At 32.1% G+C, this 72089-nt stretch overlaps 2 protein-coding genes across 2 annotated transcripts; one reads left to right on the plus strand and one right to left on the minus strand.

Moving 5' to 3' along the window:
* Positions 1-20197: 20197 nt before the first annotated feature.
* LOC139522418 (aquaporin-4-like) lies at positions 20198-41918 on the minus strand. Its single transcript, XM_071315932.1, has 3 exons — positions 41290-41918; positions 22120-22200; positions 20198-21490 (listed from the first exon to the last, which is right to left on the minus strand). Exons 1-3 carry the CDS (start codon positions 41848-41850, stop codon positions 21281-21283), a joined length of 852 nt encoding a protein of 283 aa, XP_071172033.1. The 5' UTR covers positions 41851-41918; the 3' UTR covers positions 20198-21280.
* Positions 41919-59186: 17268 nt separating this feature from the next.
* On the plus strand, positions 59187-64505 carry LOC139525098 (uncharacterized). Its single transcript, XM_071320281.1, has one exon. The coding sequence runs from the start codon at positions 59187-59189 to the stop codon at positions 64503-64505; it is 5319 nt and encodes a 1772-aa protein (XP_071176382.1).
* Positions 64506-72089: the final 7584 nt, after the last annotated feature.

Here is a 72089-nt window from a genome sequence, read left to right on the forward strand (position 1 = left end):
TGGGTTAGATTTCATTAGTCTTTACTATCTATAGATTAACAACTTTTAGTTATATCTATAATTTAGAATCATCATTGAAGGTGGAGCGCGATTGCACAGTTAATTAATTATATTGATGTGTCATTTGTATGCAAGAGTGACATTTCGTTGTATTATGTGCCAATTCGAAAAAGTTATACGAGTATTGTCTCCCTTTAACATGTTCATTATTTTATAATTAAGTTTAGGTTTCTGATATAAATTTGAATAGTTACACAATGTATCAATTCAATATAATTCAGTTTTTGTTATTGATGTATCAAAAACATTGATGTACGAATATAATTTCATAAATTTGAAACGTTTAAAATGATGACATACCAATATAAAGAATCGTTCATCATTTTTGAAAAAGACTATGATTGAAATTAGTATTAATTATCTTCCGTTCATGATAGATTGATTAGGAAATGAACCAGAGTTATCTATAGGTAATCACAATGAAGGACTAGCAAGCAATTTTTAAATGTAGCTTATTTAACGTTAAAACAACTTTCCACTATAAACAAATGTTACTTTATACAAATATAAGGACCTTGTTAGCTAAATCTACAAATTTTATTAGATATTATGAATGGTGATTACAATAGATTAATATGCTACTTTTCCTAAAAAAAACGCAATTATTTGATATTCCATATGTTTTTTTTAATACTCAACGTTGACCTCTTTTTGAGGTCATCTTGATTTTCAATCAGCATTACTGAAGAGAGAACGGCAGATAAAGAATTGAGTAAAATCATATCTTTGAAGTTTAATTTTACGATTCAGATATCACGTGTTATCTGTTATTGAGCAAATTGTGTTTATTTACTTTTCATTCCTTTAATTACCAATCTGCGATAAAACCTTACAATAGCTTCCAACTACAATGTTACCATATTGACCTTAAACTTTGTATACCTGTAACCTTAATAGCAACTACTCTCTATGCGATATATTATTCCAAAAACATTAAAATTGTTACTTTCCATATGGAGTGCCATCCAGATATAGCCATTTATGGAAAAAATAAATTTGAAATTGCCAATTTTTAGCCGATTCGGGGTAAGTTCAGGCAGTCAACGTATTTTGTATATAACTATTCCAAATCATCATAAAACTTTACAACTATCTCAATCATATATTGATCTTTCATATCGCTAGGTTGTTTGGTAGTTTGTTATATTTCTTGCAAAATCTAAAAGAGCTTAAATTTTTAGTTCAGACTAAATTCGGCTTGTAATAGTTTACAATTACTATAACTTTTTCAAATCAACTTGGAAACTCGTCAAATTCTTCAGATATCTCAATTATAGTCACATTAATTTGAGAAAAAAACACTACGTTAAATGGTAGTTTGAATTATTTCTGTCAAATTTAAATAGTCAATTTATAGGTAACTAACTGAATTTAGCCAAAACTGAAAAGTTTACATTCTTTTTTTACCTACTACATCTAAATGTGACAGCGACACACCAAACTACAAAACAACCTAGCACTTTGTAAGACCAATACATAATTGAGATAGTTGAAAAATTTTATGAAAATCCGAGTTGATTTGGAAATAACCTCATCACAGATACCAGGATTACATTTGTATTTACGCCAGACGCGCGTTTCGTCTACAAAAGACTCATTAGTGACGCCCGAATCATTACAAGTTAAAAAGGCCAACTAAAGTACGAAGCTGAAGAGCATTGAGGACCAAAATTCCTAAACGTTTTTCAAAATACAGCTAAGGTAATATATTCCTGAGGTAGAAAATATTTCAAAAATTCAAAAGTTAACAGTTAATTTCTTAATATGACCATATATAGTTAAAATTCTACCTATCAGTTAACTCATTAAATATGACAGCAATACTCCAAACTATCAAATAACCCGACTTACCGTAAGATAAATATAATTGAGATAGCTTTAAAGTTTGATTACAGTCAAAGTTGATTTGAAAAAAGTTATATATTTTTTTTTAAAGGTGTCTGATTTTTGTCTGAACTGAAAATTCGAGCTTTTTTTTACCTAAATAAATGCTTTAATTTGACAGCGATATCCCAAAAGACCAAACAACCTTGCATTCTATATTTGAGATAACTCTATAGTTTTGCGAAACTTTAAGTTAATTTGGAAAAGATTGTTTTAAAAAAGTGACTGCCTGTCTTTAGTACAAAACTGAAAAATCTACCTTTTTTACCTATTATTTTATAACATCTTTTAAATGATTGAAAAATGTATTAATGTCAGCCATGTAGTTGTGAGGAGAAATAAAGAACTGAAGAAGGTCAATGGCCGAAACGTCTTATAAAATTGATTTATTGATAAAATTATATTAATTTATACCTAAATTTGACAGCATTAAATCAAACTACCAAACAACCTGGCATTCTCTAAGCTCTATGTTAATTGAGATAGCTGAAAAGTTTGGGGCAAATCCTAGTTTAATTAAAAAAGTTAAAGAAATGATGAAATGTGACGATCTTACTTAATCAAAACTGAAAATTCTATTTTTTTTTATACCTATTAATTAAATCATTTAGGAATTCATCATATTAGAACTAAATTATACTCCATTCCATTGTCAAAACTTTCTTTACTATTTCAAGATGCCAAAAATACTTCCGTTACTGATTTTCGTTCTGGTTTATATAGATTAGTTGCAATTATCATGGACATTGCTAACCATAGACTATTCAAACCCGTATCCACTACATCCAATAATGAGGAAAAACGTTATTTTTTTAAGGTAGAATTCGCCAATAAAGGTTTAAATGCTGTAAATATTAGAAATATTTTCCATCAAAAATCTGTACAAAAAACTATACCTGATTACTTCAAATATAAAGCTACACCTGTTTACTTATACTTACACCAAGTCTATTGCATCCAAGATTTTCAACCACAAGAGAGTTTTAGAGGCTTTTAACCTCAAAGATGCAAAATCCAAATCTTCGGATTGCTCATGTACATCGGCACAATACAATTACAGTCCAGCTGGTCATATTATTACTGGTGACCTTGGCATCGTTACCAATGAACAACTAAGAGAGTTGTTAGCCAAGGGACCAAAATATAGAATCCCCCAGCCCATCAACTGGAAAAAGAATTTCAAGTTACTGATGGATGCAGTTGAGGACTATGCAAGAAAATGGGTAAAGCGCGAACCAGATGAACCAGAACTGGACACTTTGTCTGAATGGATCAAAGCTATTCGATCATGCATTCAGAGGCGCATACATAAACTACGATGTAATATGAGTACTAGAGTTTCTAACCCTTTCAAGAATCCGGAGGTTGTGGATGTTTTATCCTCTTTGCATGACAAATATGTCGTTGTTCCAGCAGATAAAGCCTCCAATAATATTGTCTTCATATGTAAAAAACATTATTTGCAATGTCTCACTACAGAGCTTGGAATTGATAAAACTACTGGTAATCCTACATATTCTTTAACATCATTTACCAAGGACGAAATTTACAAAATCATAAATCTGTCCTTCTTTCTTTTGGTATAAACATCAAAGAAAACGAAGAAAACTTGCCCTCAGTATACTGGATACATAAATTACACAAAACTCCATATAAAGAACGATACATAAAAAAATATACTGAAGATGATATTATCAAAATGCTGGACTTTTTGATCAACAATATATTTGTTGAGTTTGGAGGATTTATATTTCAACAGACAATCGGTATTCCAATGGGTATTAATTGTGCCCCCCTGCTGGCTGATTTGTTTTGTACTCGTATGAAGCAGAATTCGTTCAGAACCTTCTAAAAGACAAAAAGAAAAAGCACCTTGCGAAATTCTTTAATTTTACTTTCCGATATATTGATGATGTTCTATCATTGAATAACCCATACTTCAGCCAATACTTACATCTCATATATATCCTAGTGAACTTGAAATTAAGGATACTACTGATACTAGAAGGACTGCTTTATACCTTGATCTTTTCCCCAATATTGACGTAGATGGACGACTTCACACGAAAATCTATGACAAACGGGACGATTTCAACTTCCCAATTATCAATTTCCCATTCTCAGCAGTATGGTGATTACATATCACAATTAATACGTTATTCACGTGCTTGTTCACACTATACGGACTTCATATACAGGAGTGTGCTCCTTACGCAGAAAATGCTCCAACAAAGTTATGAGGAGGACAGATTAAAATTGACAGTCCGTAAATTTTATGGACACCATCACGAATTGGTGGATCCATACGATGTGTCTTTAACCAAACTAGCTAAGGACATTTTTACCACATGGTAGATTGTGGTTTGGCAATATGTCGTCTTATCTTTTAATTACCAAACGTGACTTATTCCCGATTGTGACTGTTTTGCTGAGTGTGAATTCGCATTACTATAAGACGTGTTACAGTACTTGTCTATCCCAAATTCATGTATTTAGCTTAAATGTTTAATGTTATATTTGTAATTTTCATCGGATTTTGTCAAATGTGTTGACGTCTTTTCTATAATATTTATGTGTTATGGAAAGAAAAATTAATCACCGCCTTCATTTATTAGATTTAATTTTGCTCAACGTAATCTGTACGATAATTTGCGTTTGAAGTTGGATTCGTAACAAACTGGACATATATATATTATAGTTAATTGCTATTAATAAGTATTGCAATATGCATTGTGTTTAAATGCAATATCAGTATTTAGTTCTACTATAATCTTAAATTAATCCTAATGCTATCTTACTTTTGAGATATAGTTTTTCATATGTGACGTAATTTTTCTGCTGTTTCAGAAATTTCATAAATTCAAATGTGACGTAATTTTTGTGCCTTTTCACCATCGTATGTGACGTAATTTTTATGATTTACTGTGTTGAGGCCTGGACTGAGTCGGGTGTGTCTATTCTGTGTTGGTCTTAACATTATGTATTCGTGTTTGTTTTCTGTAATTAGTTAATACTTCAGTTTCATTATGTATATCTTTTATATTCATTTGATAAAATGTACTGTTTGCAATAGCATTAATTATTCTAAATAATAAGGATGTTCTTATCCTAAGCATAAAAACATAGCCGTATTTGACACAAACTTTTTCAACTTTTGTGATCTTTAGTGCTGTACAACTTTGTACTTTTTTTCAATTTCGATCTTTTATATCTGGGCGTTACTGGTGAGCCTTGTGTTGACGAGGCGCGTTTTTGGCGTATTGAATTTTAAACCTGATGCTTTTTGTTATCAAATAATCATGTGTTTCTTTGTCTAATACGTTCTCCTATTTATTTGTATTGTAGTCCTGTAATATTATGTTGTCATTTCAATGTTATATTTAACATTGCCATTAAAGTGCGAGGTTTGGCATGCCACAAAACCAGGTTCAACCCACAATTTTTTCCTTTAAAAATGTCGTGTACCAAGTCAGGAATATGGCCATTGTTATATTATTGTTCGTTTCTGTGTGTGTTCCATTTTAACGTTGCGTCGTTTGTTTTCTCTTATTTTTTAGTGTAATTTCACATTACGATAAGACGTGTCACGGTACTTGTCTATCCCAAATTCATGTATTTGGTTTTGATGTTGTGTTTGTTGTTCTCGTGGGATTTTGTCTGGTGCTTGGTCCGTTTCTGTGTGTGTTACATTTTAGTGTTGTGTAGTTGTTCTCCTCTTATATTTAATGCGTTTCCCTCGGTTTTAGTTTGTTACCCCGATTTTGTTTTTTGTCCATGGATTTATGAGTTTTGAACAGCGGTATACTACTGTTGCCTTTATACAGCAATGAATCAAACTATAAAAAAACAACATGAATTTTGTAAGTTCAATTTGTATTATTAAGTTAGAAATGCTGATTCAGACAAGTTTAGATTGAATTTAACGGTCTAGACAGGTCAAGACTGGTCGAGACTGGTGGGTAATTTGTCGAGACCACCTCTGACTACACAAAGATTGTCAAGTACTGAATTAGAATTATTACTTCACTACTTCTGAAATTAACAAAATAAAGTGCATTGATCATAACAATCTTAACATCCTATCCCTGATTGAATTTCAGAAATTTAATAATAAAATTTTAGATCTTATATGTGTGAAGAAAATCATATAACTTTTGCAAGATGCATGAATCTAATAACTGTTTTAAAATGATGTCATTGTTATGGTAATCTTTAAATATTGAGTTATTTACCTTTGTCAATAATTGTAATTTAATCAGCTAAAAGAAATGCTTTATACAATGTTATGTTTAATTTTACTCCACACTGATAAATTAAAGCAATTTTTACCATATACATACAGTGCTTAAAAGCACTTCATTTGTTTAACTATTTATTTTTCAAAAGAGCGATTCGAATAAGCTTCCAGATACACGCTCACTCATAATCTTGCTACTGTAACGGATTCTCTGTTTCAAATATTATCATGTATAAAATTTGTCTTAATAACATGCAAGTCGTCCTCCTTTGTTTATATATCCATTATGATATACAAACTAGTTGTATTGACGAAACTTGCGTATCATTTTATGTATTTGTTGGTAAACTATTTGTCAATTAATGTGTTATCATGTATGCAAACATATATATATGTGTGTTTTGTTCAGCTACAGGCTTGTGAAATTGTTGGGATAAGTTCTATTTATGAGCACCAACAAAGCAAAATCAGAAATCAGCAAATAACATGCATTTTAAAAGTCAACGTGGTGTTTAGTTCTCCAACCTTAAACTATCATCTTCGAATGCATATATCTTTCTTTTAAATCAAAACCCCACTGTTAAATTAGAAGATGTAGAAAATCTTATAATTGGGAATCGCAAATACTAGTTTAACTACGAGACATAATGACATAAAGTAGTAGCAAAATATTTGAGCTTAACAGGTTGCGTGCTTAGCTGTCAGTTAAAGATGAATAATCTAAGGCAATTTCGAACTGAAGGTATTATTATATGTAAGGAGTATTTTGTATTCTTTTGTCCGTTAAGGTGGTACCCAACACTTTCACTAAAATAAATTTGGCTCGTTTAATTTTCATAAAAATTTGACAAAGTATTTACTTTGACCCTTTAACAAAAATATAAAAATTTCAACAAACACCAATTTTGATCATTGAGAAGCTTATTATTCCCTTTACAACACAACGTAATTAAAACGTTTAGCTGACTTTACAGAGTTATCTCGCTGTAGTGTTAGGTACCACCTTAAATGACCAATTAGTGATGCTCTAGCATTGTATCGATTCAGAAGATGATAAAACGGAGCAAGACGGAAAACTTTTCTATAATAACGAAACCTGACGGTGGTTAAAATTAGCTTTATTACAGAAAGAATCATTAATACACATTATCGCTGAACGAACTTCGTCTTAATGTAGTTTATAGACGTATATATGTATTGGTAATAGGTTAATATTGGATGTTTGATCAATACATCTTAAAAGAAAATGAGAGTAATATATTTAAATGAAGAGAAATATATTTTATGAAGCACACCGTGTAACTAATTTATATTACCGACTATCTTCACGTGTGGTAAATAGACTAGCGGCCTATCTAACTCCAATACTTGGCATTGAAAACCTACTTCCATTTGTTTAAAAAACAAAACAAATGCCAATTATAACAACGTGTTAGCTTTTAATTCAGTATATGAATTTATTTCAATCGTTCATTAAATGTATCAATTTTTTCGCCTGTTGAAACCTCTCAGATCCTTCTTTGTTTTAAATGGGAAGTAACTCATTAATGCCAATAACGACAACAACTTGTTAGCTTTTAATGTGTTTCATGAATTTGTTTCAATCATTCATCACGAACTTCTTCGTCTGTTGAAATCTATTACATTGTTCCTCAACCCGTGTTGTGTTTTAAACGGACGTGCCATCTTTTTTGTTTTGAATGGGAAGTGACTCTTTACTTAACCCCATATGGTAACTAACTTTATAAGGTAAATAACCCTGTATTTTTTATGACACCCTATATCAAAAATACATAGTCATTACGTTTAGTCCTTTAACCAATCATATCCCTATATATCTATAGGAGGTAAGATAACATTGAATACACAATCAACATTTAATGAATGGCAATCATACTCATATGATCAATATTTAAATTTTTGACTCCAATCTTAATTAATGGTTTTTATGTAGCAAACAGTTATATAACATTAAAAGATTTAACCGATACTGGAAAATTCAAGGAGTAGATATCAATATAATTGTTGAGGATGACATTTTCCCCCCACAGACGATCATGCGAAGATTTGCTATATTTGCTACTATTTATAATAATAACAGAGACTATACACTTATTGATGATATTAGTTCGTATTATTCTGTTTTAGAAATTGAAGTCAAATAGTGGCATGACCATATATGAAGATAAATGGTTTAAAGTATAAATGGCCACCGTTTATTTATGTCAGTTAAAAAAAAATGAAAAAAATTGGAGCCCCGGTCGAAGAATTTTAAAGGACATATTTCCATGTGTTTAAAATTCATATTGTTACTACTGGTTCTCTTTTTGTATTTAAATTTTTACATAATATGTGTGGTACACATGGTCATGGATTTTCTTCAAACTTTACACACTTACTATACTTGTTGAAACAAAGAAAAATGGTTATTTTGGTTGCTATAAATATCGGTTGCCATAGCAACCAAATGACCGGTTTTACATGTGTTTTACCCTTACTTGATAGCAATGAATTCAAGCATAAATGTTTCTAAATAAATAAACAAGAGAAAGATATATTTTTATTATTTTATAAAAAAATATGCATTTAAATGATGTAATTTAAAAACTTAATTTTTTTTATCGATGATCTATCGCAATCACATAAACCCTTCATTTTAGGTGGTTTTGCATTAGGTAAAAATGATACCCTTTTGAGGACATGTTTGAATGTTCATTAACATTTTTTGAGGACACTTGAATTAAAATCTATCATAAATTCATAAATATCATAGTCAAATCTTATAAAAGATGTGAAAATTTTATGCGGAATTATTTCTTATAATTTTGTCAGCATTGATAAAAGAGGGACGAAAGACACCAAAGGGACAGTCAAACTCGTAAATCTAAAACAAACTGACAACGCCATGGCTAAAAATGAAAAAGACAAACAGAAAAACAATAGTACACATGACACAACATAGAAAACTAAAGAATAAACAACACGAACCCCACCAAAAAACTAGGGGTGATCTCAGGTGCTCCGGAAGGGTAAGCAGATCCTGCTCCGCATAAATATGCCTAATTTTACTTTTTTTGTATAAAATTAACTTTGGTAAAATTTTAGATAAAATTGTTCAAAACCTTAATCTTTAGTTATTGAAATTATTGATATACAACTTGTAGATGTTATTGAAATCATAAAAAAATTAAACATATTCATGCATAACAGTTTTATAGTTTTAACTGTGTTGCTATGGGAACAATTTCATGATGATACATACATTTGAAACAATGTTGAAAAAAGTTTGTTTGTTTCTTATATGTGCTCAAAAGAAGGAAAACTAAATCAACTAACACTAAATTAAGTTTCACTCTGTACATACATATGTTTATATCATTTTGCTAGTATAGTACATCATAATTGTGTTACCAACTGTACGAAACAAATACACTATTTTCATAATACTGATCATGAGACTTTTCAGACTGTTTCCATGAACATAAAAAATATACAACAAAAGACAAAATTCAGTATAGAAAAACAGATCAAGTTATTTGAAAAATCATATACATTGTATTCAAATTGTGCAATATTTGCCTTTGAATGTACTGCCATGGAAACAAGCGCTTTATTTGCATATTTCTTGTGTATTAACTGAAAAGTGCTAATTTGACAAATTCTTTCTATTAAACTAAGATACATTTAGCAATGTACAATTGCAATTTTATTGTGTTTGAAAAATATCAATAATATTCCAGGTAGAACTAGTGAAAATGTTGCCATAAAAACAACAAATAATTAGCATAAACTTGGAGAACGCTCCAAACATGGCTATATCTGTCATACAAGAACTCAATTATTTTTGTTTTTAATTAAATGTACGTGTCAAAGAATGATGATTTTAACCAGTCAGTTCATCAATATATATCGATATTATCAAAATGTTGAGGTGAAGATTGAAGATCAAAGTGCCACTTTGTGTTGACAGTTGGAATTATAGCCATTTCATGTAAACTATTTAAACACAATAAGAAGATACAATTAGAAAAATAACAGGTCAGAAAAGGCCAAGGTTAAAGTGTGTTTGTGAGAATAAGTACTTTTTACAAATACGTTCAATCAATATCATGAGGGGGTACTTTTGTAAAGAAATGTTCAATAACTTTAGAAGTGGTGTATACTCTGTGACAAATATCTCATGCATATTCCAAAAGAGAACATAATTCAATCATGTATTAGGTACAATGTAGGTTCTGCGACAGTCCCCTTTCTATAATAAATAATTATAGATAAATAACAGTTAAATGTCTAAACTTTCTTTCCAAAAGGAAAAATAAACACCTATAGTATGAGCTTTTGATATCATATTCATTTCAAAAAATCATAATTCATTAAAATAATAGATTAATAAATTCTTTGAAGCTGAAGTTGAAAGTGTTGGTAACTATTAATTTTCTTTTAATTGCGTTTTTTTCAGGCTTTTAAATGCTTTAACTACTCTCTCCTTTAAATGATTCTATTTTCCAGGCTACTTAAGGCTTCTAATTCCTTTTTCATTTAAATAATTTTGTTTTTCTAGAAAATCTTTAATATTAAAAACATCTAATTTTAATACTTGATGCATGTGTTCAAATAAAACAAAATCCATTTTTTACATATAAATTATGATTTCATTTAGTTTTTACGGGTAAATTTACCTTTGACTAAATTAGACACTAGTGACTAAAACGGCATATTTTGTAATAACAACATGTATTGTTCTTCCATTAATCTCCCATGTAGGAATAGCATGAATAGTAAAATACAAAATGTAGGAATAGCCAAAAGACTACTTCAAAAACTGCACAACAATAGTAGTGTTTCTCTATATTGTAGTATGTTGTTTATCCACATCTTCGCTTTTAGGCTCTGAACGATTTCATAGGTACAGTAAATGTTCAAAAGATGCGTATCCTGCATTTGTTTGCTTATTATTTCATATAAAACCATTTTTTTCCAAAAAAAATTGAAGGCATTTACGTTTAAAGACGAGAAATTGTCTAAACAAAAATTGTTTCGTCATAGTTTTGTCTTCGTGTGTTTTTTTGTTGCTTTCTAGTGATGTGAACACAGACAATGTTTTGTTTTACAATTTCATGATAAAATTTATAGCAAATTTCTCAACAGAATATAGCATTTGTGTTTATTTCGTGAGAACAAGAAAATGATTCCCAACAAAAATACAACCGAATAAACAAAATAACCTGTGACAATTCTGCTTATATTTGTACCAAATTTCTTAAAATCAAACTAAAACAACCCAACATTTTTTTTGAAAACATTTTGTATTATATGAAATATATAGCGAAAAAAATTCCGACGACGAATACTTAGTACGTTATCATTGACATAACCACACAATCATGTGTACTCATAGAGACCATTCTGTAATGTTCAAACTATTCATGGCTACATTATAGTGCCCGTGGATTACCATGTGATTCTATAACCATGATAACGAAGTTGATGTTTTCATGTTTAGGGTTCATTGATTTTAGTAACAAATTGATTTTAAGCAACCTACATGTAAACATTTTACAACGGTTTTATAAACTTCGATAAGAGTCCGTATAGGTCATGTTAACATAACACAATAACAAGTACTAGCATATTTTACAAGTGATAATACAAGTGCATTAAGAAGAAAAATTTGAAACATCGTCTAAATGGGTATAATTTGTTATCTAATTAAATTCGTATTTTGGCTTAAAACCAAAAACGCCTTTTCACAGCAAACACATTTGGTTCACTGAGTATGATATTGAATATAATGTTTTAAAGCAAATTATCACTGTTTCCGCTTATTATCATACAGAAGGTCCTGAGGTGATATAATGTTCCGCATGTTGTTACCGAATTTGTTTTCCATTAACAAATTAAGGTTCCGCAACGTATTATATAAAGTAAACTATAGAAATTAGATACGACTGCTGCTTTCATAACAATTAGAGCTACTTCATAAATACGAGGAAAAATATAAGGTTCCTTCTCTATCATTCATTTCTTTTCATTGGTTTTCATATAAAGGATAACAGGACCTGTCAGAATAAGTGCACGACAACAAACAACACATACAATAGTTATCAAAAGTACCAGGATTATAATTTTATACGCCAGACGCGCGTTTCGTCTACATAAGACTCATCAGTGACGCTCAGATCAAAATAGTTCAAAAAGCCAAATAAATACAAAGTTGAAGAGCATTGTGGACCCAAAATTCCAAAAAGTTGTGCCAAATACGGCTAAGGTAATCTACTCCTGGGGAAAGAAAATCCTTAGTTTTCCGAAAAATTCAAAGTTTTGTAAACAGAAAATTTATAAAAATGACCATATAATTGATATTCATGTCAACACCGAAGTGCTGACTACTGGGCTGGTGATACCCTCGGGGACGAAACGTCCACCAGCAGTGGCATCGACCCAGTGGTGTAAATAGTTATCAAAAGTACCAGGATTATAATTTTATACGCCAGACGCGCGTTTCGTCTACATAAGACTCATCAGTGACGCTCAGATCAAAATAGTTCAAAAAGCCAAATAAATACAAAGTTGAAGAGCATTGAGGACCCAAAATTCCAAAAAAATGTGCCAAATACGGCTAAGGTAATCTACTCCTGGGGTAAGAAAATCCTTAGTTTTCCGAAAAATTCAAAGTTTCGTAAACAGAAAATTTATAAAAATGACCATATAATTGATATTCATGTCAACACCGAAGTGCTGATTACTGGGCTGGTGATACCCTCGGGGACGAAACGTCCACCAGCAGTGGCATCGACCCAGTGGTGTAAATAGTTATCAAAAGTACCAGGATTATAATTTTATACGCCAGACGCGCGTTTCGTCTACATAAGACTCATCAGTGACGCTCAGATCAAAATAGTTCAAAATGCCAAATAAATACAAAGTTGAAGAGCATTGAGGACCCAAAATTCCAAAAATTTGTGCCAAATACGGCTAAGGTAATCTACTCCTGGGGTAAGAAAATCCTTAGTTTTCCGAAAAATTCAAAGTTTTGTAAACAGAAAATTTATAAAAATGACCATATAATTGATATTCATGTCAACACCGAAGTGCTGACAACTGGGCTGGTGATACCCTCGGGGACGAAACGTCCACCAGCACCACCAACAAATTCACTAAATCTTCAACAAAATAGACAAACATGTATGTGTTGTTTTATTGCTGTCAATGACGTGTTTCCATCAATATAATAATGATTTAGCTAAACTATCACAAACGCTAATAATTACAAGAAGGAAAACTCTACCATAAATACAAGTCTTTGACATCATATACGATAATAATGGCACATAAAAGAGTATCCTCAATAATGTTTTATTACGTTCGCAAATTACTTTTATTGATGCTATCAACCGGTTTGAGGAGATTCAAACCAGATGCCATGTCCAACAAATCTGACTCTATCGTGTCTTAATATAGAAACAGATATGGTATTACTAACACTGATTCAGTAATCCACCAGAGATCAAATCAAGTAATGACAAGTCATCATATGGATTTCAAAAATAAGTAAAACTCTTCCTGTATAGCAAGCTATAAAAATTACAAATTACAAATGTAAAACAATTCAAACGAGAAAACGTAAGGCCTGACTTATATCAAAAACAAAAAATATTATATTACCAACAGTAGATTAATATTCGAATTAAATTGCTACTCTTAATTGAGACTTAGGGGTTTCCCTGTGTTATAGTTATACTATTTATAAGTTTAAACTGGTTAGTGAATGCCAGATATATCTTTATATAACAATGGATAAGAACAAATCGTACATTCACTGGCAGAGCCCTAGGTTAGTTGATATCCGATTTGTGGTAGATTGAAAAGGTATGATTTAACACAAAGTAAAAACACAAAAAATACTGAACTCCGAGGAAAATTCAAAAAGGAAAGTCTAAAATCAAAAGTCCAAACACATCAAAAGAATGGATCACAACTGTCATATTCCTAACTTGGTACAGGCATTTTTTAATGTAGAAAATGGTGTTTTGAACCTGGTTTTATAGCTAGCTAAACCTCTCACTTATATGACAGTCGCATCAAATTCCATTACATCGTCAACGATGCGTGATCAAAACAAACATACTCAAAGAGTGAAAATGTCAAAAATAGGGGTACAGCAGTCAACATTGTGTTATCATCTTAATCACTATAAAAACAACAAATGTAACGAGGAAGCACAAAAAGGCATACATCAAATTTAACATCCTCATTTTGCTTATCTTATACGATTTTATTTATCTATGTAAAGTCTACCAATAAAGAATGGAAGGTTTTCATTACTGGTGTAAAATTGCGCGTATGAAATTCGCACAGGTAGACATAAAATAATTTTGTCGTTCAAAGTATGACGTCATACATAAATGCAGAGTCACGTAAAGTAGATATAACAAAAAACAGACTTAACAGTAAAAGTAATAATAATAAATAAAATAATTGTGTGGTTCAAAGTATGACGGGATACATAAGTACAGAGTCACGTCAAATGTATATCAAAAAAAAAAGACTTAACAGAAAAAGTAGTATTAATGAATAAAATAGTTTTGTCATTCAAAGTATGACAAGATTCATAAGTAAAAGTAATATTAATAAATGAAATAATTTTGTCGTTCAAAGTTTGATGTTTTACATAAGCACAGAGTCACGTTAAATGAATATCTCAAAAAACTGACTTAACAGTAAAAGTAATATTAAAGACAAATAAAAGAATACTATAACACGTTATTAAGATGATAACCAACGTCAGTACGGAAAATCTATACTTTAAGACCATCTTGTATTATTTTGTGAAGTTGATACGGAATATTTATCTACAAGTTCTTGGTACCTTCCGATGAACTTTTTTAGAAAAAGGACGAGACGTTCCTTGACATACCCCTGGTTCATCAACTTTCTGCTCAGACACTGGTGACGTTTAACAAAGTCTGAATAGGAGCTGCAAGCTCTTGCATACCGAATAAGTTGGGAAATGTATATTCCATATGCAGGTGAAGTTGGTATATTACTACTAAGGTGGGGAAAATTGATAATTTCAAAATTAAAATCGTCTCGTTTGTCATAGATTCTGGTACTGAGATGACTGTGTATGTCAAATTCGAGGTATAAGTCTAAAAATGAGGCGGAGGAAGCCGTGTCTCTTTAATTTCTAGTTCTGGTGGGTATATTAATGGAACCCAATCAGAAAAGTTCGGATTGTTAATGGAAAGAACATCATCAACATCATCAATATATCTGAAAGTGAAATTAAATAACCTGGCTTCTTTGATCTTCTTGTTTTTGACAAGTGTCTGAAGGTATTCATATTAAATAAGAAGAAGTCGGCAAGGAGAGGCGCACAGTTCGTTCCCATAGGAATGCCGACAATTTGTTGAAAATGTCTACCTCCAAATTCAACAAATATGTTGTCAATAAGAAACTCCAGCATACTGATCACTTATTCCTCTGTGTAGTATGTTTTACCTTTTTGTTCCTTATTAACAAAATATGCCTTATGGTATCCCAAAGTGATAGATTTATAGCGTATGCTACCATTTTTATGATGAAAAGCATTGTGGATTATTTCTTTTAGACGTTTTTTTTCAATTTCACATGGGGAATGGTTGTATACAAAGTTGAAAAATCAAATGTTTTGATAGAACTAATTTCAGAAAAAGGCCGAGATTTAAAATTATCCAGAAGATCTTTAGAGTTTTTAAGAATTCACATGGTTAATACCACTACGCGAGTAAACAGTTTCGCAGTATATCTGAAGACCCTCTTTTATTTCTGTGTTATTCACACTGAATTTGGCCTGTGATTGTTTCTTCATAAAGTTTGTTCGATTCCAAAATTTCGAAAAAACGAAAAAAGAAACTGTTGTTTATAAATTGATATGTGAAAACGTCATATTTAGATTTTTTTTTTGCCTTATCTCTGGTTCTGGATTCTTTCAGATCACAAGACGAGGAAGTTTTCAGTTAATCGATTAATAAGTGAAATCAAACCCTTGCAAACCTGTATCAATGTTCATACAATAAATAACTGTATTGTCACCAGTTAAAGCGGAAATTTTACACTCATTAAAAAATATGCGGATAACCCTCATAATATTTTATTACATTGTTTACTTTAACAAGTTGTGACTTCGATGAAGAGTTGGCTCATTGGTACTCGTACTACATCTTATTATATATATGTGCATATGTTTACCGATAAATAAATGAAATTAAGATTATACAGTATCGCCATTTTGTTATATTAACGTATCCATAATTTAAGTAATGCACAAAAGTGTTCGTTTTCCTTATTTTGTCCACATATAAATGTCTTTTAGACTACTTTGCGTTTAACTTTAATTTAATTTTCTATTACCCAATGGACATTTTTCACAGACACATATTACAACGAGAAATAATATGAAAACCTCCAATTAAGCTATTTATGCTAACAGCAAGGAAAGTTAACAATAGAATTAGGCCATTTACGTCACAGACTATTTATTAGTAAAAAAATCGGAAAATGGAGTGATATACGCATATGTAATTCGCAATCGCGATTACAATAAGGCGAGGACGACTAAATGCCACTTACCGTTTTTTATGTTTTATGGGCATTAATTTGAATAGTATGACTTTTCATTTGGATCAGCAGTTCAATATGTATGGGAAGATGTGGTATGAGTGTCAATGAGACAACTCGCCATCCAATTAACAATTTATAAAAGTAAAATATTATAGGTCAAGGTACGCCATTCAACACAGAGCTTTGGCTTACATCGAACAGCCTATAAAGGGCTTCAAAAATTACTAGTGTAAAACCATTCAAACGGGAAAACCAACGACTTAATCAATATGAAAAAAAATCGTTTTTATTTAACATTGTATATTATTAATAGATTGCATAATCAATGATCAACACCCACATATTTGGTAAGGGTATAAAAATATAGCCACCACGTGACTTCTTCCAGCAGTTAATAATTACATTAAATGTATGTTTCATTATAATACTTTATTCTGATTGGCTAACTGCACATCACATGTTATTCCTTAAGCAATTGCATTACACAATAAAACTTATCATTCACGATAACACCTTGTCCCATAAAAAAGTGCACATGTGAATTAAATAAAACAATTATAAAATTCGTGTTTTCATGATCAAAGCTAAAAAATGTAATTATGAGTATTGAATGTTTCTTTTTGTAACTTCAAAGGGTTGTAAAAGCGTTGACCGTGCGCACATCTTCATACAAAATGTACTTCGGTCAACCCCAATGAAGTTACAAAAAGAAGCATTCAATTCTTAAAAAAAGTACGCCCGCCCGTGTAGCTGTGCTGAATGTTTAAATACGATAAATACAACAAATCGTTACCTACCCATCCTCCTGAATAAAAGTTAGAAATGTGTTTTAACTAACGGTGTGTTTACAAATTAAGTCAAATTCAGTATAATCTCTTTAGGGATGTACACAGCAATATCGAGTCGTTTAATATCAGATATTAGAGATGTACTATGTAATATCGACGGAATTAACTGAAATTAATATTCAAATCCAAGAAAGTATCATCTCTTTTCACAAGTTTTACAATGAATGTGAATCACATACTAAAGTGGCTTTACGTTTTTGTGAATGGGGACATGAAGATAAAGTCATTGTTTATCAATGCCTAGTGGTAATGTTGATAAATAAAAAGATAGGTTACAGAGTTTTGCTTTCAAGTCCAATGTAGTCCGTGAACTTTAATTACAATATATATGCTTGACAGTCAACCTTAATTGAAAAGATATTTGGCAATAAGTTTTAATTATGGGTTTCATGTTAGACAGCCAGTCGTAACTGAATAGACTTTGCGACCTCGTCTGAACGTTCGTTTTCACTCTAGAAATATCGTAAGTGACGCACTTATATATAAGATTTGCGTTGTTCTCCATAGATTTTCCTAACGCCATAGCATTTGATGGTTTTGTTTATTACTTTTGCCAATTTGGGAGAAAATGAATTCACACGCTGTGAATGGTTGGACAAATTGCCAATCAACTTGAAAACGATTGTCGTTCACAATTTCTAAATTTTCATCTAATGCCTTGATCAATATCGCAACTAAGTATTAAAGACGAGATAGTTTATTTTGATGTTTATTGAATAAGACATCCAGGGAATGAAAATATATTCTGAGAAAATAAATGCGTTTCATGGAATGTCCAAGGGCTATTACATTATTATCTTTATTACCGATCAACTTCAAATGATGGACTTTAGAAACAGTGGTAATACTGTTACTTTGTTTGTGTACATTAAACTACTAGACAAATTCGTCAATGGAGAGGTTGATCTACATGTAGGACTATCCATAGCACGTGTTACTTGAAGAAAATGAGTGTCTAGCGTATGACTATAAGACAGCAAACATACCAAAATAAATAACCCATGTACAGATAAAAGGCAACACACTGCAATTTTTTTTACAGCTAATTTTGATTATTTACGTTAAGTACTTCAATATCAAGTACGGAAAAAAGTAAATTTTGTTTTACAAAAATAGCGAAATCCTAGGAAAATTTACGAAACGACCTCAACCATATGGTAACGTCAAAGGCTGAAACACTTCACATCAATTAATAATTTACCTATACGGCACAAACATGATACTACTCACCTTTTTACGGCTACTTTCAAAGACGCATGGTACTTATAAATCTTCGGATTTAAAATATTTGGCTTTGAGCGTTCCTGATGAAGGTAAATCCAGAAAAGCGTTCGGACCAAAAAAAATATTAAACGTGTTGTTTTTAATTTTTTACATCACTGAGTCGATACCTCTGCTAGTGGACATTCAGTCCCGAGGGTATCATCAGCTCAGTAGTCAGTACTTCGATACTGACATGATTTATCAAACTTTACTTAAATTGACCGTTTATAGATTTTGAAGTTATTAAGAAAAAAAGGTTTCAACTCCCTCAGGCAAAGTTGGCTTTAGATGAATTTGGCTATTTATTATAGGTATTTTTGACATATAGCTCTTCAACGGTTTCGGTACTTATACATCTTCGGATTTCAAATGTTTGGTTTTGAGCGTTCCCGATGAAGGTAAATCCAGAAAAGCGCTTCGGACGCAAGAAATTATTAAACGTGTTGTTTTCAATTTTTTTGTCGGTATTATGATATTAAATGTACCTGTATTACACAATTATGCTTATAAACAATATGAACTTCTAAACGATTGTACTATTTAGTAGAATATCGTACAGTACTAAATGTTTAACAAATTTAGAGTATTAGTTTGGTACCTTCATTTGTAGTACTATTAAGGTACAATAAAAAATATCTCAACTATTTAGAACTATACTTTGAAACGTATTCCTACTGAAAGTGCAATACTACCAAAAATATCAAAAAGTTCATGTTTAACTGTACTGGTTGAAAACAGTTTTTTATATAAATGGCACAACTTGTTAAAATAAAAAAAGGCCTTCTTTAAACTTGTAATACTCATTGCGCATGACTATTTAATTCAATCTAACTTCAAAAGGTGTAAATATTGTATTAAGAACTTTATAAACTATATCTATAAATTGTCGTCTCTGACAGTAGACATCATATTTATCAAGAAGAAACTGACAAAACACATAATATATGATGATAAACGGCTATAGTGAAGTAGTTAAAGAGGTTTGTACTCGTGACATCATGACATGGATTTTGTCAGACTCCGAAACTGCTATGTCATTGTTTGATAAATATCGTGACCCGTTTTTCTGAGCTTTTACTTTTGTATGTATAGACGTTTTGGATATTGTTGTGAGATCAAACAGTAACATACTCAATTAATCAACTTTCTTAATTAACATTCTGAGAAAAAAAAATGGACTTAACATCTGAATTAACATTCTGAAAAAATATGTACTAAACATCTGAATTAATATTCTAAAACAATGCACTAAACATAATATCTGGCAGAAAAAAGCATCAACAAGGAATCAACAAACGTGATAACATGAAGCGTGTTTTTATTCATTTGTTTGTATTCACTATTTGGGTGCCATAAAAAACATACATGTGGATTCTCGAAATGCACTATCTAGACGAGAGTACTGATTTAACAAAAACAAACTCACAAAATAAAACAACAGGAAATAAACTAGGTTGCTCTTACATGTAAATACAAATATAAGCATTTCCTTCCAGCAATTCCACCTATCGTTTTAAACGTGGTCATTAAAAAGCGGTCATGTCAAAATCGAGAAAACGTACGAAATTGTGGCTCTTACAAGTTGAGATTGCTTAGGTCATCTGTGACACATGTACATGTGTTAAGCTTTAAGCGTTTTATTTAAACAGTTTATGTAAACAACGACACATATATGAGTCATTGATTTCATGTTTTTATATTTAAAAGAGTTCGTCACGAAAGTACTTAAAACAAGAACAAAGCAAAACTTATGAGATATGTTTATTTTCAACTGTTCATAAATATGCATGTATATAAATTTATTCTACCAATATCTAAGAATTTTGTTTTTGTTACAGACAGCCTGCAATAACATGTTAAAAATAATTATGCATTACAGTACTAAACATTTAATCTGATTTGTCATGGCTAAAAAGATAACTTAATTAAAAAGACTAGCGTATAAAATTAAGAATGGAAATGGGGAATGTGCCAAAGAGACAACAACCCGAAAATAGAGCAGACAACAGCAGAAGGTCACCAACTGGTCTTATACTTGTATAATAATCAAAAACATCCAGTTTTGTAGACAAGCCTCCCATTTTGACATTCAATAATATTGTAGAAATGATTTGTAAAACGAAGTAATTTCTTCCTTTAATAAAATAATTATTTTTTAAATTGCAATTGATATGGTAAACAGTTATGTTAAGGTTATTTCATTACTGTAACATTCATTGTTTGCAATACTTTTAAAGCTTTAACATGTATTTGTATTCTACATCAGATTTGAAAAAAGTGAAAATGTATTAATTAATCCCAAGACACTTCGATATGTAAAACTCTCAACCCAAAATTCCATTGCTAACTATTTCATCCAGTCAAGAAAAATTATTTAATAATAAAATCAGATTTGCAATTCTTCTGTTGGTTCTTGGTCACATGCTAATTCAGTTGCTATTGAATTTGAGCTAGCGCCATCTTCTTTTCTTTGTAGACTATAAACATGCTGTCTTAAACTTGTCTGATAGTTCTGTAAATCTGCAGATTGCTTATTTGTATATTCGTGTGTAAAACCTCCAAAAATGCTTCCTAGTATTGGTCCAACCCAGTATATCTACAAAACATGCAAGTTATTAGCAGTATTGATTAATCCAATGTAATGTCATTTGTTTTTTTAGTTTAATTCTTTATGTGAATTATCTTGCGTTAGAATTAACAAATATATTAATTTCGGTACTATGATATATGTAAATATATGTATTTTTGCGTCTTTTACGCAGAAAACCTGCGTTAAAATGTATTTTGAATGAACAAAGATGCTTTTTAAGGCAATACTATTTTAACAATAAAACAATAGAATTAATCAATTTAGAAAGAAACATGAGAGATTGAGTTACATACATAAACAAGGAGAATCGCAAAAATTCCAATTGGAACTTGAAAGGTTCGATTTTAAAGTTTTTGTTCTTTGTCAACTAACACAGATGCAACAGGTGAAGATCAGCTCATAATCAGGAGTTTTGCTTAACTGTGGTAAGTATCCAAACGGTTGTTTTTATAAACTTTTTAATTGCTCATTGTTAATTTGTTTGAAAAGTTCATGTAGTTTTCGTGTTTGTATTCTTGAATTAGGACTTTGATTAAAGATTATAGTTACTTAGAGTTCCTTTAAGTGTTTGTACAAAACACGTTTATTTTGTAAAAGGAAACCTAAAAATGATACGAAATATTAAAAAAACATACCCAGTGATTGTCCCAGGAGTTATGTATTAAGGCAGGACCAAGCGATCGTGCTGGATTTATGCTAGCACCAGTAAGATTGAACTGAAAAATAAAGAAAACACTATTACATGTTTAATTACATTGAGTAGGGCAAAACGTCCCAATAGTGCCTGGTTGATGATTTCGCTACGCTATATTCATAAAAACTATGATGAACTGAATTGGTGGTTAAGATGAATTAGATCGAAGCAACAGTTGTTTATCGATGTTCAAATATCGCAAAATTAATTAAAATGATACACAAATGAAAATAAATAACAAAAAAGAATCGCACTAGCTCCAAAAGAAGCAAGACCGTGTGCGTCGATGCAAATCTACACACGGTCAACATATCAAACTCGTTAAATTTACGGATCAGACAAATGTTCCATGACGTTCGTTATGCATTACATAATGTTTATTATAATATCAACAAATAATCTTAAATAAACTTTTAGTTTAATGACATTTGAATAAAGTGATTCGTTTAATGTAAACCATTTCATAAGAAGGGAACATATACTTCTACATAGCTCACGTCTTTTAACATTTATACATAAATTATTACATTTGTGAGTTGGTGTGAAATACATTGCTTGATATACAGATAGATGGCACAATGCGTAAAGGAAATCTAGAAAGTCTGTATTATATCATGTCTTTCAACTGTTGTATGTATTTTGAGTGTAAATGACCGTATGACAAATATAATTTCATAGAGAATATATTCCCAAAAAGTGTTGATATATGAATTTATTCAAACAAATCATTAATCGAATTTTTTTTTTCGGTAAATACATAACCAACTCATTTACTTGGCATGTAACGTATTATTCATGTTGTTGGTGTGTAAGGCAAATTGAAAAGACATCTAGCTGTTGTATGTGTATGTTTTGAAAAATGCATTAAATATTCCAGGCTTATATCTGGGAACGTCAATCAGTCGATTAGACTACATGAAACGACTGTATTAATTGTTTGAAATAAGAAATCTATTATTTTTTTCTTCTCTTTGATATATCTGATATGTTTGAAGAAGAAGGTCAGTAGTCACATTTCCAACTATTAAACTGTAATATTCTGTTCCACCTGGGTTCTGTCTGGGTAACAAATGAATTTACATTTTCTTAATAATATTTGAAACAATAAAAATGAACTGTAAACGTCAATAGGTAACACACAACCTATAGTTAGACCACATCTAAACTTTTGATTATAAAGCATGCAGCATAGTTAATCTTATCTCTATAAAGGTATCTTCTGTGTTGACATATATCATAACTAGACAATTTTAACTTCATTCAAGAACGTTATATCCCGAATACAGACTGGTTTAAAATTAAAAAAAAAAAACACAATTTTAACCTTAGCTTCATCATTTATTCTGATAAATATAGATTTGATCAGGAATAAATGATACAACAAAAGTATGATAACAAGCATGGTTTCCATTACCAGTAACATATAAGATATATCAACCCGCACTATTTTGTCGATAACAATAGCTCATCTATCTGATTAGAAAAGAAGCAACGGTTATTATTAGTTGATTCATAATTACTAGCTACATCAACTTAGTCGTTAGTTAAAAAATATCAGTGCTATTTAGCTTTCCCTTTTTTCTTATTTATTAAAGTTTAACTATATATTACAGTTGAAGTAATGGTATATGTATTGACATGATTTATAACTTATATAATCAAAGTTTCTCTTTGGTATATTTAAAAAAGTACTAAAATATAAGGTTAAAAGTAACTCAGGCAAAGTTGAACTTGAATGAGTTTTGATTAGTCTTTTATGACCCTTTTGATTCTAAAGATCGTAGGATTTCTACGTTTGTATTCATCCTGGGTTAAAATTTTTAAGCGTTCCTGGCGAAAAATAATCCACAAAAGCTCTTCGGATGCATGTTAAAAAAGGTATCATATATATTTTCATTTCAAGATTTTAATACTATATTTTATATATATATATATGACTGTTTTGATTAATTGATAGGTGTTTAACGGCACTCTCAGTATATGTGTGCTATTTCAAGGCGGCCAGATATTGACGAAGGAATCTTGAGTGCCATAATAGAACCACCGATCGTTGCAGGAAAATAACAATCCTAGTCATGCGTACCTGTCACGTGCGAGATAACAGCTCCAAACCTCGGTTTTGACAGGCTTGTGATACAGTTATTTCACGTCTAAGACCACTCATCCTCTACATATATTTTGCTTTCGACCTTCCAACATTAGTGATGAAGGTTTACACAGCAACGCAATGTGTTGCAGTAAAACAAATCTTGCAAAATCTGAATTTTGAACGATACTGTGTCTCTTATTATATTTTTTGCAGATATGTACGGCTAGAATAAAGTTTATATAAGTATTTGTAATTTGTATACAATTTTAATAGCAAAACTTGTTTTTTTTCAAAACGTTCATATTCAAATTTATTAAATGATATCATTTAGCTTCGTCAAATTCAAAATGACTTCCTTTCATTGTAATGTTTTAAGATTTAGATATGGGCAATGAACTAATTAAGAGAAAAAAACTTCGCTAACACTCAGGATTACAAATTTCCGAAAAACAATGTAAATTAAAGTTTATAGCCAATAAGACATATGTCTGTCATGGATTATTTCTTTTCATATGTCGAATATAGAGTATCTGACAGCAACCCCATGACTTAGAAAACATCTAATAGAAGCGAAAGTCTAAACTACTTAGTACATGTTGCTATTGCTTTGTCCTAGTTCATGCCTTCTTTGATGCAATTCAACTCAGCATGTGGATCTGGTTGAAGAAAACTTGTAACAAGTAAAATCTTTAAAAAATTGAGGCCCGAGGAAAATAAAAAAAATATCTCTTTTAAAGTGTGTTATAAATCAAGTCATATTCTTCAATTCGTCGCCTAACTATTCTTTTTCGGTTCGATGTCCAGTTGATTATATCATGATCTTTGCATTTATGATCTTTCCATTATAAACAGACTTGGTGAGATTTTCCCATACAACGCTTTCTCCGTAGTCATCAAAATCTCTCTCTAATTGCTTCCGATGAAATACAGAAATCTGTTCATCCCAACATACGGTGATCCGTTATTTCCTATCTAATATTTCCAAAGGTTTCCTGTGTTTATCGTTCCTAATGTTAAGTCATTATCAGATTGTTGACAAGTACAGTTCAATTTTAAGGCATCTTTTTGCTTCGTTAATTCAGTCCTCATTACATAGCTGCAATTAAGATCTAGTTACCGTAGTGTACTAGGTATCTGCCATATTATTGATTTGATCTCGAGGCTGCTTGTAAAATATGGTTTTCTATATTTTCTTATCAATCCTATATTGTTTTTTTCGGTGAGTTAACAAATAAAATTGTAGGTTATTTTGCTTACTCTGCATTAAGTTTTTCATTCAAACTGTTTTGCTTCGAGCGCTACTGGTAGGGTTGTTTTAAATAAATCTTGTCTGTAGTACCAAATGAAAAGCCTGATATCTTTAGGGAGTTCTTTCTCGTAATAGAATCGTTTGTCCGAAGGAATCACATTTGTCCCGATTCATTTGTTCTAATGAATTTTTAGCAGAATAGACAGTGACAATTATTTCTAGTCAAAATATGAACACAAGATTGCTTAGAATATCATAGTGATTCAGTGGTAAGACAATGTCTTAATTTTCTTTGATAACTTAAAAATATCACAACTTTTGGCTTAGCAAACTCGATCTCATTTTTTAATTGTTAATTTTAATTAACTAATTATAGATTCCAGGGTTGGTTTTGTACACCAGACGATGTGTTCGTCTTCAAACTAAATGACACATCGGTAACGTAAGAATCATACAAGTTTAAAATCCAAAGAAAGTGCAAAGTTGAAGACCACTGAGTATTCAAAATTGCGAAAGATTTTTCCGAGATAGAACTAAGGTAATCTCACAAGGCTGAACATCGTTAGCATTTAAAAAAAAAGTTTGAAAACAGTTAACTTTTATGGTTGACCATATCAATGATAATACATAAACAAAAAAGATTATACACGTAAATACCAAAAGGTGACTACTGGGTTGGTGATTCCCTCGGGTAGAAAACCTCAACAACCAGTGGCATCGACACATTGGTTGTAAACAAACTCAATATATATATCAGGATTAGAAAACAAATCCCTTTGCCAGCAATATCAAGTACAACAAGTTTTGCTGTAACATGCAAGTACTTTAAAAATGGTGTTATTAAAATAAAGATAGCAAACTTGACGATTACTGGTAATACCACAAAGTATTAATAAAATATGAAAAAGTGTCATAGGAAAATGTGAGAGTCAGAAGTTTACATTGTGTACCTATTTATTTTTGTCTTACGACTTTCATTTTGATGTAAGCATCAATTATTCTTTTTATATGTCAGTGTCTCTTTTTTATCTGATCATTTCTTTAAGATAAATATATGTCATGACAATTTAATAAAACGGGACACTTTAACGCCTATTTTATCACGTTTCTAAGAAAATTATTTATAGTTTCGTCAAGAAAATAGGAAGAAACAACCAAACATAACAATTAAGAGTTACAACAGTTTGTAATTTTTAACAACTTCATTACGATTTAATGTTTCCATCTTCCTTTTGTAAACATATAAAACTAATTGACACGATGTATGTCTTTCGGGATTGTGGTTTGTTTTGCATAGATCTGCGTGCTTCGTTTACATTTTGAGAAAATAAATCATCTGGTTTGTTTTGCAAAGATCTGCGTGCTTCGTTTACATTTTGAGAAAATAAATCATCTAAAATGCAATCTGAACAGTTATATAATGTTCAAAGAATAAATCTTTTATACTTAATTGAAGAAAACAATACGAAGATTTAAAAAAAAAGGTACACATGAGATAAAAAAAATGTCGATACAATTTTTTTTTTAATATGGCACCAAAGCGCACATGTTAAACATACATGAATTTACAGGTATTATTTCAAATCAATATAAAAATCACTTGCCAATTTAAAAAAAAATGACATACATGTATTGATAATATTAAGTGTTAAAAGTATTTATATTTATAATCAGTTAATCATATTCCACCATTTTGGCAAATACCTCATCACGATTCAACTCGAAACGCAAGTTGAATGTTAAACTACATTCAATTTGGTCAATACATGTACAATGTACACACTGAAGAACTTTTGGCTTTTTTATTGACAGAAATGTATACTGGTATATAAGTTATCAAAATCATAAATCTTTTCAAGAATTGCTATTAAAAATCGCCCACCGTCCAAACGCTAAGCACACACGAACCTCATCATAAATACAAGTATTTACGCCAGACACGCGTTTCATCTACAAAAGACTCATTAGTGACGCAATAAGTTTGATTTGTAAAATCAATGCGCACCAATAATATTTACGCGTATATAATAAAATTAACGGTACAAATGTTCTCAATATTTCCACGTTAACAGTGTATAGTAACTCGAAACAGTCATTCGAGAATAATATCACAAAGACACGAAATCAAGTTGGAATAAAAAGTTAGGCTTTCTTAACAAACGCTGTCAACATTTCATGTTGTTCACTGTCGTAAAAGTAGCTATTGAGTCCTGAAGGACTTCTGACTAGGCACATAGTTTTCCAATCAAATAGTCTTCAAAGAGTCCTATTTCAATTTGAGTCTTTTCACAAAACGAATGAAAATTTACGACTTTGGTTATCATTGGTGGCTAGATATGATAGTGAACAAAATATGTTTTATTTGCCGATGGCATACTACAAAACAAACAAAACAATGAGAAATTTAGAACAGAAAAATACAACCACTGCCTCCTCCCAACAAAACCTAACCCATACAAAATGCTTTCTGTTTTCCTGGAACCAAAATATATATTCCAAAGATAGTGAATAGCTATCAAAAGTACCAGGATTATAATTTGATACACCAGTCGCGTGTTTTGTTTTCATAAGACTCATCAGTGACGCTCAGATCAAATTAAGTATTACGCAAAACAAGTACAAAGTTGAAGAGCATCGAGGACCCAAAAATTAGCTAAGGTAGTATATATGCCTAGATTAAGAAAATGCTTAGTATCTAGAAATACTTGCTCATTCGAAAGTCTTTTTAATGTTGAATACGGGCGTTTCTCGCTGCATTGAAGACCTATTGGTGACCTTCTGCAGTTGTCTGTTCTATGGTCGGGTTGTTGGCTGTTTGACACGTTTCCCATTTCCATTCTCAATTTTATTTTATAACTATTATTTCATACGAGTATATATTTATATATATAAAGTAAGTGCTATGATTATTGAAAACAAATTAGCACATAGAAAGCATTAGCATTGGGGTTGACGTCCCCTGATGCACAGCGTTCACGTCTTAGATTACAGTTCCGACGTCAGAGCCCAGCAATGTAAATTCCGTTTGACAGACTCGCACATGCATTGATTGATAATTACAAAGAAATTAGTTGTGTTCAAATGTCAAAGAACTAATTCTGAAAGTATTAAAATTAATTTTATCTACAGGAGCCTTTCTTTGTGACATACGTTTTTGCATTTGTTTCCCATTATACTGATTAACAGTTGAAGAAACTTTCATGCAATGACGAACTATTTGACAGCAAACCGTGTGATGTTCAATATATTTACAGAATAATATATCACACTTCCGGGTTTTCGGATTTTCATTTTAGATCTGTCATTTTTTTAATTAAAAACATGAATTAACTTGTTTATTCATAACAACATTTTATTTAAAATATATTATAATCAAATTTATTTTACATCTAAGCTAAGGGCTAATTTCAGATTGCACAAATATGGTCGAATACGTTTGTTAGTCTCAAAAACACCACGCTATAAACAAATGTTAATACTGTTTAAACAAAACGGTAGAAGCTAATGTTAAATAACGCATTTGCGAAAAAAATAACCCAGTGTTTTTTTGTTTTGTTTTTTTTTGTTTTTTTTTTTTTAAAATAATTTATGTACATAGATAACCAGAATGTAATGTCATTTAGATAAAATATAGGAAATCCCGAGAGGATTCGTATAACGCAAGGGTGGTAGTTAAAACGCAGAAAATGTGAATTGATGAGACGACAACATACTTTTCAGTGATGAATTTCAAAAGCAAATACAAGCTGAAGCTGTTAAAGATATTTACAGCGAATGACCACGAGGGCATAATATAAATATTAATTCTTTTCTTCAATGTATACTCATCAGCTTTTTTTTTGGAACATAAATTTATAATATTGAAATGTTTTGTTATATAAATATTAAATCATTAATATATATGCACACGTACAGAAAAAAAGTGTTAACGAATGCGGAAAAATATCACAAGAGTATTTTCGGAGTTATCAGTCCTTGCTCTCTCTCAAGGACCAATAACTCTTCATCGGAGATTGAACGGTTTGCGGGAAAATATAAATAAAATTGAGAATGGAAATGGGGAATGTGTCCAAGAGACAACAACCCGACCATAGAACAGGCAACAGCAGAAGGTCACCAATAGGTCGTACATGCAGCCTGAAACTCCCGCACCCGGAGGCGATCTTGAGCTGGCACCTTAACAAATATCGATACTAGTACAGACTAGTGATAATGGAGGCCATTCTAAACTCCAAATTATACACAAAAAACTAAAATTAAAAATCATTCAAGACTGGTTTTAAATAAATATTTTTAATTCCGATGCAAAGACCCTGTAAGTGAATCAATATTAAAGCCACATATGCAATCTTTAACGACCTGACAACAGTACCGTAACTATATTCCTTCTTAATAAGTCTGTTTAAAAGTTTTGTTAGCTTTCGAATGCCTACTTAAATCCAATCTATTAGAAAAATCGAGTTATTACAGAAGAGTGTCCACCATGCACTTGCACTGCACTAATATTAATATAGTGGAATAGAATGATATACAAATGGATGAAAATTATATATACATGTAACTGTAATATACAAATATTAATATAATATATAACTACAATATAATAGTTATTACGGTGAGGTTAAATTTCCTGTCATTTAGTTACCATCCACGCACGAACTTGTCTCAGATCTCTTTTTTTATCTGTACATTAACATCACTTTCGTGTATAGAGAGACAAGTATTTGTGCCCATCCACAAGAACTAGCGGTCATCCGATGTTCAGTACTTCAGTACTTTGATTACGTATTATATTGAATAAGATTTGAATGCGACATTTATTTTATTGTTCACCAATATACATGCAATTACCATTGTATTGAATAGCAATCATTTAAATTGAAAATTATATCTTGTTAAGCTAATGGTTTTTGAGAAATTGCTTGTTTTGCTTTGTTTCGTTCTACATTTTTTTGTACCTGTTATAAGATTCATTATTTGTTCGAACTATATACAATAATATATTGTATTTAGTAGCCAGAGTATTTGTGTGTTCGAATTCAATGTTGAAAAGAAAGATGTAATAAAATTAAAATTTGTTTGCACTTATCAAACAAACTGTGTAAACGTCTTGCAGCAGCATAGACAAACATTCTTTAAACACCAAATAGATTCATTAATGACATGCACTTCTTAGCACCATTTGTACATGTCATCGTTTAATATTTTGTTGATATGATTAATAAAGTTAAATTGAAAAACAGTATGTTATGCATGTTCAAATAGTGTTAATCAATCGACAATCGAATGAACGTTTGAAAAGAGAGCGAGTGCGTCGACAGATTATCGTGTTTTGCTATGTATTCTTTACCTGTAATATATACATGCAAGTCTGGGCTTAGTCGATATGTCATGATAAGAAATAGAAGACAATGATCAGTGACAGATCCAGAACTTTTCATAAGGGCATAAGGGGGGGGGGGGGAAGGGGGGGGGGGCTAACTGACCTAAGGGGGGCCGCTCCAGTCATGCTTCAGTGATTCCCTATATAATCAACCAAATTTTTCCCACGATGACTATACCTCAGGTATCTAAGAATCTGACATTGCGAAAGCATGTCTCTTTTAAGTTGTGAAACAGTTGGAATATATCGTTTGACTAATTAGTGATGTTGACGTAACACCCCAGTATTGTATATTTCATTCGTTCTTTCCTATAACCACGTCGGTAGAGTTTTTGCGACTTTAGACTAAGATGTTGATAAACTTGACGATATTGTTTCACCAGTTGTCAACTCTCCATTTCTCAGTAGTAACATAACATCTTCCCACCATCTGGCGACTATATTTATCTCAATTGACGCTTGCGTGTTTATATCATACGGAATTCATTAACAGGACTATACACATAACATTGACATTGATTATTACGTTTTAACCTGAAATTAAAGGGGTTGGCAACATGATTTTTCTTTCTGTTTTTGAGAAGGTTTTGTATGAAGTCTGGTGAGTATAAATATAAAAATCAAAGCGCTGTAAGCACTGTAGGCAGATGACCTAAAACCAAGGCAAACATAATCAGGAAAACTGTGGCAATGTTGCTACAAATTTTGATTCAAGATTTAAAAGAACAAACATTAAACATTCATATATAATTGTACATTTATGTTCATTCAATGAAACAATCATTAAGGCAAATAATTCATATGTTATCAAGGTTTTCAAAAGCACGCATATATCAAGTATATTTTTTTTCCTGTTCATGAGTCTGCAGTGGTCCAAATTCGCAATGATTGCAGTTCTTCTAGTTGATAGTTAATGTTCGTATTAGTTGACCGTTAGTACTTCAAGTTGACTTAAGTACGAGCTTGTAAAAGTATGACTGACCTGGAAAGAAAACTGAGTTTGTGTTCTACAGTACAAAAGTTATGAGACACAAATCATACAAATGTTTACTACTACAGGGATCAATGGTGAGGTCTGACTGACCTGTCCATAGTAAATATAAATGACTCCCACCTTCACCCCACGTCCATGATGTCTAAGTTTGGAATAAAATGACAGGTGTTAGGTCTAGCAAAGTGATATGGATATGTGACGCCTATGAGATTGACCTTGTATGTCATTCAATCTCTTTGAAATGACAAACAGAAATGAATATGGTTTAGGAGTTGGTATCTCAATCTTTTTCAACTTCTTAAAACACACACAAGAGGGTGTGGGGTGACCCCAGGACTCCCCTGTATTTTATTTGGTTGGTTATATTTTCCCATACATGAATAAATATGGTTTAGGGGTGGGTGGGGATCTAGACTGTTTCCAAGTTCTAAAGCAGGAGGTGGTGGGGTGACCCTAGGGACTTCACCTATATTTTATTTGATTGGTTATATTTTCCCATACATGAATAAATATGGTTGAGAGGTGGGGATCTCATCTGTTTCCAAGTTATCAAACAGGATTGGTTAGGGTGACCCTTACTTAGGACCCTCCCTATATTTCATTTGATTAGTTCTTTTGTCCCATCCATGAAAATATATGGTTTAATTTAAAGGTGGGGATCTCGACTGTTTCCAAGTTCTCAAACAGGAGGGTGCAGGAACTCCCCCTATATTTCATTTGATTTGTTATTTAGTCCAATACATGAGTATAAATGGTTAAGGGGTGAGGATCTCGACTGTTTTCAAGTTCTCAAACAGGAGGGTGCAGTGACCCTAGGGACTCCCCCTATTATTCATTTGATATGTTATACTGTCCCATACATGAATATTTATCGTTTAAGGTTGGGGATCTCAACCGTTTTCAAATTCTCAAACAGGAAGGGGTAGAGTGGGCCCACGAACTTCACCTATATTTCATATGATTTGTTATATTGTCCCATACATGAATATATATGGTGTAGGATTGGGGAGTTCGACCGTTTTCAAGTTCTCAAACAGGAGGGGTTTGGTGACCCACAGTGACTCCCCCTATATTTCATTTGATTTATTATATTGTCCCATACATGAATATATATGGTTTAGGGTGGGGATCTAGACTGTTTCAAAGTGTCCAAACAGGTGGGGTGGGTGACCCCAGGGACTCGCCTGTATTTCATTTGATTGGTTATATTGTCCCATACATGAACACATTTTGTTTAGGGGTGGAGATCTAGACTGTTTCCAAGTTCTAAAGCAGGAGGTTGTGGGTGACCCTAGGGACTTCACCTATATTTCATTTGATTAGTTATATAGTCCCATACATGAATGTATATGGTTGAGAGGTGGGGATCTCATCCGTTTCAAAGCTATCAAACAGGAGGGGCAGATTGTCCCAAAGGACTCCACATACATATCATATGATTTGCTTACATTCAGGTATCATATAATCGAGTTGCACTATTTGTGTAAAATAAGAAACTTCCAGCTATTTTAACTGACCCATTAAAATTGGGAAAAAAATACCCATTGAAATTGCAGTAATATGTTTACACTTTAAAAGCATCTAACTTGCTTTACCAACATGTATCACTGATAAAGAAAATGTATACTGTCACCAGGACCATATATATTGTTAGATATGCTGTTCCAAGCTGTCACATTGTATTGGATTTTGACATTAAAATTTGTCAAAAAGTAATTTTGAGTTTCTGTACAAAATATTTTCTTTATTTTTTAAAATTCTTTATATATATATTTTGGTTTTCAATTCAAGTGTTTATATTTATTTACCATGCAAAGATGTATGATCATGTATTTTGTCATCTGTCTGATTATTTTTTGGTTGATCCCAAAACCCGGAATTACCCTTATCCGCTTCCGGAATCGGATCCGACATTGTAATTTTCTTCTTATGTCAAGCATTTTGTTTTCAATGTTGTTTTTGTCAGATACGATTTTACTCGAATTTACACATTATTTGTCGGCGATTTTCTGTAACAGCACGAACAGCGGGACTTATTTTAAGACTACTGACGTAGATGACTACGTATTGACGACAAACAATATTCCTACGACTTTTGCCATTTGGGAAATCTAAACTACTTGTCTTTAAAGATTTTCGGCGATTAAATATTTCATACATTTGTTCTTTGACAGCTTAGCCAAAATATCAGGGGATAATAAACTACATAAGGATTCCTAATTTGCCCTACTTCCTATGTGCAACTTCAAAACTTTTGGATAATTCGACGATAATTTAAGGTTTTTCTGGTCATATTTTTTGTAATCAAGAATTAAAAGTCTGTCCAATTAGTTATAAATAACATAACAACCAGCTAGATAATAACAATGGCACATATTTCAGCATCTATTGGATAGAACATAAATCTAGGGTGCTCGCATAGGGCAGCTTAACTGCCTAATAATTCAGTCAGTTAGGGTACCCATGTAGTATCTTTTGTGCTAAAGACAGATTTATAAGATCATTCCACCAAACTCGCAAACTCGACAAATATTGTGTCGATGAGGTTAAGCATTTCATTTTATCGTTTGGTGTAGTCAAGTGTCCTGACCTTCCCTAATTAAACTGAAATTTGCCAAAACTAGTAAGAATAGACACTGATACATTCGCCCAAGTTGAAACATTACATGGTTTCATTCTGGTAGACGTCAGTCCTTAGGATAATGTTGATTTTGCTAAGCCTTTTCATATACTAGTAAATCGAATGAACGTCTGCACCATAAAATTTCCTGATCATAACACTAACAGGCTATAATCTAGGTTTCTATTTTCATCAGAGAGGTATATTTAAAGATAGCAATCAACGTAAAACACAAAATTATCAATGTTGGCGATTATGGTATGTACTGATACTGATACTGAAAGCATCCTATAATGCGGAACAACAGTCACCATAAAAACAAATTGAGATTTAAAATATAATTTTGAATACACATGGGCGATTCTAAATTAAATGATATTCTTGCCTTATTCGATTGTCATGTTATTATCAATAAAACACAGTTACGCAGCGTTTGATGTTTCAATTTGATAAGAGATGTTCCGTTTTGAATTTTTCTCGGTGTTATTTCACATTTTTCAAAACTAATATTTAGTGCGAATTGTTTGAGAGTTTAGTAAAATGTCGTAATTATTGGACACAATGGTAAATGAATTAAGCTTTTTTTAATTGTGATTTGCGAATCACTTTGCACAGCGTTCTCATATAGAATTACAATTCAGACGTCAGATCTCAGCAGTAACGATTTCGTTTGACATGATTGCGTACACCGCGAGTCTTAATTATAAAGAATTTAATTGTGATAATGTCAAAGATTTCAATCTCATAGTATTTAAATCAATTGTATCTATAGAAGATCTCCACACATTCTCGGTATGCTCTTTATGAATGACAAACTTTGTTGCACTTGATTTCAATTAAAGATTCCAACTATTCAACTGAAATTTGATTGAAATGATGGAATGTTCGATAGTTAGAAGTTTGCGTGAAATGACGGAATGTTCGATAGTAAGAAGTTAGTATGGTCTAAAACCCTCAAATCTAAACCTTTGAAGTCAGGAAAGGGTAAATACGCAGCAGGGTAGGGAGTTGTATGACAAAAAAATGACATATACATAATATGTAGGATAAATTTTCTCTTGAGAATAGAAATAGTTTCTTCATAGTCTTATTTGTTATCCAAAATATGAACTAGGCTGTACGGAATATAACATTCAGAAAATACTTCTAAATGTGTCACTGTGGTTCCCAGACATTGTTAGGAATTGTATGAAATCATTTAATACATTGCTAGGGATTTAAAAAATCACTATAAAGCACAAATTTGTGTTTTTTTCTGGATAAATATTGTATAGGTAGACCATGCAATTGATAAAGATATTTATTTAATCGACATTACTTGATTACTCTTTTTTCAATTGTCATTGACATGATTGAATTGAAGACATTTTATAGCGCCTATGAATAAAAGGCGTATGCACAGATATAAAAACTTAAACTTTCTTACGTTAGTATAAATGCTTGGGTGGCACACTATGCCTGTGTTACACATATCCGAATTATAGAACTCCGTACCCCACCTTTTATTATATACAAATTAATTAAAAAACAGTTTTTTGATTTATATATTTTTTTGTTTTACTAGAAACGAAAACTCTACAATGATGATATTTGACTTAATTCCAAAATTCGAGTCGGAATAGATGTGGTCTGTCTTCATGCGGACTTACCTTTTGAACACGGTGAATATATCGTTCTAAATAAAATTGGTATGGCTTTAATACAAACTAACTTATTTTCAAGTAATATGAAAATCGTTTTTATTATTTTTCGATCTTGCAATTGGTTATGGGCAGATTAGAAATGATATTAGTTTGCATGGAAACCAAGACTAATTTAAGATTTCACAATTATTGCCTAATATTGATATCATGAGCAAACATTAATGAAGAGAATGTTTACTACTGATTAAACAGAAATACTGGAGTTAATGATTATCAGCGCATATATAAATAAAGTTGTTCTCTTTTGTGTAGAGTTAAGTACGTAAACATTAGAATGACATTGAATCCAGATGATATATATTTATTCCAATATGTTTTATATATTGTAGACCAAAGGTAAAATATTTTTCTGGTAACTGTTCTTATCGTGTAGTTTTCTGCACAAGCAGTCAGGTAAATACCCGAGACGATAGCCGAGGATTTTTACCTGACTACAAGATAGAAATAAATAATAAACGACTGGTTGTTTACATTGATATAAGAAGATGTGATATGAGTGACAATCCGTTTCTTTTGAATCATTTGTTTTGTATGTGACTTGCACGATGTTTCGTTTTATTAAAAAGTAATATATTTTGCAATTTTAAGACGATCATAAATAAAGAGATGAGGCACAAAAAGTGTCTATACATATTTATGTACTACATGTACAACAATGATATATTTAGTCTTTTGAAGATTTAGTGAATTTGCGTTAACCCTAGCACTTTGCAATTCTGTAAAACTGTCCGAGTAAAATTATTGCTCTTTATTGAATTATAGAGACGTAAGATTACACTGAAATGTGAAATGGGAGGGACACTTTTATAAGCTGGGGATTGCAATTCCCTTCACTTCTCTAGCTCCGAGAGAAAATGGCGTCTTGGCTTCTCAGTTTTCTTTCGATACACTGTAGTGCAAATTCTTCCATTTTACGGTGCTTCGGTCCGGTCATAGTCAAAGTACTGTGTATATATTTATAATTTGTTTTGGATCCTGTATGAAATATTCCAGGTGGAATGTACACGGAATATAGTAGGAATATTGGTATGAATTCCTACCAGAAAAGAGTGATATTCCAGTCAGACAGTAGTAGGAATCCACACGGAAAAAAGTCGAAAAATTTAAATTAGCAGGAATTTCTTAGTAGGAATCCTACCAGGAATATGCAAATTAGCAGGAATAATTTGGTAGGAAAATAAAATTCCTTCTAGAAAATTAAGTAGGATTTTTATCAAATTCCACCCAGAAAAAATACTGTCTAGTAGGAATCTAAAAATATACAAAATGTAAGTGTATATTCACAAATACACAACTGGGTCAATGATTTAAGTCTGAATCTCAACAACAAAGAACAAAGGAAATTCATGTAATAAATTCATTTTTTAAAACTGGACTTTTGAAATGTATAAGGAAACTGCGATATATGCAAGCTGGAAATTGTGTAATACATAAACATGAAGAAAAGCCAAAATATGCCTAGTTGAAATAAAGAGTTATGAACAAATAATGAGTAAAATTATATACTATTGTTGAGTTAATTGATAACTAAATATTTTGGCAGGCAGATAAATTTTTTTTTATTTTGAATGTATAGGAATTACCTTCAATCTCCACAAGCCATATGTTCTTTCATTTCTATATTGTAGTTGGGTGACCCTAGCTTGCAGCATTGTGTTCTAACACAACTTTTCATTCTTTTCCCTTCAAACTTTTGAATTTTGAACTGGAACCTTCTTGCATGTTACACTGCAAAATGTGTGTTCTTAGCAAAGAGGAATCCAGTGCAAGATAATTACAGGTAGAAAGATTATCTGGTAGGAATCTATAAATTGATTCTGGTAGGAATCTTGTACAAGTAGTAGGAACATAAATAATCAAATCAGATTTTCAACAGAAAATAATCCATACAGACTTTTAAGACTCCACCTAGGTAGTAGGATTTTGGTAGTAGGAATATAAAAAAATCCAGTCAGAATTTTGTTCATTTTCCATGTCCGCCTACTTTCTATATTGAATCTTTGATTCTAGGTAGATTCCTACTGCATTCCTACTAGTGTCTAGGTGGAATCCTACTACATATTTCGTACGGGATGTAACACGCTTTCTGATTGGCTGAAAGTGGTTCATAGATTCAGTTAAATGCTTTACTCCTCAAACATGTAATTAAATAAGTATTTATGTATTTATAATTAGATTATAAGGAAGACTGTTATAATTGTTTCCGACTACTAAGTATTAGAAATAACCTGAAAAATGTGGTCAGTGGTGCACACTTTGAAATAACATGCTGCGCTTGTTATTCAGTTTGATCCACGTTGTTTATCTTATTTCTTCGTAGACAGAAAAAATATTCAGTCACTCCTTGATATGGAAAGAAAAAATGTTTGTGTGTCAATTATAGAATAATAAACATTCATGGTATCCTTTAACTTAATTAAAAGTTAAAAAAAAAACTTGAAAAATCAGTAGCAATTTTCACAAATACCGATAAAATCCCTCTAATGAAGTTATCATATACATGCATAGACACACCACACGAGACCCTCGGTAAACACCCCGAGGTAATTTAGCGCAACTTGTCATTTATCCAATCCACAAATTGTTTCGTCAAACATGCACCGTTTACCATAATTGGTTCGATATAAATGTTTTATTAATGAGTTGCTTTCATTAATGTAATACAATTAATGTATTAGTGTGAAACTGTGTTCCCTTTGAGACTGTAATAAACTTTATATTCGTTCATATATAGAGATTCTAGACGGATTTACTTATTTTGTTTGCTTACATGGCTAAATATTTCAGGAATGAGTAGAGATTAAAAACACTCATTAGTTTTATTTTTTGCCAGAGATATTTGATTAAAATAAATGACTTTTGAATGCAAATTGTGGTGAGACCACACTTAAAAATATTTTGGTTTGTCCAAAACCATACCCAAAGTTAGAGACAGTGGATAGGTAGGTAAGCAATTTCTTTGTTTTATTTTGAAAAGGAGAAATGGAAGTGTCGGTTGTTTATTTTTGTCATGCAGATCTGATTAAAAAAAACCTTTTTTCTGATAAAGGCAATAACAGATTTTGAGTAGGCAGCTATTTTCTGGATAGGTAGGGTTAGGGCAAACAAACATAGTCTTTTTTATGGGTTGACGTAGAATGCACAATACAGTTAGAAAAATTAGACGTTGGACCTTTGCTATCAACTGCAATAAAATTTATATCCAACAAACCCGACTCCTGTTTTGTGAATTTTTTTAAATTTAGATAAAGATAAGACTAGCTATTCTAGTTTGATATGACACAGTCATACCTTCGTTCCACTAGAAGTATTATTAATATATGTAAAACTAGTAACTTTCTGGTTTTAATAATAAAAAAGATAAAAAAAAACAATCTATACAATGGGAGCGCAAAGGAGGGCAGGGGTCGCTCTTATCTTTACCGTGTAGTTTATTGTTATTTATGTCTCTATTAATTTAGAGCGATTGTTGAAATTTGTTACATTCTACACCCGGACTTCGTTTATATCATAACTTCATAAACACGCATAATAGAAAAGCTCAATGCCAACATATTAAAGAGCAGACAAAATGCATAGGATCTTTTGAGACGTTTCGGGAAAAAAAACCGGTTCTGTATAAATCCAGATTTTTAAACACAAACTTTAGCAAAGCTATAACCGCACTGTCACATGTAGTTTAATAGGGTATATACATGTAACGCCGTCTTCAGTAAAATTCTTTACAATGTATGTTGATATTTATAGACATGCTTGTCGGTTGAAAACTGACAGAAAATTGTCTCCCGAGTCTTTGATAATATAGTATAAAAAGTGGAAAAGATAAATATTCCAAAAGGCAAACACAAATTTGTGTATAGACAATACAATGATTAACAGAAAAAAGAAAAATGCAAAAATAGTCCACTACTTAGAAAATTTAAGATAGAGTAACCTAAACCCTTGTTGCGTTACATGTTTCTAAAGAAACAGTAACTTCTGCCCATATAAAATATGCAGTATTTCATTTGAGCCATGCATAGTTTTTTATTTCATGCATTTGCGCCAAAAACCTTATTTACAGGTAAAATATAACAGAGAAATTTAAAAATGAGTCGTATCCTGAATACGAATTAAGCTCTTTCAATATATGAGTACTTCCGCACAAATCGGGAAGACGTATCCCAAAAATTTGCAAAGCCACAATAACAATAGATATGGACCGAACGTTTGCGCTTTGTGACACATTATTAATACGTAAGATTTGCTGATATGCAGATGTAAAAGGTTACCAATACCGCTTGATGTTTTAGGTAGTATCTACATTTGATGGTAAAAAGTCAACATTTACCTTTATTCTATAACAACGTCAATTTTTCACAACGTGATATTGTAAAGCTATAGAATTGATTATATGTAAGTTGATGAGAGGCTTTTAAGTGCTGTTCCGTGAGCGTAAATTGTTATTTAAACAGTTCAATTGTTTAGCTTTTTCTAACTTGAAAATGTAATAAGTCATTAGATATTTAATTTTCTGGCAAACAAAAGTTATATTACAGAATATGTCAATATTGATTAAATATCTATACGGTTAATTATTAACAACAACAAGTTTGGTGAAGCAGAATCAAAGTCAACTTTACTTTTTTAAAACTGAATATTCATATAAAACAGAACAAATATTATTCTCACAGAAATGACGTGTTTTAATTGATGTGACGTAAGTGTATAAACTGACTGAACTTGTAGGTGTACATTTCAGATATGCATACACCTCTCCCCAATAAAAGAAATACAGAAAAGAAAATTTGATCGAATAAATAAAACTTCATGAAGGGTATCAAAGATTAAAAAAGATTATATGACAAAAAAACAACACCAAAACTTCTCACTATCAAATCAAATATTTAGAACCGAATTGCATCGTGATTTTTCGGGGGTTTATTTGCCTAAACATTTTTTTCCTTTCAAATTTGGACCTCGTAATACTAGCATTTATAATTAGGCGTGGACATTTCTTATTTAGTCTAAATTAAGCTAGGGTGTGGTACTAAACTAAAAGTTGTTTTGGCTTATATGCATATCAATACTCACTGCAAACAACTGTGAAAGACTAATTGACAATCCACATACAACTGAATCTGGGACTAAAACATTGTTTTTATTCTCCAAAGTGGTAAAGTAGGTAAAAATAACAATAAACGTTGCGAGAAACTCGACTCCAAATGCACGAACGTTATCAACGTTTTTGTGAACTTTAGTCACGCCTAGGTCATTCCGAATTTCACTTGGTATAATTCCATATAAAATTGCAGCACCGCAGATAGATCCAATGATTTGGACCAGGATGTAAAACAGTCCTCTCAAGAGTGATATATATCGTGTACAAAGTAAAGAAATTGTCACAGCTGGATTGAAATGTCCGCCACTGGTCGATCCCAAAGTTTTAACAAGTATTGAGTACGCAATTCCAAAAGACAAAACAGATGCGAAAAGTTTAACAGTGTTATCATTCGTCCAATTCAATATACATCCACAACCAAATATAACATACAAAATACTGCCAAAAAATTCAGCCCTTAATGATTTCCATAGCTGTTTAGAATATAGTTCTTCTTTCGCTTTCTTTAACCAATCTTTAATTCCCATCTTCATCTACTGTCTTCATCGAAAGCTTGGTAGAAAATCAGATATTGATTGAAGCTTGCATGTTTTATATAGCTTTATATTAGGTATAAATCTAATAACAGCAATTATGTTAGGAAAAAGGGTAATAGATAGAAATTGGTATTAGACAATAATCATATTTTATTTTATTTTAAAAATCATATCAATTATTGGAACTCTTAAAAAGCCTAGAAGCGCTAAGAAGATGCTAAGCTTAGTATTTGACGAGATAGTGATTTTATAGTCGCTATAATCAGTAGGAAGCCTAATAAAGAATTGATTGGAAATTGATATTCTAATGTTAATTTCTTTTCAAATGTCAATAGGTGTCAAGCATTAATTACACTTGAGAAGATTTGTGATTTGTTCTTTAAAATTGAATTAAAATGTATCATTTTAGTACATTTTGGAAGATTTGAAATTTGTTCTTTAAATGAAAATAATACTTTATAAAAGATTGAAACCCTAAATTTATAATAATAGCATTGTACAATCTAGTGTACAGCAATTTGTTTTTAAATTCCAGAGAAAATGAATTTTGCACACAATGATGGTTAACCATTTTTTTCAAATGCTATATAATTAACCAGAAGAGGGATTTGTTTTTATTTTCATGTATATTTACATACATTATTATGTACTCGAAATTTAAAATTGCTGGAAAATATTACATCTTCATGTAAGGCCCCCCTTCATTGAAAAACCTCAATTTTTAGGCGCAGGCTCATATACATTTGACTTTTGAATAATTATGCCAAGTCTGATAAACCAAATAAGTACTCTATTGCTTTAAGTATATGATAAGTTATATATTAAGGCATTTAAAAAGTATTTTTTTGCACCATTTTAATTTTTAAAGCCCAAAATGTTGCTACATGTAGTTGACATTTTTCAATTTTATCGTCAAAATTTTACACGCAAAGATGAGTATAGAACTTAATTTATTGTCTATAATATACATCCTATTGTCATTAAACTTTGTAAGCAGTGTTATAATCTATTAAGCTTTGATCATACCAAGTTTTTTTTTTAAGATTTGTCAATTTTTTCTATCCTATTAGGTCCAAGACCACAATTGTCGTCCCTTGATTTTACGTTGTTCACAAATATAGTCCCTAGTGTTGACAGTGGGTTACTTGCCATTAATTTTTATATAGTCCCTAGTGTTGACAGTGGGTTACTTTCCATTAATTTTTATACCCCTTCCAAATTTATTTCTCCATGTTTAATGCCTCAAATTGCAAGTAGGGGGGGGGGGGAATTACATTTAAAAAAAAAATTGGGTCCAGAATTTTAAAGGAAAGTAGTGATTTGGTCCAGCTGAAAAAGGTTTAAAATTAGCACTTCGGAAGCTGTCAAAAGATTTCCAGACGCCCTAAACATAAAATTGTCCATATTTTGAGTTAGAGACGATGAAGTTTTCTATAATTTTGATATAATTTGTCCCAAAAGTAGTACAACACACTGTAAAATTTTCTTTGAGAAAGCGCAGGTGGGATTTTTTTCTTATTTTCATTTATGTTCTAAAAGAAATGCACTACGAAATAATTGTGGTCTCGGACCACTTACTCGTAAATAGTTTAAATTTACTCAAGTTGACATTTTTTATTTACATACATCAAACAAATGGTACTTTTTGTTATCTTGTCCTTGTATTTTGTCATTAAAAAAAAATAATGAATTCGGTACTGTTCCCTTAACATTTTAGAAGGCACCTGAACAAATTTTGGAAATGCCATAAATTATTTTTGGTTCGAACACCCGCTAAGCTGTTTCAAGCACTCAATATGGTGTAGTAAAAGTTCATTTATTGTAATCTGAAAGTGCTAATATAGCTAAATACTGTATGCTTAGAAACTAATTATAAGTCGCATTTAATCAATTATCATACTGGGAAAATACATCATAATACATACAGTCATTTGGACTTTGATGGATAATGTCAAATTGGCAATCAAACTACATTCTCCTTACTTGCATATGAATCGCATATGTAGTACCCGAAAGGTATTTGCAATTGGACATTAAGCAAACAACAAATTACAATATTTCGGCCTTTATAGATTATCGGGAAATATTTACATATTCAGCGTTGAGGAGCTTGATACTAACGTGTGATAGTATTCTTTTATTTTTATTTTTGACTATAACTCTTATTGTTTAGTCTAGATCTTCTATTTGTGATAGCCTTTCGACGTAGCTCGGTACTTAAACATCCTGTTATAGTGCTATGATGGTAATTTTTTGAATTTTTGTCTTTTATTGTTTGCATATTTTCTTTGTCTGTATGCCTTGTTGTGTTTCTTTGTTACATAATCGTTTTGTGTCGTGATTAAGATTTTAACACACTGTTGAATGTTGCACTCGTATTTTAACATTTTTACCTATTACGTCTGTTTGTTAAATGTTAACACATCGTTGTCAATATGATAGAATTATATGCGACTGTCATACAAGTGAGAGGTTTAGCTAGCTATAAAACTAGGTTTAATTTTCTATTTTGAACATCAGAAAATTCCTATACCAATTCAGGAGTATGTCAGTTGTCATCAATTCGTTTGATGTGTTTGAGCTTTTGATTTTGCCATTTGAATAGGGAATTTCCGTTTTCAATTTTACTCGAAGTTCGATATATTTGGGATTTTACTTTTTTCCTATCCGATTAAGTACCTGTATAATTTTTATTAAGTCTCAGATCTCCATTAATAGGGTAAATATTAACCGGTTTAGTATCTTTAATTATGTTTAATATAATGATGTTCATTTCGGGTTTTGTGTGCGAGTGACGCCATTTTATTATTTACATACTGATTTCAATCTTAGTATTAGCTGCTCGAAATGCCTGCATGGAAAAATTTGATTTTGTTTAAAATAAGATGCTACATCGAAAAACAAGTTCCATTTGCATATCAAGTTGTAAGCACTAAGTATAAATAATAATTTATTAAAGATAATGTCGCAATGAACAAAAGTTTTGAAATGTTGAAGTCAAAACCACCTTTTTTGACATTTTCCATATGTTTTCACTAGTCCGTTCCATTTCCAGCAAAATATAATAACCTTTCACTTTCCTATAGTTTGATGTCTGAAAAATTGGCAACATTTTCCGTTGAATCCAGTAAATTCATTATAATTGGTTAGTCAAAAAGAAATTATCGAGCCCAGAAACTCTTTTTTCTAAAAAATGGACTTTTTTCACTCATTGTTTGACATGAACTGGAAACTGGAGAAGTACTTATAGACTTGTACCTGAATTTGTCTTTTGGGATGAATGAATTTCAAGAATGTATTGCAATGTATCGACTTACATGTATAATGATAGAACGTTTGCTGCATTTGGGACAACATGCGCTTGATTTACCGTATTATCATATACATTATTTTCTGTTCTGACCAAAATATACTTCTAACGTCTAGTTTTCTAAAAGTATTTTCATGGACAGTAAACATATAGGTACTCAAAAAACATTAGATGAATATGTCTGCTTTATGTATTTACTAGGAGGATTTAAATCGTTGAATTCTCCCTCGCTCTGCTTGTCCGAATTTAAAGTATTTCGATCTAGTGACTACTCTTAGTTTAAAAGGTTATCTGCATGACACATGCAGAAATATGATAAGTTGCTCACAGTAACATATTATTTTCTCTTGCGATACATGATTTTATTTTATAATTGTACAGATTTCTTCGAATAAAACTATATATGAGTACATGTAATAAGCATAGCAGTTACAGTATATAAAAAAATTGTACTCAATTCCCAATATGCCATAACTTTGGTTCGACATGACTGCGAGCACTTTAGCTACTAAGCCCCAGTCACACTGTCACGTATTATTCCGTTTTAAAATGCTACGTTTCAACTACGTTTTCAATAAAAATGTCCCGTTATTTTAAAAGCTAGGTTTTACTAGATTTGTGCTATGTTCTTATCACATTTTGCTACGTATTAGTACGAGTAGACCCACGTTTCCACCACGCATTGATACGTTTCGATACATAGTAAGCAAGTTTTGCTACGTTCCGCTAAGCTTTGATACGTATTTACTAGGTTTCTACTTCGTTTCAATTTTCGCTACGTTTGTTGTTGAGTGTTCAAAACATACGGGACAGATCCCGTTTTGAACAAAAGATCACTACGTTTTGATACGCTTTCAAAACGAAGTAAAATGTAGCTCTTGAAGCGTGACAGTGTGAATGGGGCTTTAAGTCAAACTTTTTATAGTACCATAAACCCCACCCATAGAAAACGCGAAAACTGTTCTCATGCCTTATGCATAGGGTTTCCGTTGGCCCATTTTCGCAAATTGCGAAAAATAATAATTGTGGTGATAAAAATTCGTCATTTGCAAAAGTATTTGGCGAAAGAAATATATTATATAGTTATATAACAATTTATTTTCCCCCCATCTTGTTTATTTACTTTTTTTCGGACTTTACCCAATCAGACAATACTCGGAATTCACCTTGACCTCATTAAGATTTGGACAGAAAATCAATTATCAGCTGATTGAATTTTATAGCTATCGACAGCAAAGGACTAATTAATAAAGGTGTTGTCAAATGATTGAATTGTTTAGCAAAATGATATGGTTAAATGGCTTCCGCTAAATGTCACATGCAGAATTTATTTACCACTTTGCGACGCACGTGTTTGAAGCAAACTTTTGACGTCTCTTCTCCTTTTAAAGATAGTTTAGAAAAGAAAGCTGTTGTTGTGACGAAAAATGTTCAAAAGCAAGAAAAATCTCCGATCCTTTGACTTTAATGTAGGTAATTGATAAGGGAGATTACTTTAAAGTCGTTTGAGTGACACACGTGTTTCAAGCATAGTTTTACGTCTCAACTTTTTCATTTACGATGGTCAAGAAAAGAAAACTGTCGTTATGAAGAAATCTATCAAAAAGGTTGGGAACAACCCCTCGAATGAGAGTAACCCTTCAATGTACAAATGTAATGACTACACATGAAATGAGGGATCAATTTCATGTGATAAAAGCTTTTGTTTTGTTTTTAAAAACAACTTCTTGTACAAAAGGGCACATCAGTATTTTTCTTTTAAAGAAACTTTCCCTACGAACTATACTGGTATTATATGATGAAAACATATCCATTAATTTTGTTCTATTCCAGGACTTATATCTTCTTTATTATTAAAAGTAAAGTGGCCCCCTCATTTAGAAAAGTTGTTTAAAATACAAAGAATATTTTTCTTGAAGTTAAAAAAAATTCTGTTAGTTTGAGAGAATAATCATAGACACAATGGGGCAAACTTATCTTATTTAAGGAAAAAGGGGGGGGGGGGGGGTTGAAGAAAGGTAAATTTTAACGAAAAATATATTTATGTTACTTGGCGAAAAAAAAAATTAAGTGGCGAAAAATATATTGTTTTGGCGAAAGAGGTGGCGAAAAAAATAATTGACCCAGGAGAAACCCTGCTTATGCACCTATTAACAAGCTTAATAAATGTACGTACGGTTGCAGAACTAGTATCAACACTAGTTATACTAGTTGTAATCTATAATTATATATAATTACTAAAATTAACAAACGGGAAAGCCTAATTTCAAACGAAATGAAATATATACAAGTTTTAGCTTTCTAAAAAGATATTGACTGCTTCGCTCTACACTATTTAAGGTTATATGTGTTCATGAGGTTGTTAAAGTAGTATTGAAAATGTGGTATTTTTAGATATTGATTGATATAATGTACTTTAAGAGTGTGCGTTATTCACCCATGCTTTAAAAAAAAATATATATTTCTTGTTGAAAATTAAAACCATTATAAATTCAAATACGACTCTTGAGGTGTGCCTTTCTGGAGGTGTGCCTATATTGTCAGAAGTTATAAAATACTGTACCAGATAATGCATTTTTGTAAACATTGTTTAGGAACATTGTCTAGCAAAGCAAATCGTGCAAATTGCAGAGTAACAAAGCAATTAAACACGTAATAATAATTGATATTTCAATATTGAATTTATCTGTAAAATGTATGCATAATAAAACGAACATGAATTAATGACAGTTAATCGGAACTGAAATACACATAGTTAGTTTTCCGGCATTTGATGTCTTATCCTGGACGAGAAAAGTCTGTAATTCTTTATCTCATTAGCAGCTGTTGCTGTATATCAGCCTCATTATAATACAACCAATCAGAATCTATACTGTTTAAGACAATTGGGATAAACTATTTCAGATAAACAAACAAGTGTTCATTAGTCATTATATCAAAAGACATTTGAAACCAAAACGAACAAGTTTGTGGATCAAAGGTATTGGACCAATTGTGGATACTATATACTACATTTGTATCTAGGTATAGCTTTCCTGAGTTACCTTTTTAGGTTGTGTTGAAGATAAGTCAGCAATTTTAGATATGAAGAACAACACTCTTTTGCTTGTTATTGATATTTTCGTTATTTTGTTAATAATTGAAGTTTATGTTGTCTTACATGTACGTACATGTATCCATCTATAATTGTCTAGTTGGTGTGTTCCCATTTCGCATCAGTTGTGAATTGCAAGTAGAAAAGGTAAAAAAAATTACTAAGGCGAGATGGGATTAAACTAAGGCGAAATGTGAATTTAGATAAAAATGTTAAATAAACAAATTAAACCTCTGTTTTTATAACAATTCAAATAACATGTAACTAGCGCAGTGTTTCTCTTGAATTATTTTTTTTTAATATTCAATTTGATTTAATAAAAGTGACATTTTGTATGATTTCAAAAGCTGTGATATCAGAAAATAATTACAATAAATACAGTTGGTAGTAGGAAAGTTGCTTCTCATGAAATATTGTTTGTTTCATTTAATAAAAGTTGCAAATTTTAAGCAATTAGAAAAATCCAAATATTTCCTTTATATTATGCAGCACAAGTTTAATAGATCAAAAAACATGTTTTCCCCACAGACATATTTTCATATATAACTGAAACTTGGTGATTTTTTTTATTATAAAAATCTTTAAAATTGTGCTAATTACGGTATATTTAATAGTTCATGGATCAAATGGGATTTATTTTATTTAAGGATTTTGACAGCTAAGCTAATTCAAACTACATTTTCTATTTAGGAAAATAATCCTATACTGTTTCCTCAATCATTAAGAACAATTATATATCATAGTTGCCTTAAAAACGTCAATAAATTCAGATTTTAATTGTTTCGGATCGTGAAAACAGTATTTCAAAAAGAATGTCTTGTATAACAAAATTTAATGGTTTGAAAACATGGAAATATTATATCGCGGTCGTCTTAATAATCAAGCTTAATTTCTTGATTACGTTTTAAATATCACTATAGTAATATAAAGTATGTCTGTTCTAAAGAAAATCATTAACTAGAACTATACAGGCTATATACAATTTAACATAAAATATTTAGTGATGCGTCTAGACAATAAAGAAAGTTGTTGTTCGCGTATAACAGTATAGTTTATGTATGAATTCTAGAATTGATTGTACCCTTGATAGTCTGGATGCGGTTAATGTTTACAGATAAGAATACACGATTGATCGATTATTGAGTCTTTTGTGCTTTACGTCCAGTTGCAAATATTTCATGCATATTCAGGGCAATATCAAATAAATAAAAATCTAATAGACAGGTTCTTTCAATTGAATTGACCAAGAAGAAGTGATTAGAACTGCTATGGTTAATGAGGATATGTTGGATTTTGGAGATATAATTGCACACGCACAGACAAACATAAAAGACAATTGTAATGTATATTTCTATAATGTAATTTGTTTTGGTATGTATAAACGTATTAACTGGCGGAATAAAAGATTAAATTATGATGAATGAGCTATTTTCCCTTCTATTTATCCCACTTATTTCATCCCGAAATTTGGTGGATGTTAGTCGGTCGCTCAGTCTTATTTTTCTTGTGTTGAGGCCTGTTTTTCTTCTTACTTTGATAGACGTATTTACACTTGTAAAATGCAACATATCCATTGTTAATTAAAATCAAACAAGTTTCTGCAAAGTTTTGAGGAACAATTTAAAACGTTGATTGTTCAACTTGCATGCCACCAGAGGTTAATTCGGGGACGGACCTCCATGTAGGGTCGTTCAGAGAAAACTTGAAGCTAAGTTTCCAAAGGTGTACTTACGTCTATTGGTCCCTTTGTTTCTTCGGCTTAAACACACATGAACTTTTATACATTGCCATAACACAGGAATAGAACCAAATACTTAGGTAATTGTAGTCCATCCTTTTATTGAATGAAACATCTTTATCAAGGTATTTTACTAAAAATTCGCCAACAGTGATGTACATGTTGGATGTCCATTGGAATGAAATTAAAAAAAGGGGTAATATTCGTTCTTTGTCCCAAATATGTAGAACTATTTGCCGCTGTACGTAACTACAACATTTCAATCAATCAATGAATTAATAAATCATTGAATTTACACAAATTCAGAAATAATTTAATTTTTCTTCATATTGTATCAAAGCAATTTACTAAACGGATTTGAACATGTCATGCTTTTCTTCATTATAAGAAGCAATGTCAATTAACGTCAGATCTACGGAAATGTTATATTAACTTTTCAAGGTTCTTTTAGAACGTATTATCTATTTCCAACTATTGTTTCCTCGGGGGGGCCACTTGCTATATAATTAGTGGTAGGGATGAGCCGCTGGAATAGGTCACTTTTTCATGCTGTATGATATATGAAAAGGGTGAGAAATTCAGATTAAATATATCAATAGGTTGATATTATCACTTGCTTGATTATATCATAAGTATCTGAAACTAATCAGATGTCCGTATTTATTTTTGATGCGGTTAAACCACAGTCATAAATGCATCAGTTATTTGTCAAACCAATTAAACTCTATTTATTCTGATGTGGTATTTTTACTGATGCCAGTGATAGATGCAATAAATCCAACTATTTTGACATTTGCACCTAATTAACATTCAAGGGTTTGTATACATAAAACATGATAACAATTATTTAAAGAAATTCCATTGTGACAGCGTCCTTTAAGAGGGAACGGCAATGAAACTTTTTAATTAATATTTAAACATGTTAAAATCAGTGAAGGTATTACACTCTGGGGTGATATTACATTTATCTGACCATAGATGTAATACCATCTATGATCTGACCAAACGTCTTTTATATGTATTGTATTTTGGAATTGAAATATCTTCCTAATGAAAGATGTAAAATGGGCAATAAGAAAAAAGTGTTTAAGATATGACGAATTTATTGGAAGAGAAGGTGATATTTATTTATTGCGACTATTTTTCTTCTTAACAAGATGATGAGCGGGGAAAATATTAAAATATATCTATAGGTCTGTTTTTTGTTAATCAATATATGACAAGGTATATATTTTTGATTAACAAAATATATGAAAAGGGTGGGGTACTTGATGTCTCAGCTGCTCACCCCTACCAAAAAAAGTTTGAAGTGGCCCCCCCGAGATTGTTTCTAGAAAACAGATAATGAAATGGGATGGATTTCCCCGAGAGAGATATAATGGTGATTTCTTTCATGCATGCAATCACTGAGACGGAGAAATGAGACGATATAAACAGGTTCAAAAGATAATTACAAAGTGATGTTACTAGTACAATCGAGTTTTCCTTTTATATACAGTTTGTTTTTATTTGTTTTTCTTGAGCTGAAAGTAAACACACTTAATAAAATGATTGTTCAATTATTATTATAGTATAAGGTGTCTCTTATTCCATCTACATAATACCTGCTTAAATACAACATCGTTTTTATATAACTATATCCTTGTATCCATTTGTATAGCCGACACTGACTATTATTTTATTTACCCTATGCAAGAGGGTCTTGAAGGGGGAGTTTTTGTTTCTTGTATCTTTTTAAACACTTTTTTGAACTCTTTATATCATTGCACATTATTCTCTTTTATCTATATATCAGATTATTTTCTATTTCCCTTTGCACGCACTCATTCTGCATTCTTTAATGTTCTCTCTCTATTCTTTATTGGTCGGTTAATTATTATTTTTTCTTTATTATTTTGTCCATTATTGAATTAAAAATTTTAATTATGAAAACCCTATACAGACCCTCTTTTGAGCATTCAAAGTTCACAACCACGCGTAAATATTCGATTCCTTGGAAATTTTAAAATGATGTAAATAAAAACCCCATATTTTCAAGGCTTTCATTATGAAGAATAACTTGCTGCAATTGTTTTTATCATTTTTTAATCAATTTGCTTATTTCGGGGTAAACCGAAAAATCCACACACTATAATTGCTAGTAAAGAAATCAGAGAGGCCTTAAAACAACTCCTAAGGGTCCGTATGTGGCCAGTTGAATGGCAATCGTTTTGTCACTATCTTAAATACCATAATTTTGCAATTGCAGCCCAAATTTCACATCCACCATTCCAATTGATGTACATTTACCTTAATTGTAAACGTACCTATTGTATTGGTTGTTTATTTGTTTTTGTTTTTCTATATGTTTAAAGAAACTGGTACATACATTTAAGTATTTCTGTGAGCATCGTAGTTTCTTTTTATTTCACTGCAATGAATTGCACATTGAGATGCTTCTGGTTCTGTTTACATGTCTTTATTTCACTTGAACTTGGCTTCACAATACATATAAGGCTATCCTACTTAATGGCATCAGACGTGAATTAAAAGGATATCTGAGTGTTTGAATATGACTGTAATTATCTGTAAATGATCGTCCGTCTTATAATCCATTACTAATAAATCTCCTTGTCTCTCAAAGTCGAAGATATCGATAGCCTGATGATTTCCGTTTCCCGTTATACTATTTGTTTTTCTTTGCTAATTTGACAGTCTTTGTCAAAATTATTTGAAATATTACTAAGTTCGATGTTCTTGTCTATTGTCATCAGAAAATGGGATGATATCTTTCAGGTGACATTAGCAGTGTCTGGTAAAGATCACATCTTTTATTATAGATTATAAAGTACAATAAAGTAAACACAAGCAATGTCTTTTTTGATATTTGATAAACTCGTTTATTATGGGTTTAGAACAACATTGTGATTTTTTAAACTGTTCATAATGTTGCTACGTGAGAAGTATATAGAGAAGCAGTATCTGACACAAGAATCACAATTAAAAAAATAAAAGTACTTATACAGTTAGAATTTTATAATTGTATAAATTATACATGTAATGCGTTTAGATATTTTTTATAATTGATTGTCTATTTTGAAGTGTTTCTTGTGTTCATCAAATGAAGGACGAATGTATTTACTGAATAGTCTTTATTGTCCAGTGGTAAATATTACACATACACCTTGACTAAAACATTCTGAATATGAACACACTGAGGTTGATCCTTTCGCACTAGTTTACAAGGTAACATTATATAAAATGATTTGCATATCACCCTCCCAAACATGTTGTTCCGAGTTTGAGACAACTCTTACTCCTTAATGTCGCATGAGCGGGGAAATAATACCAATTGTAAAGTTCCCTTTGAATGACATGATCGGGAATTGATCCAACTGATTTCAAGAAACTAGCACAGCAACTGATATCAATAATAAATTTATTGGTTGGTGTTGCAATGTAGGTAACCATGGTTGAAAGGATAGAAGTTTAAAAAAAGGGTGTACTGATCGAAACATACACAAATTTTGACCATCTACGGACCATTTCAAGAGGTTAGTGGAATGAGACCGTAAACTTATCGCGGGAGTCTCTATCTTCCACCACGAGTCTGAAGTTATTTATAATTGTAAAAAAAACTTCAACTCGTTGCGTATCTCTATAATGGCAAATGCGGACATCTAAAGATTTCTCACCAAGGGATGTCTTGCGTAGGGGATTGATCCGACTACCATAAGTATTCTACATCGATTTTAAGCTTTAAGAAAACAAGGAATCTTCAATTAAAAAAAATGCAAGTAGTTAGACGTGATTCAAGTTATATCTGATTGAGGCCCACATTTCAATTTGCAAGAGAACATGGCCAATTAAATCAAACTTATCGCTATCAAAACGGAATAGAAATTTCAAATTTGTCATTCTGTTGAATGTATTAATTTCCAAAATCGTTTCATAAGTGGCAATAATTAAAATCATTTTCAGATCTTGAAGCGAGAAATTGACAGCCAGCTTTTAATATAGGGGAAATTTGTCACTTAGCTGTACAAAGTTTGTCTACAGAATCAATCAGGTTAAAAGCAAACTTAATGTCGTTGATTTAAAACACAATTAGGATAAGGACAAAGGGGTATCGAAAATAGAGTACTGATACTGTTTATTATCTTCTCCATTCACTTTTTGCCGTATCAACTTCACAAATAATACAAGATGGTCTTGAAGTATAGATTTTGCGTACTGACGTTTGTTATCATCTTAATTACGTATTATAGTATTCTTTTATATGTCTTTTTTTAGATATTCATTACAAGTGACTCTGTGGTTGAGTAAAACCACATACTTTGAACGGCAAAATTATTTCATTTATTGATAATTTACTTTTACTGAAGGATCTTGACATACTATGAATGACTAAACTATTTTATTCAATAAGACTACTTTTTCTGTTTAGTCTGTTTTTTATGATATACATTTGACGTGAAACTGTACTTATGTATCCCGTCATACTTTGAACCACACCATTATTTTATTTATTATTATTACTTTTACTGTTAAATCTGGTTTTTGTTAAATCTACTTTACGTGAGTCTGCATTTATGTATGCCGTCATACGACAGAATTATTTTTATGTCTACCTGTGCGAATTTCAAACGCGCAATTTTACACCAGTAATGAAAACCTTCTATCATTTATGGGTAGACTTTACATAGATAAATTCAGCCGTATTTGACGTGAAACTGTACTTATGTGTCCCGTCATACTTTGAACCACACCATTATTTTATTTATTATTTTTACTGTAAGGCTGTTTTTTGTTATATCTACTTTACGTGAGTCTGCATTTATGTATGCCGTCATACGACAAAATTATTTTTATGTCTACCTGTGCGAATTTCAAACGCGCAATTTTACACCAGTAATGAAAACCTTCTTTCAATTATGGGTAGACTTTACATAGATAAATTCAGCCGTATAAGAAAAGCAAAATGAGAATGTTGAATTTGATGTATGCCTTTTTGTGCTACTTTGTTACATTTGTTGTTTATGTAGTGATATTAAGATGATAACACAATATTGACTGTTGTACCCCTATTTTTGACATTTTTACTCTTTGAGTATGTTTGTTTTGTTCATGCATCGTTGACAATGTAATGGAATTTGATGCGACTGTCATACAAGTGAGAGGTTTAGCTAGCTATAAAACCAGGTTCAATCCACCATTTTCTACATTAGAAAATGCCTGTACCAAGTCAGGAATATGACAGTTGTTATCCATTCGTTTGATGTGTTTGGACTTTTGATTTTGCCTTTTGATTTTCGATTTTCCTTTTTGAATTTTCCTCGGAGTTCAGTATTTTTGTGTTTTTACTTTTTTTTTTTTTGATGGAAGTAACACAAAAGGAAACTGTGAATAAATTGCAGGTTTAATCATTTTTGAACACTTTTTTGTCACGTTTAAATAACGACTTTTCATTTTTAATTAAATTGATTTTCACACATAAATTATGGAATTAATTATCCGAGTGATGGCCCGTTGATTAAAGGTAAGACGAGTAACAGTCTATACTCATGCAGCTATTCCTTTTATTTCTACTTTTATTAAATTCATTACAATTTTAATGTTAATGAAACATGTCTTTTACGTAACTATATAGAACATAATCTTTATAACATCTACAAAATTAATGTTCTTCAGTATTTCCACCTAGATGAAATAGTAATATGGTTTACTCACGAAAGGATCACATGAATACAATATTTAACGAGGAGTCTAGACTATGAATCTGATATGTCTTTTCTAGGCATGCAATGAAGATATTGAGCAAATATTGCCAAAGGCATGTTTGTTTGTAAAAATTACAAAACGAATATGCTATATGATTAATCACATTAGGGTGTAACCAATATAATCATCTTGCATGTTGTGTTGATGAAATTCTGTATTATGTATTTTACTCTATGATAGAGGATAGATTGCAGCTGAACTGTAAAGTTTTAACCATTAGAAGCATAGTGTCATGATGTTTGTATGTAAATGCGATATGAATGTACTGCTAGACCAACACGCATGTAGAATTTTCACAGGAAAACAAATGATCAAACTATCAGTGATTGTCGTTTGTTGCTGTATATCATATATATTTTTCGTTCATTGTTTTGTATGTAAGTTTTCTCTTGAATTTTTTTTACATTTGTCAAGTCGGGATCTTATATAGCGGACTATGCCGGTATGCGGATTGCTCGTTGTAGAAAACCGTTATGTGACATATAATTGTTAACTTCTTTGTCATTTAGTATCTGGTGGAGAGTTGTCTCATTGGCTATCATACCGCATCTTCTTATTTTTATATCTAATTTAGAAACGTTTTTCTGATGCTAACAAGTTTTTTTCTCTCCTGAAAGCGGCGTGTTTGAAAGAAATGTTGCAGAAACCATTTTATAATCATGCTTTTTAAATCAGACATAAGACTTGTTATTCAATTGTGAAAATGAAATATGTGTCAAAGGCTCGTTCAACCAACATTTATATAAAAAACAAAACCAAGAAAAGAAAAGATTAAGAAAAAGATATAATCAGAACGTACAAGTAATCGTAAATTCTATATCATAAGCCGTGTTTAAGAGTTAATTCAAATCATGGGGGTCAGGATGGGGTTTACAGAAAAACAATATTTAGATCAGTACTACAGAAAACTGGGTAAACATACTAAGAATAGAGAAAAACACCCCAAAGTATAAAGAATAGGAGAAAAATTGGTGTAAAAAAACAAAGAGTAGAGAATAATGGTAAGAAAATATAAAGAATATAGTAAAGTGACATAAGAATATAAGAAATAGAGTAAAGTGACATAAAATAAAAGAATACAGAAATGAAGGATCCCCGATCCAGACTATGGACTTATGCATGTACTTCGATTAAAAATGTTCACTCGTAGCTTCAACTAACATTCGTCTTTTATAGCCATATGACGTATTTTCCAATGAAATTACATGTAAATTAAGTTCATTAATATGTTTTGGAGTTTAGTATGATGTCCATTATCACTTAACTAGTACACATTTTTGTTTATGGGCCAGCTGAAGCCCATCTCCGGGTGCGGGATTTATCGCTGTGTTGAAGACCTATTGGCGGCCTTCGGCTGTTTTCTGCTCTTTGGTCGGGTTGTTGACTCTTTGACATATTCCCCATTTCCATTCTTAAAATTGTCGTCCAGTTTATCAGATGGACTTGCTTTGCAAAACCTATGTTTTGCATCGATGGTTAATTTCTTCTTGTCCAAATTATGCATGATTAGCCTATAATTATGCAAACAACAAACAATCAATCAATTATTAAATTCATTGTAAAAAGTAAAATCACAAAAATACTGAACTCCAAGTATAATATAACTAGAGGCTCTCAAGAGCCTGTGTCGCTCATCTTGGTCTATGTGCATATTATCAATGGACACAGATAAATTCATGAGAAAATGGTGTTTTTGTGATAGTGATGTGTTTGTAGATCTTTCTTTACTGAACATTCTTGTTGCTACAAATATTTCTCTCTATAATGAACTTGGCCCAGTAATTACAGTGGAAAATATTTCCTAAAAACATGACGAAAAAGTTGTTAACAATTGACTATAAAGGGCAATAACTCCTTAAGGGGTCAATTGAAAATTTTGGTCATGTTGACTTATTTGTAGATCTTATTTTGCTGAACATTATTGCTGTTTACAGTTTATCTCTATCTATAATAATATTCAAGATAATAACCAAAATCTGCAAAATTTCCTTAAAATTACTAATTCGGGGGCAGCAACCCAACAACAGGTTGTCTGATTTGTCTGAAAATTTCAGGGCAGATAGATCGATCTTGACCTGATAAACAATTTTACCCAGTCAGATTTGCTCTAAATGCTTTGGTGTCAGAGATATAAGCCAAAATCTACATTTCCCCTCTATGTTCTATTTTTAGCCATGGCAGCCATCTTGGTTGGTTGGACGAGTCACGCCACACAATTTTTAAACTAAATACCGCAATAATGATTGTGGCCAAGTTTGGTTAAATTTGGCCAAGGAGTTTCAGAGGAGAAGATTTTTGTAAAAGATTACAAAAATTTACGAAAAATTGGTCAAAATTGACTATAAAGGGCAATAACTCCTTAAGGGGTCAACTGATAATTTTGGTCAAGTTGACTTATTTGTAGATCTTACTTTGCTGAACATTATTGCTGTTTACAGTTTTCTCTTTCTATAATAATATTCAAGATAATAACTAAAATCTGCAAAATTTCCTTAAAATTACTTATTTCGGGGCAGCAACCCAATAACCGGTTGTCCTATTCATTTGAAAGTTTGGGGGCTGATAGATGTTCACTTGATGAACAATTTTACCCCATGTCAGATTTGCTCTAAATGCTTTGGTTTCAGAGTTATAAGCCAAAATCTACATTTCACCCCTATGTTCTATTTTTAGCCATGGTGGCCATCTTGGTTGGTTGGCCGGGTCACGCCACACATTTTTAAAACTAGATACCCCAAAGATGATTGTGGCCAAGTTTGGATTAATTTGGCCATGTAGTTTCAGAGGAGGAGATTTTTGTAATAGATTACTAAGATTTACGAAAAATGGTTAAAAATTGACTATAAAGGGCAATAACTCCTAAAGGGGTCAACTGACCATTTCGGTCATGTTGACTTATTTGCAAATCTTATTTTGCTGAACATTATTGCAGTTTACAGTTTATCTTAATCTATAATAATATTCAAGATAATAACCAAAAACAGCAAAATTTCCTTAAAATTACATATTCAGGGGCAGCAACCCAACAACAGGTTGTCTGATTCATCTGAAAATTTCAGGGCAGATAGATCTTATCCTGATAAACAATTTTATCCCTGTCAGATTTGCTCTAAATGCTTTGGTTTTTGAGTTATAAGCCAAAAACTGCATTTTACCCCTATGTTCTATTTTTAGCCATGGCGGCCATCTTGGTTGTGTCGGTGATTTAGAGACAGTTTAACTTACGCGTCAAACGTTAACACTACTTTTAACGCCGTTTCCATTCACATTGTTAACGTCATCATATCTTCTGTTAACGTTGTTCTATTGTTATGTATCATGTTACTATATTGAGTTGAGATTATACGATCAAACGAACCAGACGTTGTTTTACTGCCTGTCTAGACTTTTAGCTAACCCATCCGTCACATTGGTGCCGTGACCAGGATATAATGACGAAAAAGAAAGCCATTAGAGTGGGCCATCGAGGAGCCGCAAGGAGATTAATTTCAAAGATTGAAGAGGAATTAGAGAAAGAAACAACACAACGCGACGAAATAGAAAGCCTATGTGAAACCTTGAAGAAAAAGAGGGATATTCTTTCGGAACTTGATAGTGAAATTTTAGAGGAGATTGCAGAGGAAAACATGGAAGCAGAGATAGAAGACTCAGATCGGTATGTTTTAGATATAGAACGAATTTTGACAAAAGTACGCAATTCATCAAGTTCAAAACAGAAAAATAAATCAAATGAAACTAGCTCTAATCAGAACTTAAATCCAAATGCAGCAGATTTTGTATTTATCAACTCCACATCTACATGTAATACTCCACATCCCATGCAGAATAATGATATGCAATACAGATCGTCAATGAGCGCAACAAATTCTAGCATCTACCACAAGCTACCAAAATTGAATTTACCATATTTTAATGGCAATTTGTTAAACTGGCAACCTTTCTGGGATGCGTATCAATCAACAATACACGATAACCAAACATTAACAGACGTGCAGAAATTTACGTATTTGCAAAATCAGATTCAGGGAATAGCCGCGCAATGTATCGCCGGTTTACCACTCACAAGTGCAAATTACTATCAAGCCGTATCAATACTGAGAGAGAGGTTTGGTCAGAACCACAAAATCACGAACGCATATATTCAGAATTTAATTGATTTACCCGCACCGAGGTCAAACGCAGACAGTTTGAGAAACTTTTCCGACAGAATTGAGTGTAGCATACGCGGATTAGAATCGTTAGGAACAAACGAGAGTACATTTGGAGCCATTCTTACGCCTATAATATACAATAAGTTGCCGTCCGACGTACGAAAAAACATAACCCGAGATCGCGGAAACGACGACTGGGACATCGAATCATTGAGAACAGCAATAAAGAGGGAAGTATGCGTACAGGTCGCAGGACAATCTACAGGTTCAAGTAATGAAGATTTAGAAATTTTACCGACCGCTTCGTTTATTGCCGAAACATTTTCAGGAAAGAACAGAAAACAGTCACGTAAGAAATGTTTATTTTGTGAAGAATCCCATCATCCAAATACATGCAAAAACGTGAAAGATGTTGAGAAACGAATAGAAATTGTGAAGCGAAAAAAGGTATGTTTTAACTGTTTCGGAAGTCATAGAGTAGCTGAATGTAAGTCAGAATTTAAATGCCGCCAGTGCGGAAAGAGACATCACACGAGTATACATGTACAAGTACATAACACAGAACCAAAGAGCTTAACCGAAAACCAGTATAGTACACGAAAGACCGTAGCACATACCGCCGTAGAGGAAACGCCACTGGAGCTAACCACACCCTTACATTCTACTGTTACTGCACATACAGATGTTTTACTGAAAACTGCCGTAACTCCAGTTTGGTCCGAAAATCGATCTATCATGACAAATATTCTACTTGACGAGGGAGCACAAAACTCATTCATAACTGAAGATTTAGCTAGAAAACTAGAAATTGAATCCACCGAAAAGATTGCACTAAAAATATCTGGATTTGGAGGAAACGAAGGACAAGTTCGTCATCTTGATAAAGCAAACATAGCTATTGAGACAGTTGATAATCAAAGAATAGAAATAGAAGTAATAATTGTACCGAAAATTGCCGCTCCTATTCAGACAAAATCACAAAAGGAAATCAAAGCACTGCCATACTTACGTGGTTTACGACTCGCACATCCGATATGCGCAGAAGACAAGTTCAACATATCTTTATTGATTGGCGCAGACTATTACTGGTCAATAGTTGAAAACGAAATAATAAGAGGAAATGGACCGACCGCAGTAAAGTCGAGAATAGGTTATCTCTTGTCGGGACCCGTACTTACTAAAAACGGAAGTAGTTCAAAACAATCAGCAATGTTGAATATTTTGACTGACCACAGAGCCGTTGTTTGCGACTTAGAACAGTTTTGGAACTTAGAATCGTTGGGAGTTTCAGGAAGCGATAATATTAAAAGTCAGTCTGAAGTTGTAAGAGAATACGGAGAAAAGTCTATAATACTAGAAAATGGAAAGTACACAGCTAAGTTACCATGGAAACCAGATTTCCTTCCGCTGCCGCATAACATGGAATTGGTTAAACAGAGAACAGGTAGCGTTATTAGACGTTTAGCAAACAAACCTGATTTACTTAAAATGTACGGAGATATCATAAAGGAGCAGGAGAGAAGACATTTTATTGAAAAGGTTGAGGAAACAAAACTTCCTACCGATCGACCCGTACACTATATCCCGCATCATCCTGTTTCCAAGGAATCATCTACTACGCCAATACGCATTGTTTATGATTGTAGCTGCAAAGATGGAAGAGATAATCCAAGTCTAAATGAATGCTTAGAATCACACCCACCTGTTATGAATGATATTACGGGAATACTTATGAGATTTCGCGCTAAGAAATATGCTACAACATCAGATTTAGAAAAGGCATTTCTACAAATACAGCTCGACGAGAAAGACCGAGATGCAACGAGGTTCTTATGGCTTAGCGATCCTACAAACACATCAAGTCCGCTAATAACATATCGCTTCAAGTCCGTACTCTTCGGAGCTACATGTTCGCCATTCATTTTGAGCGCCACACTTCTCAAGCACTTTAAGGAAAATCCGGGGAAACTTTCAGATACACTTGAAAATGGGTTATATGTGGACAACATTTTAACTAGCTTTGATAACGAAAATGACGTAATAGATTATTACAGGAGATCGAGAGAATTACTTACGAAAGGCGGATTCAACCTACGCTCATGGAATTCAAACAGTCCAAAATTACAAGAAATCGCTAGCAAAGAAAAAACCTTAGACAAAGATGAGCTTACTAAAATTCTTGGTATGCAATGGAATGCTAAATCAGACAAGTTGTTTTATCAAAGTAACACGTTCGAGATGGACAAAAAAGGAAAACTGACTAAAAGATATATTTTACGGCAATCATCCAAGATTTTCGATCCGTTAGGACTATTAAGCCCAGTTACTGTAAAAGCGAAAATCTTTATGCAATCACTTTGGAAGCTAAATTTGGAGTGGGACGAAATATTACCGGAAAATATCCAATCAAAATGGATATTAATTTCACGAGATCTAGCATCGAGCTTAGAAACAGAGATTCATCGAAGTACTCAAACACAGAACGAGAATAACAGAAATTTACCAACTCTTCATGTATTTACCGATGCTTCAACTCATGCGTACGGCGCATGCGCGTACCTCTTGTATGACAGAAAACCAACAATAGTAATGGCAAAGAATCGAGTTGCGCCTATCAAGACTATAACTTTACCAAATCTAGAGCTTATGGGGGCTGTAATTGGAGCAAGACTTGCTGATCATATCTGCAAAAACTTTCCAGAAACTTTCAGTGAAATACAATTTTGGAGTGATAGTCAAATCGTACTTAGTTGGCTTTCATCCGTAAAACCACAGAGACAATTTATCAAAAACAGAATTGAAGAAATTAAAAGTTTGTGTGGAGATAATGTATGGAGATACTGCCCTACGAAAGACAATCCCGCAGATCTACTTACACGTGGTATAACATCTGAAGAACTGCAACAGAACGAAATATGGTTTAGTGGACCTAAATGGTTAAACAGCAAAGAAGATTGGCCGACATGGAACGGAAACAATGTAACGTCTAGTGTATGTACAACAATATCGGAGAACGATGACAAAATTGAAACTATGGAGAATAATCAAAATTTACGTATTGGTATAGGAGAAATCATAGATATCGAACGGTACAATTCTTATAGAAAACTAACCCGCATTACCGCATATGTAATGAGATTCGCAACAAACTGCAGAGCAACAGAAACTGAACGAAAGAAAGATTTGTTACGTAGTGATGAAATTAAAAATGCAAAATTCCTATGGATAAGATATACACAAGGTAAAATATTTAGTGACGAAATAAATTGTATAGATAATTCTACAAAACGTAAAACTCTTGTGCGACAATTAAAGCTCTTTCTAGACGAAAAGCAATTATTACGATGTGGTGGCCGCCGAATAGACAATGCGACAGTAGGAGAAACAGTCAAGTTTCCATATCTGTTACCGGCAAAGGACCGTCTTACACATTTGATAGTGTTAGAAGCACATGAGAACACACTACATTCAGGAATAAATATCACTCTAGCATACATACAACAAACATTTTGGATTCCGAAATTAAGGCAGTGCGTGAAATCTATATTGTCGAAATGTGTAACGTGCCGAAAAGTAATCGGAAAATCTTATCCCGCACCAGAAATTCCACCATTACCAAAAGAGAGAGTTCAAGATGCCACACCCTTTAGCATCACCGGTGTAGACTTCACAGGTGCGTTAACGACAAGAAACAGACACAACGAAGAATCGAAGGTTTACATTTGCCTATTTACATGTGCTGTCACTCGAGCAGTACATTTGGAATTAGTTTACGATCTCAGCGAAGAATCTTTTTTATTGTGTTTCCGGAGATTTGTAAGTCGACGATCAGTGCCGAAAATTATGATGTCAGATAATGCGTTAACATTTAAAGCTGCTTCAATCGAAATTTCACGACTTTGCAATTCTAAAAAAGTTAAAGAAAATATTCAGAATTATGGCATTGAATGGAAATTCATCCCAAATAGAGCTCCATGGTTCGGGGGCATGTGGGAAAGAATGATTGGCTTAACAAAAACATCACTTAAGAAAGTATTAGGACGTGCACATGTTAACGACGAGACTCTAAGGACTGTATTAACAGAGATCGAAGCCACACTCAACGATCGACCAGTGACGTATATTTCAACAGATATCAGAGATCCGGAGCCGCTTACACCATCCCATCTTATACATGGACGAAGGATAACAACTTTACCGTATGGATCGTCAAAAAGTGCTATTGACAATCTAAATATTTGTGAATTAACACACACAAACTTGAACAATCAAGCGATACGACAGAGACAATTGATTGAGAACTTCTGGACAAGATGGAAAGGAGAATACCTTACTTCATTGCGAGAATATCACCAAAGAGCTGGAGTCGACGTTCGGAAGATCAAAGAAGGCGATGTCGTTCAGATACACGACGAATCAAAGCGCGTGCATTGGAAACTTGGAGTTGTACAGGACACTATTAAAGGCAAGGACGGCTTAGTACGCGTCGCTATGGTGCGTACCAAATCAGGAATTACAAATCGACCCGTGACGAAACTCTACCCATTAGAAGTCAACAGCATGGACTGTTATCTGAGACGAAGTGAACGAAGAAACTAACGTGTGTGAACAGACTTGTTAATTTTTCTTATTTATGAAAAGACTGTAAATTCAAAGAGTTTTTTACGTAATTTAATAATTTAATCCTTTTTTCATTATTTGTGAGATCAATCTATTTTTGTTCTTTCCGCATGCCACCATATATCACAGCTAATGGACATTGCATCTGGTGGCCCCGAGTATGTCGGTGATTTAGAGACAGTTTAACTTACGCGTCAAACGTTAACACTACTTTTAACGCCGTTTCCATTCACATTGTTAACGTCATCATATCTTCTGTTAACGTTGTTCTATTGTTATGTATCATGTTACTATATTGAGTTGAGATTATACGATCAAACGAACCAGACGTTGTTTTACTGCCTGTCTAGACTTTTAGCTAACCCATCCGTCACAGGTTGGTTGGCGGGGTCACGCCACACATTTTTTAAACTCGATACCCCAATGATGATTGTGGCCAAATTTGGTTTAATTTGGCCCAGTAGTTTCAGAGGAGAAGATTTTTGTAAAAGTTAACGACGACGGACGACGACGACGGACGGACGACGACGACGGACGGACGACGACGACGACGGACGCCGGACACAAAGTGATAGGAAAAGCTCACTTGGCCCTTCGGGCCAGGTGAGCTAAAAAGGAAGGTACCTTATCAAATGGCAAATTCAAAATCCTGAACACATCAAACGAATGGACTGTCATATTCCTGACTTGCTACAGGTATTTTCTAACGTCGAAAATGATGGATTAAACCTGGTTTTATAGTTAGCTAAAACTCCCACTTTTATGCCTTGTATTGTTATAATATATAAATCATATAACTATATTTTTTCCTAGATATTCGTTTTTATTGATATATGCTTCCTATAATAACATAAACGGTACCCATTCTTCTGCACCAGATGCGCATTTTGACAATCAATGTATCTTTAGGAAAGCTCGAGGCCAAATATTCGAAAACTAGAAATCTTATTGAAATTATGAAGAGTTATAAACAAATAAAGGACCAAGCTGGACAAGGATCAGAGCTATATACTTAATAATTGTGTACATGTGTTTATCAAAAACAAAACAAATCAAATTAAGGAGCAAAAAATACAATTTTGCGATACATCTTATCTTGCATGTAACTATGATTAATTATACATACAGATTGAAGTGATTTAACAGAACTACTGAATGGGTGCAACTGATTTCTTCCAAGGTGATTAAGTGTGGGTGAATGATTCACTGGTATTAAAGAGATAATCGTAACTGGAATTACGACTTTCCCAATATGGCGACGGCAGATATAGGTAAAACATTTACAGTCCTTTTTCTCAAATGTAGCATGTTTTTGTCAATAGTTACTCAGCTGCAAGGTTTTTCTATACCATTTACATATTTGAATCGTAACGGTGCACTGGAATTGTCTAAGCGCTTTGAAAATGCCTTTTAAAATTCGGGATGATAATCGTAATTCTATGGCATTTTTCTTGTTTGATAATAGTAATTTCTTTATCAGATAATAGTAACTGAAAAATAATAAATGTGTCTTTCAGCATTTCAATGGTATTTTGTGTGTTAAAATGCAAATGTCCAGTTGAACGATGACATTAACGCAAAATAAAAATAAATGAAGAAACTTACAGGTTAATATCTAGGACAAATTTACTTATATATCTCGATTTATCATGTTTACAACTAACAACAATATGCATAACCTTTTAATATATACATATACCTGTTAAATACATGTATATTGAAAATTAAGCAGCTGTCGAGTCACTTATTGGTCCGAGTACACAGTTATTTCGTAGTGCATTTCTTTTAGACAACAAATGGAAATTAAAAAAAATCCCACCTGCGCTTTCTCGATAATATTTTTACAGTGTGTTGTACTACCTTTGGGTCAAATTATATCAAAATTATAGAACTTCATCGGCTCAAACTCAAAATTTGGACAATTTTATGTTAAGGGGGTCTTGAAATCTTGACAGCTTCCGAAATGCTAATTTTAAACCTTTTTCAGCTGTGCCAAATCACTACTTTACTTTAAAATACATTAATCTTTTTTAATTTTTCACAGTGTTATTTTATCCCCCTCCTTGCTATTTGAGGCTTAAAACATGAAGAAATAAATTTGGAAGGAGTGTAAAAAAAAATGGCAAGTTACACACTGTCCACATTAGGGACTTTATTCGTGGACGACCTATTGAAAAAAAAAAATGATTGAGGTAAGTAGATATTTTAGTTTGTTTCAAAGTTTCAATGTTGTGTCCGCGTTTAAGGTTTTTATTTCGGGAGAAAAGGGGGGATTAGCAATATGTTATATCCCAAAAGTGCAATCCTTTCAATTTTTTCCTCAAAATGAAAGTCTTGTAATACCACATTTTAATATGCTTTATGTTTGCAATAGCATTAATTGTTCTAAATAATAAGGATGTTCTTATCCCAAGCATAAAAACATAGCTGTATTTGACACAACCTTTTTCAACTTTTGATCTTCAGTGCTGTACAACTTTGTACTTTTTTTCACTTTCGATCTTTTATATCTGGGCGTCACTGGTGAGTCTTGTGTGGACGAGGCGCGTTTTTGGCGTATTGAATTTTAAACCTGATGCTTTTTGTTATCTATTAATCATGTGTTTCTTTGTCTAATACGTTCTCCTATTTATTTGTATTGTAGTCCTGTAATATTATGTTGTCATTTCAATGTTAAATCAAAGTGCGAGGTTTGGCATGCCACAAAACCAGGTGCAACCCACCATTTTTTCCTTTAAAAATGTCCTGTACCAAGTCGGGAATATGGCCACTGTTATATTATTGTTCGTTTCTGTATGTGTTACATTTTAACGTTGCGTCGTTTGTTTTCTCTTATTTTTTAGTGTTAATTCACATTGCGATAAGACGTGTCACGGTACTTGTCTATCCCAAATTCATGTATTTGGTTTTGATGTTATATTTGTTATTCTCGTGGGATTTTGTCTGATGCTTGGTCCTTTTCTGTGTGCGTTACATTTTAGTGTTGTGTCGTTGTTCTCCTCTTCTATTTAATGCGTTTCCCTCGGTTTTAGTTTGTTACCCCGATTTTGTTTTTTGTCCATGGATTTATGAGTTTTGAACAGCGGTATACTACTGTTGCCTTTATTTTTTGCCTCCAATATCACGTTTATACTAAAATTCTGAGCGAAATGAACAAAAGTTTCCTTCAATAACTTTATAACTGCATTATCGGATTTAACAGTCAATACTTTTATCGGTGGATATGAGTGTTCATATTGCCCTTTTCTTATAAAATAAAAATGCATATAGTTTAATTTTGGAGTGAAATGTATAATTCCAGTTAAAATAGCCGTTAACATTTTTTCCCCGTGTATTTACTTTTTTTCTGTTTTATACTGATATAAAACAAATAGTTTGTGCTTCAGAAAAATGCATGACAATAAGGTAAGGCTAATATTTGTTTTCATTTAATTGAAAAGTACTAAGTATATGGAAAGTATGCAAGTACAAAAATGTTCCCTGATTAGAACCTTCAATATTTTTATCTACAATAACTTCCATGCATATGTATGTAGCATACGTTTCATATATGTACCAAGTATTTTTAGTTCTTGGAGTGTTCTGTATTTTAGCATAGTTCGTGTTTTCCCCATTTCTAAAAGCTTGATCATCTTTTCAATTTTATGATATACTAGTATGTAGCTGTTTTCATTAGAACTATTAATAATATATGCACAAAAAGAAATGTCATGAGATGTTGGAACGTTTTCGTGATTAATTCATCACCATAATTTCATCATATGCTATCATATATACGTTTTTAGTGTCAATATCAATAAAATACTATCTAGTTACGATTATCTTCTCATTCTTTAATACCATAATTACGATTATCTTTTTTCCGAGTAACGATTATCATCCCGAATATTTCAACGGCAATTTTCAAAGAGCTTAGACAATTTCGGTGAACTGTTACGATTCAAATACGATGAAATGGTATAGAAAAACCTTGCAGCTGGGTAACTATTGACAAAAACATGCTACATTTGAGAAAAAGGACTGTAAATATTTTACCTATATCTGCCGTCGCCATATTGGGATAGTCGTAATTCCAGTTACGATTATCTCTTTAATACCAGTGATGATTTGTCTAAATTATTATATACCAATTGGGCCTCGGGTCAACCTGATAATTCAAATGGCAAAGATGACTGTGCTTTCTTCTGGAGTGACAAAAACTACAAATGGAGTGATAAGGTGTGCACAGAAGGAATTGCGTATATTTGTGAGAGTCCTTAGGTATTTACTGTTCTTAACAAGACTGTTTTTTTTGGTTTGGTGAATTATTGTCTCATTGATAATAATACCACATCTCCTAATTTTTAATATTCAGTGTCATATTTGATTATGATATTATTTTAAAAAAAATCATTGTTGGAAATGATACATTAACAAGATTACTACAAACGCCAATGTCTGAACACACATCTGTGACTCCAGGTTCGTTAACTATGTCAATCTGAATATGTTATGTAGCACGAAAGAGTACTTCGTTAATATAATAATCGATTCCGTTCCTTCATTGATGAAGAGTAGCGCATTCATTTGAGAATTGCCGAGTGTAAACAAAGAGTGATGATTTTATGAATGATTCATAGCTTAAAGTGAAAAACCATGAGTGGGAATTTTTTTTGTGTGTGTGTGGTATTCTTCATTGAATTTGAAAAAAAGATTTATTTTAATTTTAATGAGAAGTAATGTTTCTTTTTTTATTTTATTTTAGGGATCGAATTGTCTTCCATATTCAAAACAGTTAAATATAAAAAAAGAAGATAAAGCCTGTTAACAATCTAAATGAAGGAAAAAGGCAGTAACAAGCAACCTGACTTGAAAAAAATTAATAAAAGTGAAATAAAATTTGATTCATATTTGAATTTGTATTAATTTATGAATGTGACCTAACGAATTTGAATATTTACCCGGTTTGTAATAACATAAATAACACGACGGGTGCCACATGTTGAGCAGAATCTACCCACCCTATCGGAGCACATGAGATCACCACCAGTTTGCTTGGTCTTAAATGTTCTATATTGTGTCATGTGTACTATTATTTGTCTATCTGTCTGTCTGTCTGGATTTTTTTAAAATTTTTTAGCCATTGCGTTGTCAGTTTGTTTTCGATCGATGTGGTTGACTGTCCCTCTGGTGTCTTTCGCCCCTCTTTTATGAATGTGTATTCTTGAGTTATCTTTATCATTTAAAAAAATACGAAGCAAAAGTTGATCTGTCATATTTCATGATGGAATTGTACTAAACCACTAACAAATGGGATTGTTCTTGATATTCATATGATGAGAACATAATATTTCAATCAGTTTTGATTAGGATTTGGAGCTGGCATGTCAGTTGCTGCTAGTATTCCTTTGTTAATGCATTGTCATTTTGTTTAGTCTCTTTTGTTACCTTAGTTTTACTGTGCGTATTCCTGTGTGTTTTTTCTCTACATTGGCTAGAGGTATGAGGGGAGATTCGAGATGTCAAAAACACGTTGAACTCCGCCGCATTTTGCACCCGTACCAAGTCGGGAGCATCTGGCCTTTGTTAGTCCTGTCTGATTTTAAAAAGTTTGTTTTATATTTATCGGAGTTAAGTATCACGTTCATTACATGACTGCACTAGTACATAATTTTGTTAAAAAGATCAGCCGAAGCACGCCTCCGGTGCGTAATTGTCTGGCTGTGTTAAAGACTTATTGCTGGCCTTTGACTGTTTTATGCTCTTTGGACAGGTTGTTGTCTCTTTGACACATTCCCAATTTCCATTCTCAATTTAATCAATGATTCCGAAAAAAATGTGCTTTCCAGTTTTCGAGATCTGAACGGTTATTATGTTCGATGCTTTGTTAAAGAAATGGTTATTCATTGTCATGCTCCACCATGCTAATTTTTACATGTATAGGTATAATACCGAGCAAAAGCGAGATGTCTGATATTAACAAACATTGTGGTTGATCATGTGAAAATGAACATAGATCATTACATAGAAGAATTATATCTATTCTGAACTCATTTTGATTTCAAACGTTCTTATGAATACGGCTAATATTGCAGATTACTTTTCCCGCTGAATAGATGATTGTAAATAATTCAAAATATGATGACTATGTTAAATGTATCTATCCCATCGAACTAGAGATAAAGGATACAACAGATACAGTTAAGTCGGCCTCATATCTTGACTTACATCTAGAAATTGACAATGAGGGTCGGTTGAGAACAAAACGTTAGGACGAAAGAGATGATTTCAGCTTCCCAATTGTGAAATTTCCATTTCTAGTTAGCAACATTGTAGCAGCAGTATATATCTCCCAATTGATACGATATACCTGTGCTTGTATTTCCTATCATGACTTCCTTGATAGAGGGTTGCTACTCATAAGGAAGCTATTAAAAAGCTTATAAAGAGTTTCACATGTTGAATTTGAAATCGCAGTGATGGAATCTATTGTTTATAGCTATTATATTATAGCCAGATTTGTGATTTTTATTCTTCCCTTTCAAAGATTTGCAGAAAGTTGCGTTCTTTATATGTGCCGTGATCAGGCATAGATGCCTTTTTTATGACTTGACAATAGGAAATTCAGAAGAAATCAAGAAAACTTAACTCCGTGATCAAATTTTGGCCATCATTTGCAGAGAACAGATATTTCACTATTAACACATATTGCTTAAAACCTTTGCCGAATGCTTCCAAAGATAAAAGTATTTGATTTGCAAGTTTGACTATACCGATAGAAAAATTATTTCAAACAGAATTCCACACCCTAGTAATGTTCGTAACCGAACCCGTGACTGTTAATGACGTCTTATTGGATACTGGGTGTGTTCTGATTGATATTTCAGTCTTTGATTTTGATATTAGTTATTATTGACTTTGATCTAGCTGTGAGTATTTTCGAGTGCTCTGAGAACTGTACATGGTGTCTTATTTTTATTGTTATGGATGATAGATGTTATATTACCTGCCACGTTAGGTCTGTTTTTTTGTTTGATTTTTTTCTGCTTTGTATCGATCTGACGAGTAATCAATTGATTTTCCTAGTTTGTTCTTATGTTTCGCTATTATATCCCGGTCCCAATTAAAGGGAAGGTTGAGCACTCACAAATATGTTTAACTCCGCCACATTCTTTATGTGCTTGCACCTATATTGAGAATACATGTCAGTGGTTGTTGTTCGTTGATGTTCTTCATATTTGTTTTCGTAAATTGTTATAAAAAAGGCTGTTAGTTTTCTCGTTTTAATTGTTTAATAAATTTTTTTTAATGTCGGGCCATTTTAGAGTCGACAATACAATATGGGTTTTTCTTATTTATAAAGGCCATACGGTTGCCTTAAATGCGTGTATCCGCTTCATCTGTACTTTGGTGTATAATGTCTAATTTGCTGCTATACCATAGAATCTTAATTTTATATTGATGTTACTATATCGAAAGGAAAATATGTAGTATTCTGATAAAAGTTGAAGATACAAAATCTGTATTGGTACATGTATATATAAGACCTTGATTATTTTTTTAAATTTTGTCTCGAATACGAAT

Source organism: Mytilus edulis, chromosome 5 (genome assembly GCF_963676685.1).
Source record: "Mytilus edulis chromosome 5, xbMytEdul2.2, whole genome shotgun sequence".
Lineage (NCBI taxonomy): Eukaryota > Metazoa > Mollusca > Bivalvia > Mytilida > Mytilidae > Mytilus > Mytilus edulis.

What these genes read in the sequence shown, in the direction of transcription:
- LOC139525098 (XM_071320281.1), top strand. Translation starts at nt 59,187, where the DNA reads ATGACGAAAAAGAAAGCCATTAGAGTGGGCCATCGAGGAGCCGCAAGG.
- LOC139522418 (XM_071315932.1), bottom strand. Translation starts at nt 41,850, where the DNA reads ATGAAGATGGGAATTAAAGATTGGTTAAAGAAAGCGAAAGAAGAACTA. An exon ending in GTCTTTCACAGTTGTTTGCA is followed by an intron (nt 22,201 to 41,289) that starts GTGAGTATTGAT and finishes TTTATTTTTCAG; the next exon opens with TTCAATCTTACTGGTGCTAG. An exon ending in ACTCCTGGGACAATCACTGG is followed by an intron (nt 21,491 to 22,119) that starts GTATGTTTTTTT and finishes CATGTTTTGTAG; the next exon opens with ATATACTGGGTTGGACCAAT.